General features: G+C 42.5%; 1 protein-coding gene across 2 annotated transcripts; it reads left to right on the top strand.

Annotated features, from left to right (window-relative positions):
• The first annotated feature begins 24241 nt into the window (after positions 1–24241).
• RAD23B (RAD23 homolog B, nucleotide excision repair protein) lies at positions 24242–67226 on the top strand. Of its 2 annotated transcripts, XM_040963869.1 has the most exons (11): positions 24242–24247; positions 31963–31964; positions 45190–45271; positions 49087–49166; positions 51706–51974; positions 52894–52949; positions 55163–55290; positions 58411–58546; positions 60895–61022; positions 61746–61916; positions 65565–67226. In XM_040963869.1, coding segments are annotated over exons 1-11 (1167 nt in total). In that variant the 5' UTR covers positions 24242–24246; the 3' UTR covers positions 65679–67226. The 2 variants fall into 2 exon arrangements, with proteins under 2 accessions (XP_040819803.1, XP_040819802.1); XM_040963868.1 differs by lacking the exons at positions 24242–24247; positions 31963–31964 and adding an exon at positions 28286–28759.
• Positions 67227–72089: the final 4863 nt, after the last annotated feature.

Genomic DNA, 72089 nt, shown 5'->3' with positions numbered 1-72089 from the left:
TCTCAGCTCGTGGCTTGGGCTTCCTAGCCATTGCAGGGGTCTCTCTCTCCCCCTTACTCCTTCTCTCTACTCTCTCCCTGCCTCTCAAATAAAGTAAGAGTTGAAAGAAGAAAGAGAGAAGAAGAAACAAAGATTCTAATGTCAGTCTCACTTCCCTGGACCCCTCGGCTACAGCCCTGAGCTCTGATTCTTGGAATTAAGCTCTGTCCTCAGTTTCTAAGCCCAAGGTCCAAGTTCCTCATCTGTCCCAATGAGTGAATGAGTCTGCCCATTAGACATTGGGATGAAGTGGATCCTATGACCTGTCCTATGGCTATGTGGATACAAAGAATAGGAGGCTGGTCCAATGCACCTCTTTTGTTTGCTCCCCCAGTACACAGTCTGGGGAAGCCTGAGCCTCATTTTCTGTCCCCAAAGGTGGCCCCCTTCCTTATTCCTCATGTAACATGTGAAGGTTTGACTGCCTCAGGGCCCACCTGGAACCACACTGCCCCCTGCTGGTTGTCACTCCTCCTACTATGAGCTCCCTGCAGGTCTCTGGCCTGCTCAACATGTAGAGCACCAGAGATTTACTTGGGAATGGGACTGACTTACAGCTTGCCACATCTGGGGAAAATGTTATTAGAACAAAGAGGTATTGCTGAGCAGTGTGCTGGCGAAGGAGATAAGTCATCAACTTTTATGGTTTTTGCAAGTTGTTCTCTTAAATACACTATTAAAATTATAATCCTAAAACACAGTTTATTTACATGAGAAGCAAAAGCTATAAATACTCAAAACGCATTACTTCTTGCTTTTTAAAGTTTTTTTTAAGTTTGAAAAACAGAGTTACTGAGAGAGAGGGAAAGAAGATTACTCCACAATTGGCTGACATGGCCAGGGTTGCAGGCTGCAGCCAGGAGCCAGGAACTTCATCCATCTCTCCCACATGGGTCCCGGGGTCTGGGGACTTGGGTAGCCTTCTACTGCTTTCCCTGACACATTAGCAGGGAGCTGGATATGATGGAGGGCAGCCTGGACTTGAACCAGTGCCCAATATGGGATGCCATCACTGCAGGTGTCGATTCAACCTGCAATGCCACAACACTAGCCCCAAACTATAATAATCTTAATGAAATAATCTAAATAATCTTAATTATTTTACCAGACTTTACTGTTGCTTTTACTGTTGCTTATGCTCCCGCATTATTTATATCTATTGTTATCTGTGTGATAGAAAGTACCATACTAAGCTTTTTAAATTGTGATTCATATAGGTTGGCTATGGGGCAAGAGCGCAGCAAAAATTATAGAAAACTTGACCTAGGGTGGTAGCCTACTGGCTAAATCTTCACCTTGTAACTATTGCGATCCCATATAGGCACCGGTTCATGTCCTGGCGGGCCCCACTTCCCATCCAGCTCCCTGCTTGTGGCCTGAGAAAATAGTAGAGAGTGACCCAAAATGTTGGGGCCCTGCACCCGTATGGGATACCCATAAGAGGCTCCAGGCTCCTGGCTTTGGATCAGCTCAGCTCGGGCCTTTGCGGCCACTTGGGGAGTGAACCAGAAGATGAAATATCTTTCTGTCTCTCCTTCTCTTTATAAATGTGACTTTCCCATTTAAAAAAATAATAATAAATCTTCAGCAAACAAAAAAATTATAGAAAACCTCGTATGAGAATCAGTTTGCTATAAGGAACATAAAGAATTGTGGCTCTCTTACTGTAATATGTAAGTTGTGTACTACACATTCTTTGCATCATCTAGTTCATAAAAGGATGATTTTTTTCCCTCCAGTGGGGAGCCAGTTGTTTAACATCTCCCAGCCACTTCCTCCTGCTCTAGGATCAGTTCTATAGTTCCATTCATTCTTTAGTTCTGTTTGCTTTCCATCCTGAGAGGCTGTCAGAGGGTGGGAAGTTCATGTTCAACCCACTGGGACCCTGTCCATATGGAGAGACATCCACTTGCATAACACACCTGGAACCTTCTGCTCCCTCCCATGTCTTCCATCAAGCGAAGTAAATCAGTTTATCCAATGGTTGAATCCAGAAGAGTGAGTAAGCCCTGTTCAGCCTGGTTCTTTTTCCTTTTCTTAGGGGCAACTTGTACCAGAGGGGACACCTATCCCGCTCTGGTAATAGCCCAAGGCTAATGGCTACGTGAGCCAAATCTGGAGTTCACATGGCTGAGAACAGTCCTTCCTTAAAATCAGCAGCAGCAGCAGCAGCACCAAGCAGCACACAGTGGTCTCCATCTGCTGACTCCTTGGCCTCACTTGTTAAGTTAGTTCAATAAATGGAACGGGAGAAAGCAGTGTTCATTGGATCCTTTAGAAATGCCAAAAAGGTCCTATCCCACCAGCCTTTGCTTCTGAGGTCACAAAATGCCTCAGACTGTACCATATGTATGGTGTAAGCTTTTATTGTAAGATTACAAAAACCTAACTGCAAAGTATTCTATTCAAAGCCCCTTCCTTCCTAACATGTGTATGAGATCATCATAATGCTTTATTTAGGAAGTGAGCAGGTTACATGCTAACACCATACATTCTCACACAGATCTCATACACTTTGAGAACGAAGTGTGACTGTGTGTGTTACAGATGTGACTTGGCCAAAATCACCTCACTCTGTTATACTTTGTCTCTCCTCTCATTCTTTCTTTTCTCAGCTCCATCATTCCAGCCTCTCCTCTCTCTCTCGTTCACCTATTCCTCTTCTATACCTTCTCTCATTTTCACATCATCTAGCCTAATGACACTAAAATAATAATAATAATAATAATAAGGAAGCATTTGAACTGCAGATATCTTGATCCAAATTTTTATTAAGCTATAAAATCTTAACCCAACCACTGGGCCCACAAGAAATCTGGCATCTTGCAGAAGGAAACTTGGCTGACTTTTCAGTCTCCTCCTCGGGTTTCCCAGGAGAAATGCTCAACATCCCATTCAAGGGCCAGAGGGCAGGAGCCACAAAGAAGCAAGTGTGTACCGAGAGAGGCTTCCCCAGGCTGGAGCTGGGCTCTGCGGGACAGCAGCCTCTCCACAGCAGTGAGTCATCACCTGTGAGCGCAGGTGCCTTTCCCGGGTCAGCAGTTGTGTAACAGGTTCAGAGACTGAGCAAACAGTTTAGTGATTAACTCGGGGAATCAGTGAGAGAAGAAAAGGAAGAAGAGAATGACAAAAAGGAAAAGGGTGAAAGTGAGGGGAGGTGAGGGAGGCGAAGGAGTAAATGCACACACGGGTTTGTCATCTATGTCACGTACAGCGTGCATCTTGAGTGTGGGTACTTCCACATCCAAAGAGATGAAAATTGGTTCTTTGGGAAGACAGTAAAAAACAAACAAACAAAAAAATCCTTACTCCTCTGGGATTTGATTACTGTTTACAGCCTTTGTCTATACTTCTGAGGAATGGCAGGGTTGGTTTGTTTATTTTCTGCTTACTATGTGTTGATCTCTTTTTTTTTTTTTTTTAAGATTTATTTTTTATTATTTTTTCATTGGAAAGGCATATACAGAGAGGAGAGACAGAGAGGAAGATCTTCCGTCCGATGATTCACTCCCCAAGTGAGCGCAACGGGCCGATACTATGCCGATCCGAAGCCAGGAGCCTCTTCCGGGTCTCCCACGCGGGTGCAGGTTCCCAAAGCTTTGGGCCGTCCTCAACTGCTTTCCCAGGCCACAGGCAGGGAGCTGGAAGGGAAGCGGGGCTGCCGGGATTAGAACCGGCGCCCATATGGGATCCCGGGCGTGCGAGGTGAGGACCTTTAACCACTTGCGCCACCGCGCCGGGCCTGTATGTGTTGATCTCTTTACATAACTGAGTGTTAAGCCTGTGATTGTGAAGTAAGAGGAGACGAAAGTATGCTATCGAAAAACATGGAGAAAGAAGAGAGAGGTGAGGAGGGAGGAGAGTGGGTAGGGAATGAAAAGGTGGGAGGGAGGGCAGCATGGGACATGTAACTGTGCTCCTGAATCTGTACTGTGAAGTGTGGGAAATGTGCTCACTTTATGTAAATAAAGGAGGAAAAAATCTTGTTCCTCTTTTTATGTAAAGCACAGATATAGCTAGAGCATCTAAGCATCAATGTCTAAGGAATTCAAATGTCGTGGAGAGGATGATTAAAGAAAATATATCTTTAAAAGCTTCTTAGGGAAACAATGAATTTATAGAAAATGACTGGAGAACACTGGGCTGTATAAAGAGCCTGGAAGTGCACAGGCCACACAGTAGTCTCTATGCAGTATATGAGAACTATAGCCGCTATTATGTGTGGTGATTGTCACCATGCTGTCCCTCAGTGGTCAGGTGGTGAAGTGACCAGCTGCGGTAAGTCTGCAGATGAAGTTCTCTTCCAGTCCATGCTGCCCGAGTTAGAGGTCTGAACTGTCAGAAGGTCCAGAACATAGGCAAATTTCCACACAGCTAAGGGATAACCTCTGGGAGGCCCAGAAACTCTTTTGCACAATGAAGTTGCAAATCAAGGACAGGGCAGTATACCAACGGTGACAATGCCCACCACGCTCTCCTGAGAAACATGTTCAGCAGATAAACTCACATGTGGCTAGGTAAAAGGCTTCGCCTGCTGCCTGTGCTCTGCAGGCTTATGAAGCATTAACATCCAATGATTATTCTTAAAATCCATGTTCAAACTGCTCTTAGTGATCTCACATGCTAAGAAAGTCTTATTAAATAATCATTATAATTCTACAAGGTCAACATTCTGTCCCCACTAGAACAATAGAGACACTGATGCCTCTAGAATCCTTGTAGTGACCCAGTAGTGTGAGAGTAAGCCTCCTTTGTAGCGTACTGCTCCATCTCTCCAACATTCCTTTCTCACAAAGGAAAAAGACATACGAAATGGTAAGGCTGTGAATGGAAGGTGACGTGCTCTGACTTGGGGGGCTGTCTTATGAGAGCTGTGAATCAATGCAACTGAGCCATACAAGGAAGAAATATCTTCACAACCCAAAAACCTGGCCTAGGGTGGAACCTGCTGATCAAAGATACTGATTGCCAAGTTACCAGGAAATGAAAACCCATTTTGATGGAGTATGGAAGCATCAGGAAATGCTCTAAAGTTTGGGATATAACATGAAATGGGCACACAGAATGAGAATAAAAATGTTAAATGTTAAACCAATAAAAAAAATGACTAGGTGTTTGCTGGAGACTGGATTTTATCTTAGGGGCATAGCTCAGAATGTAGGAATGATGAATATTTGGCTAAGAATGGAGAGAATTTTCAAAGACTGAAAAGAATGTGTTTAGTCAGAGCCCAACTCATTTAGCCAAAGGGGCTGTAAATGGAAAACAGATGGGGATGGAGAGCAAAAAAAAAAAAAAAAAAAGACCCTTGATAAAAATGAAATGCATGAAGAATTTCAACTGTGAGGGAGGTTCCGAGTGACTCAATGACAAAACAATGGAGAAGGGCATCAGAAACAAAACAGGCAGCAGATGGCCAGCTATCAAGCCAGAAAATGAGCAACACAGTAACCTTGAGATTACAACACAGGGTGACAAGACCATCACTGGGTACCTGTGGGCTGGGACGGAGTCATGGGAACACAGTGATTCAGGACGCACTGTGTACAAAACACCTTTAGGGAGAAGGTGGGGTGGCACTGTGGCTGGTGATGACAAGAGATTAGGAGGAATCTGAACACCTGGATGAAGAAGAAAGGAGAGAAAGAACAGAAGTGATCATTTCACGAGAGCAGAGTCGATTTCACACAAAGCCAAGCCACAAAATCAATACAACGCACCTGATTCTTGAGGATAGCATTCTGATACTTCATTCATTAAAGCAGGGTTTTCTCCTTGCCTCCCTAACAATGTCATGTCCTAGGAGGTGGAAGGAACAATAAAAATAATGGCTCTAATTGAGTCTGATCAGTGAAAAGGAGCCATTTGGCAGAGAGGCCAGGATGCAAACCTGAGAAATGTGCTGTCTTGTGGGAGGGCAAAGGCTGAGGTGCACCTAAGGTGCACAGGACTTCAGGAAGTCAGTGTTCGAAATATTGTAAGAGGATGTGACATAATTCCATAAATTATAAAAGAAAGAAAGAAAGAAAGAAAAAAGAAAAGAAAAGAAAAGAAAAGAAAAGAAAAGAAAAGAAAAGAAAAGAAAAGAAAAGAAAAGAAAAGAAAGCAGTGTCAGGAAGTAACCAGAAACATAACTTTGGGAAATTCCAATGGAAAAAAGGTAGGAAAAGTCTTAAAGAAACTAGAGCAATAACATAGTCTTTTTATTACTATTATTGTTTTTTGATACATTTTAGTTGGAGCTGGGCTCTCCCTTCGTCCTCCCCAAAGTTCCCATTCCCTCCCCTCTGTTCTCCCCTCCAATTCCACAATGTGTGTCTTTTGTGAATTTTCCCAAGTCCATCACGCTGCAGCTGCAGTGTCTCCCAACCATGTCATTTTGTTGTGAACTCATTCTTGTATCCTAAGGTCTCATGTAGGTACAATGATAATTAAACATTTGTTGCATATGGGCAGTACCAATAATAGTAATACAGAATCTTTTCAGCTGGAATCTAGAATGGATGCTCAAAAAGATGAAGGCAACAACATCTCTGGGAAAGTAGCAGAGAACAACTCAAGCACTAGTAGGAATGTTAAAATCCTGGGAACATCAAAGCACACAACAATGTGAAGAAACAATGAAAATGTTATAGGACTAAGGGGATTATGGTATTGGGTGTCACTGTCTCTAATTTTTTTTTTTATTTTACTTTATTTGGGGCCCCAGCCCCTAGTGGCTAAAGTCCTTGCCTTGAACGTGCCAGGATCCCATATGGGCACCGGTTCTAATCCTGGCAGCTCCACTTCCCATCCAGCTCCCTGCTTGTGGCCTGGGAAAGCAGTCAAGGATGGCCCAAAGCCTTGGGACTCTGCACCTGTGTGGGAGACTGGAAGAAGTTCCTGGATCCTGGCTTCGGATCGGCATAGCATCGGCTGTTGCGCACACTTGGGGAGTGAATCGTCAGATGGAAGATCTTCCTCTCTGTCTCTCCTCCTCTCTGTGTATCTGACTTTCCAATAAATAAATAACTCTTTTAAAAAATGTTTTTTACTTTATTTGGAAGGCAGAGATGCACATTTGTCAAGAGAATTCCCATCTGCTGGTTGACTCCCCAAATGCCCACAATGGTTAGGGGTCAAAGTTAAAAGTCACGAACTGAGTTCAAGTTTCTCATGTGGGTATCAGGAACTCAGTTCTTTGCCAGAATGCGAATTAGCAGAACGCTGGAATGGGAAGTGAGCTGGGCCTTGAACCTAGGCACTCTGGTATGAGATGTGGGTATCTTGATGTAACTGGCACATGATGGATACTCCATTTTGTGAAGCTCAAGAACAGATCAAATTAATTTATGGGGACAGAAGTCACCACAGTGGCTGCCAGGGAAGCTGAGCAGGGAAGCTTGAAAATGGAAAGCAGCACTGGCTAACTTCCCAGAATGATGGTGTTAGTTTTTCAATTGGAACAATTGGACATTGATTAAACAGATTTGTGCATTTTTCAACTTTCATGGCCATTTGGGGAGTAAAACAGTGGATGGAAGATATTTCTCTTTGTCTCTTGATTTCTCTGTAATTTGTCTTTCTAATATAAATTAAATATTTAAAAAGAGAAAAACTAGCAGTGCTCCCCAAGTATATATAGTGAAGTACAAGTTTATTTTTTTTAAGGATTTATTTTTATTGGAAAGGCAGATACACAGAGAAGAAGAGAGACAGAGAGGAGGATCTTCCATCTGCTGATTCACTGCCCAAGTGGCCACAAGTGAGCCTATCCATTGCTGAAACCTGGAGCCAGGAGCCTTTTCCAGGTCTCCCATGCGGGTGCAGGGTTGCAAGACTTTGGGCCGTCCTTCATCGCTTTCCCAGGCCACAAGCAGGGAGCTGGATGGGAAGCAGCACCTATATGGGATCCCATAGGGTGAGGGTTAGGTGCACGTGCAAGGCGAGGCCTTTAGCTGCTAGGCTACCATGCCGGGCCCGGGAAGGACATGTCTCACCAGCAGCAAGTTGTTAATTTTCTACTAACAAAATCTCCCATATTTTGCAGGGGTGATCCAGCACTACTTTCTCTCCCATCTCCACTACACCCAGTACCAGAGGTTTTCAGACTTCCACACATATATTATCTTGGGTAGCTGTTAAATTTGCAGATGCTGCAAATCTGATGTGTTGTGGTACATCAGCTTTAAGCTATCACTTGTTATGCAGGCACGCCATATTTGAGTGCTAGTTTAAGAACCCACTGCTCTGATACCAATTCATCTCATGTTAATGTACCTAAGAGGGCAGCAAAAGATAACATACTTACTTGGGTCCCTGCCATTCATATGGAAGTTTCTGGATGCAGTCCTTGGCTCCAGGCATCAGCCTGGCCCAGACCTAGCTGTTGCAGCCATTTGCCAAATGAACTGATTGATGGAAAATCCCTGTCTCTGTTTCTGTCATTCTATCATTAAAAAATAAATTTTTAAAAATCCCTTTTTCTTTTTTAATTTGGAGCCTGCGTTCATGGTTGCATTCAGCCCAAGGTACTGCCTCAGATTCGGTGTCTTCATGAAGCTCCTGGGTGACTGACAGAAATGGCCCACAGACCTACATCCTGAGAAATACCTCATGAGATAACCAACTCCTAACACAATCTCCTCCTTAATCTAATCTCAGGCTCTCTCTTCTGCTAGTAAAAAGCTTCTCCATGCCTTCACAGAGAAAATATGTGCTTAGCTCAACATGGAATCCAGCCATGTGACAGCAGCCAGCTTCATTTTAAACAAATAATCACTGGGTTTGTATCTCAGTCTGAGGAGCTTGTTAAAGACTTGATTTGCTCCTGAGAGACGAATGTGCACACCATGTGATGGGGGAAAAATCATGCTCCAGGTCTTGTGAGGGACAGAAACACAGAGTTATCCCAAATTTACCAAGATAAACATATGACCTCTTCAAAGAAATCCTATACCTAACCTCACAATGCTGGTGATGGTTTACAAGCAACTGAACTCGCCAACAGAAACACACACAAATAGATTTTCATTTTAAATTAACCCAATAGTTTTTAAACTTTGTGTTATGGCTTAGTTTTTACTTGAGATAAATGCTTATTACTGGCATTTTGAGAAAATAGTTGTATCTATTTTTTTTTTAAAACTTGTTGTTATAACCTAGGATAACCAGAACTGGCATGATTTTTTTCTTCAGGTTTTTTTTTTTCTATGTCCTTATGTACATGTCATTATTGTGATGGTGGTTGTGGTTTACTTCTATTTTTTATTTTACTGGGTTTTTTTGTAGGTAGTTTATTTCTTGAGAAAACTTGGATTATGCTGTATAAACATCTCCCAACATAGTATTAATTTGTCATAATATCATATTTTAAAAGTATTTACTCTCCTCTAAGATGACTGTTTTTTCTGGTTCCTTATCACCATATAATACCATATATATTAACATTTATTTTATTTATTTGTAGCAAAGAGATGGAGAGAAGGAATCTTCCTTGTACTAGTGTCATCCCACATGACCACAGTGGCCAGGGCGGGGGCAGGCAGATGATACCAGAAGTCCATCGGTATCTCCCCCGTGGGGAGCAGGCCTGAGCGCTAGGACCATCCTCCCCTGCTTTTCCAGACACACTAGCAGGAAGCTTGCAGGAAGTGAAACAGTTACGATCCCAGTTGGCATTGGCAATGTAATACAGGATGATGATGTAACAAACAGCATCTTAACCAGCTGCACCACAACATGGGCCCCTATATATCACTTTATTTACAAGTTTTCTGTCTTCTCTTGAATGTGGGCTCCAAGAGATTAAGTCTTTCACTATGCAAATCAGTAACTACAACAGTGCCTGGCCTATGTTAGTCACCAATAGAAATGAGTGAACAAAAACAAGGAAGAAGAGTATCCTGATGTGTCAGTACATGTGCTTCAGAAGCATGATACACAATGAGTACCTAACTCTTAAATGAGTAGAACTGGCTGAAGATTCTAGTATTAAACAGAGTGTTCATTACATTTTTTTTTACTAAGATTAATGATAATGTGTAAATCTTTACAAAAAGGAATTCATAGGAGGCCAGTGGAGTAGCTTAGCATGCTAACCCCCCACTTAACAGCACCAGCATTCCATATGGGCACCGGTTCATGTCCCGATTGCTGCAGTTCCAATCCAGCTCACTGCTTATGGTTTGGGAAAGCAGTGGAGGATGGCTCAATTCCTGGGGCCCCTTACCTGCATGGGAGATTTGGAGCAAGTTCCTGGCTCCTGGCTTCAGATAGGCTCAGCTTTGGCTACAACAGTTGGACCCTGGCTGCTGTTGCCACTGGAAGAGTAAACCAGAAGATGGAAGAGTTCTCTCTCTCCTCTCTTTTCCCCTCATTCTGTGTGCATGTGTGTGTGTATGACCTTGCCTTTCCAATAAATGGATGAAGGCATAGATTTTTTTACAGGAAGGCATTCATCCAGGACTCTCGCGTGGGTATCAGTCACTCAAGTGTTTGAGCCAGAACTGGCAGGCTTCCATACCCGTTATCAAGAGGCTGGATCAGAAGCAGAGGCCAGGATGCGACTTGCTCCCAGGCGTGTGGATATGGCACATGAGTGTCACAAGTGATGGCTTAACATATTGCACCACAACAAGCTTTTATGATTTTCTTTAAAAAATACATCATAGCAGACCTGGTGGCGCAGTAGCTCAGTGGCTAGTCTTGGCCTTGAACGCACCAGGATCCCATATGAGCACCAGTTCTAACTTTGGCAGCACCACTTCCCATCCAGCTCCCTGCTTGTAGCCTGGGAAAGCAGTCGAGGATGACCCAAGGCCTTGGGACCCTGCACCCGTGTGGGAGACCTAGAGGAAGTTCCTGGCCCTTGCCTTCAAATTGGCACAGCACTGGCAGTTGCGGTAACTTAGAAAGTGAACCATTGGACAGAAGATCTTCCTCTCTGTCTCTCCTCCTCTCTGTATATCTGCCTTTCCAATAAAAATAAATAAATCCTTAAAAACAGATAAAAGAGCACCTGGCTTCTGGCTTTGGATCAGCTCAGCTCTGGCCATTGCAGCTACTTGGGGAGAGAACCAGCAGACAGAAGATCTTTAGAGATCTTCTGTATACCGGTATACCTGACTTTGCAATAAAAATAAAAATAAATCTTAAAAAAAAAATACATCATAACTCCTGAGGTTAAATCTTTGATTTTGTAATATATTTCATTATTTTTAATCTATTAATCATATATGAGTCTAATATGTGGTCAATTCTTGTCTTTGTTTTTATTTTTTATCTTTTCCACTAATGCAGCTAACTGGAACACTGGCCACTTCTAAAAATGGCCTCATTCCTGCATTAGAAGCTTGTTATTATTGAAGCATCTGGTCTTTTCCCCTGATTTGAAATTTCACCACTATCACATTCTGCCTAGTGGTTAACAGTGAGGACCCTGGAATTAGAATTCTGCTTTCATGTGTCACTAACCCCTATGGAAAACGCAGTTTTCTATAAGGCTGCAAGTGAATTGGAACCGTGGCCTTTAGCACATGGTAAATGCTGTGTAAGTGTTAGCTGCTATTATTGTACCTGCCAAAAGAGCTCTCTCGTGGTTTTATTTGTTTTCCTCCTGTGCTTTGCGTGGTGAGCACAAGAAGCTCAATAAGGCTCAGTTTAGAAACTGCCTTCGGTCAGATAAATGGAGTTCTCCCGATCCTTAGCTTTGATGTGTCTCCCTCCCACCCTCAACATTTTTCAAGCATTCCAGTCTGTGTCCTTGGAATGCCACGGATGGGAGGTGACACACTGAATTTATCATGGCATGCTCAGTTTATTGGGGCAACCCGGAGAGGCACAGTAACTGCCAAACTCCTTACCACTAAATTTAGGATCTGGCTCTAGAAAATTTCTTCCTGAGCAAATATGACTAGCAAAGTGAAGGCTAATACTTCCTAGTTACTCAGTTCACCCCTCTACCCCACAACCTCATGATGCATTATATTTTCCTTTTTTTTAAGATTTACTTATTTTTATTGTAAAGGCAGATTTACAGAGAGAAGGAGAGACAGAAGGAAAGCTAGATCTTTCATCTGCTGGTTCACTCTCCAGTTGACTGCAATGGCCGGAGCTAAGCTGATCCAAAGCCAGGAGCCAGGAACTTCTTCTAGGTCTCCAATGCAGTTGCCAGAACCTATATGGGATCCCAATACATGCAAGCATGGTTAGCCACTAGACTACCACGCAGGACCTGAACATTGGCTAGTGATAGATGGCTCCTGACAGTGGTCTTTGAGTCATCTCTGATCTTGGACAAACTTCCTTGAACTCATTTCAGAAAATTTACTTATCTGAGTATGGTTTTCTTTTTTTCTCGTGAGCTCATTTCCAGATGCTTGAGAGAGTTCAGAACCACAGATGAGCCAATGATGTACCAAATACTTAGTAGACGCATGCAACAATGTCTTCCTGTCTCATGATCTCCTGAGCCGGCTGAGTCTGAGCAGTCCTTCTGGTCTCACTGTAGCTCTCATGCGGTTACCCAGTTACTGTCAGATGACAGCTTGACCACAAGCCCCTGCAGGCTCTGTAGATGGACACTTCTAGGCTGACTTATCCACATGCCTACACGGTCTCTATGAGGCTCTGCTCCCTAACCTCTGGAGCATCTGATCATCTGAGATCCTACACATGGTCTCTCCCTACTGCCTGATGGTTGGGCTTCACACACACTGATCTGCTTTCACGAGCTCAAAAGAGTAAGGTGCCAAGTCTTTGAAAAGCAGCACTATGAAAAGGCGCGGGATCTCTCCCCACATTCTGTTCTTTCAAGTTCAGCTTCAGGATGAGCAGGGACTACACACAGGCATAAATTCAAGCCAGGGTAATTCACTGAGTCCGTTTTTTCTGTTACTAACACAGCACTTCATTCTTGTTTCTAATGTGATTATATTCTCTGATTTTAAAAATAATAATAAATTCTCAAATATTTAATTAGTTAATTAAGACAGGAAGATCTTCCGTCCAATGATTTACTCCCCAAGTGACTGCAACAGCCAGAGCTGCACTGATCCGAAGCCAGGAGCCAGGAGCTTTTTCTGGGTCTCCCACGTGGGTGTAGGATCTCAATGCATTGGGCCGTCCTAGACTGCTTACCCAGATCACAAGCAGGGAGCTGGATGGGAAGTGGAGATGCCGGGATTAGAACCAGCACCCACATGGGATCCTGCAAAAAATGAACATACATTATCCATGCACAAAAGAATATAGTTGGACTTTTATCTAATACCACATACAAAAATTACCTCCAAATGGACCAAAGACTGAGTCAGTATATAACTAATTAATAACTGATAAAAATGTATAATACATACATAATTAGTAAACAATAAAAATATATAACCAATAAATAGCAAATAAAAGTTAATTCCAAATGGATCAAAGACTGAATCAATATGTACTAATAAATAGCTAGTAGGTACATATTATACAAATATATTTTATAACTAATATATAACCAATTAATAATTAATGGAACAACTCCAAATGGATCAAATATTGAGCCAATAACAGTTTTTAAATACATAAAACATTATACTACCATAAACATTTTTTCCAATTAAAGATTGTAGAATGAAATTCTGTTGGGCCATCAGAGTCTAAATTAAATGTATGCATGCCAAAGTCTCAGATTCTCATTTTTTATACTTTTTGCTTTCTATTCTTATAAGAGTATGAGGAGTTATATCTTTAAATGGTTTTTAGTACTACTTACAAGTCATGCTTATGAAGACATTTTAAGAAGTCACATAATGTAACAACATAATCAGTTTATTTCCTTCCACCTGAAATGTGCATTCTGATCAGCTGATTTCTTCAGCTCTAGCTTTCTCACAGTCATTGGTTTTGTCAGGGAAGCCATACAAAAGAGCAATTTGCATTACATTTAGGAACATGTCACATTCACAGATTGCTTCTCCAATTTTTCCTTTAACTTTTAACTAAACTTCAATGTGTGATATATTTGCCTTATCTATAATTTTGAACTTCACTAAGAAACCAAAGAAAGCACAAGACTGACATAGAACTCTGAGGGTGCATGAAAGACTATTACCTACTAAAACACTGGAGGGGAGAACTATGCAGGGGCAGGGGAGGAAAGGAGAAACCCCAATGCCTATTAAACTGTGCTATAAAATAAAGAATAATAATTACAAAAAGAATATCAATGGTAAAGAAAACTACAAAACCAATTTCACAGGCCAGCTCTGTGTCACTGTGGGTAAAGCCATGAATTATAATGTCAGCAACGTATATAGGAACTGTTTTGAGACATGGCTGCTTCAATTCCAGTCTAGCTTCCTGATAATGCAGGAAAATCTGGGAAAGCATCAGAAGTGTGTGCGCCCCTGCACCCATGCAGGAGAGTAAACCAATAGATGGAAGATATCTTTCTCTGTCTCTCTTTTTATCTATTTCTCCCCTTCTTTTGCTGTTCATCATAACCCCAAGAGAAATAAATGTTCATTACTCTGAAGTCTTATGTTCCAGCTTCCCCAACAATGTAAGTTATCCTAAGAGACATAAAATGAGCAACCTGGACACACTTAACAAAGCTGCAGACATTCACCTTTCCCTGGCTTCTCTGCCCACATTCCACTACTGTTAGGCCTCACCTCTCCTGGAACTCCTGATAGTACACAAATTGGAAATACAAAGCATCTTAGCATTGCTATCTTCATTGTCCCACCCAAGTCCTCAGAGGCACTGGGGAGGCCAAGAGGCAGAGTGGCAGAACAAAGCAAGAGTGATTAGACTGATAAAGCCAGTGAGGAGCCCCTCACTCAGATGATAGGTGAAAGTCACAGGTGGCCAGGAGGGAAAACGTAGCTGGTGAGGGAGTGGATTCCAAGCTTGTGACCCTGAACTTGCTGCCTACCTCACCACATTGTAACTCTGCTTTTCAAGTAAATAAATCTTTTAAAAAAAAAAGATGAATGGGGGAACCATTTAAAGATTTTGTCAGTAAAGGATCTATTTTACATTTATTGCTGTCGATTTTACTCTCTGGCAAAACGAATGAGAAATTCAGTTCAAATAAGAAGACAAAATATTGAGTTGTGTAAATAGCACTGTTTAAACACAAAAATATTGAATGTCAGGGCATTGCCCTAGTAGCTCACTAAGTTCTTCATGAAACCAACTTTCCAAATTACAGTTATGCAGCTTAACCAAGAAAAGCAGTTCTAGCAGTATTTAGGCAGAAAGAATAAGGCTTGGATATGTACAAGAGTTGAAATCCAAAGAGTTAAGAACCACCTGTATGGCTAAATGGCTTCCTAAACCAGTGTAACAAATACAAGTTTAGGTGCAAATTATGAAAGCACCATGCTTATCACCTCTTAGAATCATTAAAGATTATGAAGTCTTAATTGTTTAATCAATAACAATAATATTTTGTTCTAGTTTGCTTTCTTTAATAAGTGGCTAAGATTTCCTTTCATTATTTAGAATTTTCTGATGCTTCAAAAATAGGAGCACATAAACTACGTGGCTTCTGCTAGGGGAAACACCATTAAAGAATAAATGAAGCGGCTATGCAGTGTGTTAGAGGATAATAAGCTTAAAAGGGAAGGCAGGGTCATTTGGGGAATGTGAAACTGGCAAGTTCTAGGTGTTTTGCTGTAGAATATCAAATTCGCTGACCAATGAGCCAGGGTAGGGCTTACTGAAAAGGTGAGATTTGAGCAAATCTCATTGAAAAGGTGAGATTTGAGCAAATGTGACAAAAAAAAGTGAAGGAGAGGTAGAAATGTACAAAATGTTTCAGGAATAGAGAACAAAAACCCTAGATGGGAATGGAGTTGGCCAGTTCGAGGGGCAGTAGGAAGCCTTGAGTGGCTGAAGAAGAGTGAACTTGGGGAAATGTGTAACTAATGAAATCAGAAAAGGGAGAGGAGAGGAAGACAAATCAAGCAGAGCTATCCAGACCACTGTAAGCACTGGACTCAATGAAGCAGGGAGCAACAATAAGGTTTTCAGCATGGGTTAACTGTTCAGTTTTAAAATGACCTGGCTATTGTGTTTAGAATAGATTATAAGCAGGCAGATCAGAAGCATCATGGGTCCATGAATAGAGTGACTATGGAGATGGAGACCATGCGTGACCCCTCACACCGGCTCCCGCAAGGCTGAAACAGCTAACACAGCTTCTGAAGAACCACACTGCCAGAAACAGAAAGCATGGCTGGATTCCCAATCTGGCACTCTGAAGGATCAACTGCCCTGGGCCTTTGGCACTCTGGAAAGTCAAGCAATTTGTTCTTATGGGAATAGATGTTAACACTCACTTGGGTTTATATTTCCTGCCCACAGAGCTTTAGCCTGTACCATGATCCAGGCGTTTAGAATGTGTGATTAATAGACATTGCATCTCAACCAACAGAGCATCACAGTCAGGGAATCTGTTTCACAGTGAGGAAAGTTTCAGACTGATCCTACCATCAAAGTGTCACTGGTCTTACAGTATCCCTGTGTGTTAGTGAGTTTTTCATCATTGCGGGCATGGACCATGCAGAGAGTCCAGCATCCTATTGTCAAGATAAATTTAACAGTTTCATTGGGAGTCTATCCTTGATCTGAAAGCAGAGATGGTGGAATATCCCCACATCTTGATTTGATAGTCTCCAATAAACAGTTATTATAAATCCCCTTAAATGAAAAGCTGCAATACAAAATCAACAACAGGAAGAAAAATGGAAATTGACAACATCATGAAGCTAACTAACATGCTACTGAATGACTAATGTGTTAGAAAGTGCAAGTTCGTAACCAAGTCCTGTAACTACTTCATTGACATCTTAATTTTAGTTTATACATAACCAACTGCTGTAAACCTTAAAATGGTTGTAGGGTATTATTTGGCTGTCTCGAGTCTTTATATATATATATATTTATATTTAGCAGCTTACAGTATTCAAGCGAGATTTTACTGAATTTCATGAATTCTAGGATAACCCAAACATGCTTATAACTCTAACCAGCCATATATTAATAACTAGGAATAGAACAATTTTAGGAAGGGTGCACAGAGAAATCTCCAGTAAAAATTCCAATGAAAATGGGCCCAGCGCGGTGGTGCAAGTGGTTGAGGTCCTCACCTTGCACGCCCGGGATCCCATATGGGCGCCGGTTCTAATCCTGGCAGCCCTGCTTCCTTCTAGCTTCCTGCCTCTGGCCCGGGAAAGCAGTCGAGGACGGCCCAAAGCTTTGGGACCCTGCACCGCGTGGGAAACCCGGAAGAGGCTCCTGGCTTCGGATTGGCATAGCATCGGCCCGTTGCGCTCACTTGGGGAGTGAATCATCGGACGGAAGATCTTCCTCTCTGTCTCTCCTCTCTGTATATGCCTTTCCAATGAAAAAAAAATAATAAAAATAAATCTAAAAAAAAAAAACCAAAAAACTTTAAGTTTAAAAAAAAATTCCAATGAAAATAAATAAATCTTGAAAAGAAAAAAGAAAAGTGGCTTATTTAGCTCATGATTTGGAGGTTCAAAAGTATAGCACCCGCATTAGCTCTGTCTGGTGAGCATGCTCTTGCTTGTGTCACACTGGAGCAGAACAAAGAAGCAAGTGATCACATTGCCAGACAGGAATCAAGAAAGCTGGGCAGGGCCCGGCTCAGGCTGAGGTAAAGAAGGCAGGCAACTAGAGAGAGGAGCTGAGCCCTGACAGCCCCAATTATCCAGAGTTTAACATCTCTGACTGACCCGCTGTGGGACAGTGCCAGCCCAGTGGCCAGCATGACTGGCCACACCATGAGCTCAGTCCAATCCATTTGACAGCCCAGTCTATGCCACCCAAACCTCCATTCTGTGTACAGCAAACGACTCTGCATCATCACCAAGTCCCTCTCTATCAGTTCATCCCCACATCTGCCCCTGAGGTACCATCAGCTGGAAATATCCAGCTTGGATGCAGGATATGTGTGCTGGCCCCCAGGGTGGCTACTGTCTTTTGCACCTGTACCCAGGCAGCAGGTTCATGGGGGTATAGGCATTCAGAGTCCTGGGGACTCACATCCAGGCAGGCCGACCAAACCTGGGGATTTCCCCATAAGCACAGTGTGTGTGGAGTGGGAGAGCGGAGGAGAGAGCCCTCAGCATGCTGGCCTGGTGTACTGACGGACCAGGCTTGGGAACTTTAAATGAGCCTGGATCTTGGGTGTGCGGAGGGGTAAGCACACATGCCAGGAGCTTGGGATCCTACTGGGAGGGCAGAGTTCCAGGCCAGGACACCAAACCACTGGAAAACTACCCTTTGGAAGCTTGGTCTGGGGAACCCATGTGCTCCAGGCACAGGAACTGTGGATTGATCAGGAAAGTGGCTCTGTCTCTTCTCCCTCTTTCTTTCTGCTGCCATCTTCTTGAGTGTGCATTATTCATTTGTCTTTAACCAACTTTCCTTTCCTGTATACTTTTATGCCTCCACCTTGAATTCTTTCATGCTTAGTCAAGCCATGAATAAAGCCCATATAGGAGCCCTGTTGCCCACAGCAAAGTTTTTTTTTTTTTTTAAGATTTTTTTCATTGGAAAGTCATAATTACTTCTAGGAGGACATTGTGACCCTAGAGGGTCAGCGAGCACAGGATTACAGTTGATTGGATAATATTTACACGAGAACAACGAATGGCTACCTTTTGTATACCTGCTTGTATATCATTTGTATAAGAACAGTGGAATGAGCAGTACATGTGTGAGAACACTTGGTGCAATATACAAGACAACAGGAGTTCCAAACAAAAGCATAGAAACTGTTACTGGGTTTTGTTAAAATTCAATACTTCCTCCCTTATCCCACATAACCCTCAGTGTATAAAGTCTGATGCCACTAATAAACTTTGGCTTTTGACCATCAGTCAGGGTCCACGCAACAATTACTTTCCAATATGAGAGAAGTGAAAGAGAGAAAGATCTTCTGTCTGCTGGTTCATTCCCTAAGTGGTAATGGCCAGAATTGAGCTGATCTAAGGCTAGAAGCCAGGAGCTTCTTGCAGGTACCCACGTGGGTGCAGGGTCCCAAGGCTTTAGGCTATCCTCTGCCACTTTCCCAGGCCATATCTGGATGATTAGTGGAATAGCCAATATATTAACTAGTGCCATATGGGATCCCATTGTGTGCAAGTCATGTGCAAGGCATGTGCTGGGCCCACAACAGAGGCTTTTATAAGAATTCTTTCACAACAGTTGTCAAGGGATCCCATGAAAAATATTTTAGTCCTGCAATGGCCAATCGGGCATATTTCCAATGACCCGGAGACTTCCCACAAGTACTGTCAAGCATTTCTTAAAGTTCTCACACTACTGCCCACCAACCACCACACTAAGGACTAACCCTTCAACACCTTAACTTTGGGGTACACTGAAACCATGCTCAAACCATAGTACCATCCCAACCACCAACCTGAGAGCATGATGGAACAGACTGCAGCAAGCACAGCTGAAGTGTTATATCAGAGACAATACTTACAGGAACAGATTCTTACTCTGTAGGATGCCACATGAATATTCAAGTACAGTTAGCTGACAGCCCTCCCAAGAGAACCCTGAGCAACTGAGCATGGCCAGGGTAAGTGACTCTGGCAGTTGTGTCCAAGCAGTGCCTGCTCCAATGGGCAATCTTTACTCCAGAGCTTCCCACTGAGTTTGCCAACATTACATCAGATCTACATGTCAGTTTGATTCTTCCTCTGCCCAGTTCTACTCCCTACCTCCCTCCTTGCCTAGAAAACACAACAGCATCAGCAGCTGGAGACTTCCTCAGCAAATCCTGCTTCTCCCTCTGTATTTTTCACTACTTGATATCCACTTCAACAGTATTTTGTACTCCTGCCCTCTGTCTCTGTCTTATCTCAGGATATCTGAGTTGATATAGCAATGAAATGAGAAAAAGAATCACAAGCTGAGGAAAAGGGAATGGGAAAGTGGAATAGAGATGGAGGAAGGCAGAAGTGTAAACTAAAAAAAAAAAGCCATCTTTAAAGCTTAATGTTTTAGGCTGACTTTTTTTTAAGAGTATTTTTTGATTGTGATATTTGTACAGTTCTTTCAATAATGAGTTGAAATATTTCCATAAAGAAATATTTTTGTACTTTGCAAAATTTCACCACTCTATAGACATCCAGAATTTAGAAAGACATTGTATGAACCTCAAATATATGTTATAAATCACTCACCAGCTTAGAAACAATAGAAAACGAAGTTATAGCTACCTAGATAGACTAATGTGATTTTCATTGTGTTTTCTCTCTCAACTGGTCATAAGGTCTCTTGAGAGTGGCCATGAGCCAAGACGACTACTCTCTATGAGAGACCTAACTGGGGAACAATTAGGTTAAGGTATGTGTCAGGTGAAACAAAAGGAAGAACTGAAGCCAAAACACATGAAATGGTGGCCAGCACAATGGCTCAACTGGCTAAGACACCACCTCCAAACACTGGCATCCCATATGGGCACTGGTTCATATCCCAGCTGCTCCACTTCCCATTCAGCTCCCTGCTTGTGACCTAGGAAAGTGGCAGAGGATGGCCCAAAGCCTTCGGACACTGCACCCATACGGGAAACTTGGAAGAGGTTCCTGGCTCTTGGCTTCAGATCAGTTTAGCTCTGGCTCTTATGGGCAATCAAGAAATGAACCATGGATGTAAGATCTTTCTCTCTGTCACTCTTTTTTGTAAATCTGCCTTTCCAATAAAAATAAATAAATATTTTTATAATACATAAGGCAGAAGATATTTATTACTTTGGTATCCAAAAGAGTTTGTGGTGCAGGGAGGGCAGACATGACTCTGATGCTGGTCTTTAGGCTTTGCTGTGGTCAACAGCTGTGAGATGTGCTGGTTTCAGATCATGTAGATGAGTGAAAAAAAACAACTATGCTATAATGCAATCACATAAATCACATACACAGAAGGGAAAGTTTTGACTATTCCAAAGATGGTGGGCACAACTGAGTTTAACTCTTAAACAAATCCATGGGAATTTGTGTTTTGTCTGTGGCACGACTCAAGCAAAACTGCCATTTTTCTGAATAGGATGCCCTTGATTAAACTTCCAGCACAAAACTTGGTACAGAATGGTTGTTCAGGGCACATTTGCAGGGTAGACTGGTGCCCTGTGGTATACTGTCATCCAGAGACACACTCTAGAATAAGGGAGTTTTCTGTGTTCTGTGCTCCTCTTTTTCTCACATCCCATATCAACTCCATCAGAAGCCCCTATAAACTTTTCAATAAATCCTGAATCAAAGTACCTCTTATCACTTGTATGGCTTCCATCACGATGTAAGTCACTACTTCTTTCTGTATGGTTGCATTTATGCCTTGCTATGGGAAGTTATCCCCACAGCAATCAGAGTAATTTTTCAAATGTGTAAGTCAAATGATGCTGCTTCTCTGATGGGACCCTCCAGTGACATTCCATGTTATCCTGCATTAAAACCAAAGTCATCACAATGGCTTGGTGCCATTGCTGCACCTCCCACACCCCTACTGCCATCAGCTGGACACTTCCTCCTACTTCCACAGCTCCTCCATCTGACCTTGCAGTTCCTCCAAGGTCTCAATGCATGATTCTGCATCTGCACATGGTAAGTGCTGTACAAGAAGGAATTTCTGACTGATATCCTTGTTTCTCTGCTTGGCTCCCTGTATTTTCACACAAGCATCTGAGTGACTACATTCTTTTGTTTCTCCTTCTTCTCCTTCTGAAACCTACATTTGTGTACTTGAGAAACATAGAAAGACAGATACAAAAAAAAAAAAAAAAATTCCACCTGCTGATTCACTCCCTACAATTTCACAATGGCCAGGAAGCCAAAATTGGAAATCAAGAACTCAGTCCAGGTCTCCTACAAGAATGGCAGGTAATCAAACCTTAGAGTTATCACTGCTGCTTCTCAAGGTCTAAACGAGCAGAAAACCGGAATCAAACCTAGGTACTCCAATATGGAACATGGATGCCTAACCAACAGCTTCTCCAATTGGTCTCTAGATTCTAACATCATCTCACCAGGGAGACTTATCTTGATTATCTTATAAACCAGTCAGGGTCTCAGAAGAACAATGGTTGTTACATTCCAATCAGTGATTGAATGGCATCCCCTCTGACAAGACATATGAAGCTCCTAAACCATGATACTTCAGGATATGATTTAATTTGCAGGTGGAGTCATCCTTTATGGAGATGAATTCTTTTTCTTTTTTTTTAAGATTTATGTTTTTAGGGTCCGGCGGCGTGGCCTAGTGGCTAAAGTCCTCGCCTTGAATGCGCTGGGATCCTATATGGGTGCCGGTTCTAATCCCGGCAGCTCCACTTCCCATCCAGCTCCCTGCTTGTGGCCTGAGAAAGCAGTCGAAGACAGCCCAGAGCTTTGGGACCCTGCACCCACGTGGGAGACCTGGAGGGAGTTCCTGGTTCCCGGCTTCAGATTGGCGCAGCACTGGCCCTGGTGGTCACTTGGGGAGTGAATCATCGGACGGAAGATCTTCCTCTCTATCTCTCCTCCTCTCTGTATATCTGACTTTGTAATAAAAATAATAAATCTTAAAACAAAACAAAATAACAACAACAACAAAAAGAATCTAGTGTGTTAAAAAAAAAGATTTATGTTTTTATTGGAAAAGCAGATTTATAGAGAAGGATCTTTTGACTGCTGGTTCACTCCCCAAGTGGCTGCAACAGCCAAAGGCAAGAGCCAGGAGCTTCTTCCAGGTCTCCCACGTGGGTGCAGGGTACCAAGGCTTTAAGCCATCCTTGACTGCTCTCCCAGGCCAAAAGCAGAGAGCTGAATGGGAAGCAGAACAGCTGGAATATAAACCAGCATTCATATGGGATCCTGGTGCATGCAAGGTGAGGATTTAGCCACTAGGCTATTGCACTATGCCAAGAAATGGAATCTTAATCCAATATAATTGGGTTCTTATGGACATGGGCACAGACACACAGTGGGGGAGCGTCATACAGTTACAGAGACTGATGGGCTATAGCTACAAGTCAAAACATTCTGCTTGATGAACTGCAGCAGGAGCACAGCCCTACCAACATCTTCATTTTGGACTTAGCCTTCAGAACTGTTAGACCATTCATTTTGGCTGTCTGAAGCCACTCATTTTGTGGCATTCCGTTACTGCAGGCTGGGAAAGCTAATGCAGGTCCATTCTCGGGGAAAGTAAAGAGAAGCCACAGGAAGAGTACAGTGTCCTGGAGTGAGAAGAATGGTCCCTCTGAAGAGGCCTACTGGAATTGAAAGGAGTGTAGAAGTGGCATGTGTTGGATCTAGGAGTTAAGTTACTGGTTAGGATGTCTGTGTCTGCCCTCAGAGGGCCTGAGTTAAGAGTCCCGGATTTGGATCTGGACCCTGGGGCCTCCAGGCCTCCAGTAGCAAAGCAGGGAGCAATGGCCGGAACCCAGAAGAGGATCACATGCAGGGAAGCAATGACATGGTATGCAGTGCACTGTCACTCACAACAAGGAAGAAGTCTCTTAGCTTTACTTTCCTCCCTCCTTCCTACCTTTTGCTGAGACATCCCAGGAAAGCGTGTTGGGGTAGTCCATGTTGGTCATCCCTCACGGGGCACGCTGAGGAATAAAGAAATGGAAGGGAACAAATGATGTGGAGGTTAGTCAGAAGGTAACCGATATGGTGTACTTTCCCTGATAATATTCCTTCCCCTGAGCACTACTGTTCCTCTTCAGTCACAAAGGAAAACAGTACATATCATCACCTGATTGATATATATTTAGTTAATTAATTTGAAAGGGAGAGACAATCTTCTATCCACTGCACTCTCCAAATGACTGCAACAGCTGAATCTTAGCCAAACCACAGTCAAGTATTGGGAACTTCATCCTAGTCTCTCATGTGGGTACCAGAGGCCCACATCCTTGGACCATTTTCCCTTGTCCTGCCAGATGCATCAGCAGGGCAGACAAACTAAAAGTGGAGCATCTGACACTGGAACCAGCACCAATGTGGAACCTAGCATCATATGCAGTGGCTTATCACACTGTGCTACAACATTAGTGTCAATATTTTATTTTTAGTTGATGATCCCACTTGAAGAATCCCAGGGAGCAGGGACTTCTGTTTTGCTTCCTACTCTTTCCTCAGCATCCAGAACAGTTCCTGGCAATGAACCTCTTTGTGGAAAGAATAGTTTAAAAACTGGCCCCAGTATTTTCTAAGTCAGCAGCTGGTTCATCTTCTCTTGCACATCTTCTTCCATGAAAACATTCGACTGATTTCCAAAAACGCAAGCAGAGTGTGTCTGCTTATGACCAAGCATTTGGAAACCACAACTTCCTCCTACCAATCTATCTTTGCCCAATAGCTCCAGAAGGGAAGCCCAAGGCCTGCTTTGCAAGACCTTGCTGTTCAAGATCCTCAGCTCTGCAGTCTTGGTATCAAGAGGTAGGAGTGGGGTCTTAGCACCCAGCATGTGAGCTGGAGGAGCCTAGGCTCACATCCTACAAGGAAGCATACAGGTCCAAACTGCACTGGTGGGTCAAGAAGGTATGTCTAGCCTGTGGTTCTTCTCCAAATGAAAAAAAAAAAAAAAAACAAAACAATACACTTTGATCTGAACTCTAAAAATATGTTGTGGTGGGGAAGAGAATGGAGTGGCATTGTGGCTAATGACGAGTCTCCTGTCTGAAATGCCGAGAGCTCATACTGATCCCAGTTTGTCTCCTGGCTGCCCCACTTCCAATCCAGCTCCCTGCAAATGGCCTGGAAAAACTAGCAGAAGATGGCCGTGGTGTCTGGGCCCCTGCAACCATGCGGGAGGCCCGACAGCCGCTCCTGGCTCCTGGTTTCTGCCTAGTTCTTCCCTGATTGTTGCAGCTATTTAGAGCGCAGGCCAGCAAATAGAAGCTCACTTGCTTGCTCTGTCCCTCTGTGTATGTCTCCCTCCTGTCATTCTTTCAAATAAATGAACACATCTTTTTAAAAGTTAGTGGGTAAACACTATCATTAATTAACCCTTAAAGCCTACTGTTGTCACAGTTATTTGAGAAATTCATTGGCATTTTTGTATATGTCTAAAAAGTTTTAAAGATATTAAGAAACAACTCTCTTATTTCTAAGGATAGGAAGGAGGGGTTTTTATTGTCATTCACTTCCTTTGTACATTGTTATAATTTGTTTGCTTTTTCCATGAGCAGAACACAATTCTTTATATATTCACTGATACATGAAAAGGCCTGCAGAGATAATAACAGTTATGGCAGCAAATAATAGTCCAGCTTTTACAAATTTTTTTTATCTTCTATATTATAACTATTGTACATTATAAAATGACTCCACCAACTTTTCAGTCAACAAATACTGGATTTTCACTTTGTGTTACGTACAGTGAATGAGAAAGACAACAGCTGGCTGTACAGAGCCTACAACTGAGTAGGGATTAGCCACCATATACTACAAGAGCGCAATGTGGAGGAGGCATTGTTTTAGGTGCTAGAGCAACATTATTAAATAAAGTTCCTCTCCCCAAGAGGAGAGCCTTGCCTAGAAGAAAACACTTAGCCTGGGGTTATCATATGTCACTGAAGTTGGTGGGGCAGGCCTAAGGAAGTACAGCTCATCTTGGAACCTGCCTTAGTCGTTTTCTGCTGCTACACACAAACTGGGTAGTCTTTGGCTCATGGTTCTGGAGGTTGGGGAGACAGGGTGTGGAGCTGGCCTCTGGAAAGAACTCCATGATGTCCTGACACAGCAGAAGGCAAGCACACACCTGAGAGCAAGAGAGTTGAACTCGCACTTAGCAGGGATTCACGCCTATGGCAACAACATGGATCCACAGTCTCATGAGCTGTGCCCCTATGAGCTCATCATCTCTTCAAGGCCTCACTCCTCAGAACGCTACATTGGCCACTAAACTTCAAAGTGAATTTTGGAGGGGACCCCATATCACACTAGGATCTGAAGACAGGCTGGAGAATGCCATTCAAAAGATCAAATTCTCTGTCTCTCCTCCCTGTAACCTTGTCTTTCAAATAAAAATAGAAACAAATCTTTAAAAAACAAAAAGGTTTATGGCTGGGAGGGCTGGTGCTGTGGCATATTAAGCTAAGCCTCTGCTTGTGGCATCAGCACCCCATATGTAACATGTAAGTAGGTATTAAGCACAGATGTGACATGATCTGACTCCCAAGGCTGTTGGTGAGGCAGCTGGGAGGAAAACAGCAGAAATGGACTGCCAATGGTGGTTTACATTTGTTAGAAGCAGAAACGGTGGGAGGTGGCTGAATGTGGCCTGTGGTTCAGAGACCAATGTTGACAGACTTCACAATGCATTTATGTAGAGGCTATGGGGGGGGGGGGGCAGTGAGGCTAGGTTTTTTTTTTTTAATTAGGAATCAAGACAAAATTTTTTTTGCCTGAGCAGCTAGGTAAAGGGTGGCACTATAAGCTAAAAAGAAAAAACTAAGAAAGGAGCAGTTTGGCCATGAACCGGAAGTTTGTCCAAAAAGAAACCAGTGTATCTGCTTGGCCCTGCCAGTGCAGAGGCTTGCTGCCCTTCAGGCGAAGATACTGCAAGACAAGCCTGTCTATAGCTCAGAGGGGAAGTCTAGGCTGCAGGCACTTTCAAAGAAGGGCAGATTACCTGCTGCTGCCTGCAGGAAGACAGAGGGAGAGGCCAGGGATCGAACTGCAGTGCCCAGAGATGCACTGTGAAAGGGGACAGTCCACTTTGGGTGGAGTGGGAGGGAAAACTCTGGAAACCCATGGCCAGCCAGGCAGGGGCCTGAACTGCTGAGATTCTGGCCCAGAGACAGTTTAGAGTCTGTCATGCTGCTGTACTAGACATGCTTTTTTTTTTTTAAGCTTCCTAGTCAGATATATAGAGGAAGAGAGAGAGAGGAAGATCTTCCATCTATTGATTCACACCCCAAGTAGCTACTATGGTTGGAGCTGAGCTAATCCGAAGCCAGGAGCCAGGAACCTCTTCCAAGTTTCCCAAATGGGCGCAGGGTCCCAATGGACCATCCTCGACCATCCTGCTTTGTCAGGCCACAAGTAGGGAGCTGGATGGGAAGTGGGGTCGCCAGGATTAGAACCAGGGCCCATATGGGATCCTAGAGCGTTCAAAGCAAGGACTTCAGCTGTTACGCTACCACTCCAGGCCCTAGAACTGTTTTATACTTGAACCGCTTTAAGCCACTTATGTTCCAGGGAATCTCTCTGGGCAGTCCAGGCTGGATATTCCCCATCAAAGCTGACTGACGGAGCCCGATGCGTAACAGCCCTGACTTCAGCTTTCTCTTGTTACTCAGGGACTGTCGGTCAGGCTCCTTAAACCAAGATTTTACAGACATGATTCAACTCCGCTCCAACAACCGACGAGTTGGGTGCCATTATTGGCCCGTGTTACTGCTGAGGAGCACGAATACTGATGGTCTGCCCACCAGTAAACAAAGTAAAACCCACGCCTTTGTGTAACTTCAGTCTGGGCCTTAGAGGAAAGGGAGAAAGGTGATAAACTCAGTAAATATGTACCTTGGGTGGTAATTAGGTGATAAACGCTACCATAAAAATGATCAGGATAAACGAGCTAGAGAAGTTGTGATTTTTTTTTTCAAGCAGGGTAGCCAAGGAGGCCCTCACCAGGAAACTGCGCGAAAATTGACAGGAGGGCAAGCGCGAACTGCAAACGCAGGCAGTGAGTGGAGGGGCTGCTGCCCCCAGTGCGAGGACTCGGTGAGGTGGGCTCAGTGCAGACATCCCACCCCCTCGGGTTTCCCAGAACCCCTTCCCGAGGTTTGAGTCCAGGGAGTCTGCGCCCTCTGGATGAAGGATGGACGGATTACACACCGGCTCAACCCGTAGGTGCTGGCCCGGGACTCCCTCTGGCTCCCGCGAGCCTTCCACTTTCCGCCCTCTCAGCGTCTACTCAGACAGGTTTCCGCGCAGGGCTGCTCGCCGGCAGCTACCGATGGCGCAATGGGGCGCGCGGGTGGGGTCGGGACCTGGGCGGAGCGGCTGCCGCCTGGGAGGACGCCCCGGCCGTCCACGCACAGCAGCGTGTCCCGACCGCACCGGACGCCCGCGGCGTGCGCCTGCGCACATCTCATCCAGGCCCACGGCGTTCCAGTCGCCAGGCGCCACTCCTCCAGTTCCGGGGCGGGGTTTCAGACCGCGCCTGCGCGCTGCGCCGCCGTGCCCTGCGCCTGCGCGTTGCGCTCGCCCGGCCCCCGTTCCGCCCCCCTCCTTAGGTTTTCCAGGTGGGGGAGGGGGCGCGTCTCGGCGAGTCACGATGATGGCGGCCACCATCGTGTGGTGAGCTAGCGGATTCTCTGCTGGTCTCTCCGAGTCCCTCGCGTCTCCGGCTGCAGACTCAGGGGGCTGGCGGCGGGCACGTGAGGAAGCCAAGAGGCCCGAGCTCGCGCGCGGTGGTGGGGGGGAAGGCCGCAGTCGCGGAGACAGCGGCGGTGCGGCTCGGGGCCCGGCGCCCGGAGGAGAGGCCGCTCGGCTGGGCGAATGTGACAAGCCCCCACCCCCACCGCCTTCCTCCCGAGAGCGCGAGCAGCGCGGGCGACCCCAGGGCCCGGCCCGGCCCCAGACCCCGCCCAGCGGCCAGCGACCCGGCGGAGGCCCGGCAGCAGCCGAGCTGCGCGGCGGCGGCAACCATGCAGGTCACCCTCAAGACCCTTCAGCAGCAGACCTTCAAGATCGACATCGACCCGGAGGAGACGGTGCGGGCGGGCGGCTGTGCGCGCGTCCAGGGGCGGGAGGCGCAGCCGGGCGCGGGACCGGAGGCCCTCGGCAGCCGGCCGCGGGGCTTTGTGGCCGGCCGCCGGAGGCCTGCGGGCACATGGCGTGGAGCAGCGCACGGCCGCCCTGGGGCCGAGCGGGGCAAGGGAGGCGGTGGGGGGACCCGACCCTGGGGCTGCCGCTGCACCGGTGGGGGAGGGCGGTGTAGACGTGGAGGGCTAGGAGTAGGTAACCCGAGCTGACGGGTGCTTCAAAAAGAACTCTCAGGTTCCATCTGTTGGCTTGCTGGATGGGGAGAGAGGGTGGTGAGATAGGTTGGATGCCCCTTTCTCGGGAGGGGATGATACCCCCTTTGTTGGCCTGCACCTCGAGCCGTTTTGCTGCCGCCCTCCTGGCCCCTCCAGCACACACGCAGACGCAGAGCGCTCCTGCCGAGCTCCGTGCTGGCGGGGATCTGTGCAGCCGAGCCCTCGGATCCAGGCTCCATTCCAGGTTTCGCAGGTCCTCTGTTGCAAGTCTGGGAATTGTTGGGGCTGGAACCCTGCACCCTTCTCTCACCCCCACCCTCCTTCCCCCATGTTAGCTGTTCAGGGCAAAGAACGTGAAAACTTTGGATTTCTTCTGTATTTAGTCTTCGAGCCTTAGGCCCACGTGATACATTCTCGTGCCATCTTCTCTACTTGTGACTGCTGAAAGCCGCTGGGTCGAAGTCAGTGCAGCCTTTTGCCAAGAGTCTAAAAATGTCGCGAGTGTATCTGCTGCGCGTGTTGTGCCGACCACACGCCGTTAAGACTGCCATGTCAACTTAAAACCAGCAGCTTGCTGCTGCTTTATATATGAAAAAAAATAGATGATTTTATTCAGGGTGGAGACTGGGGCCTTGTGTTCCGTCTGTGGCTTTGTGACTTAATTTGTTCTGACCTTGGACACTTTGCTGTTTTCCTTCTCCATAATAGATATGATAGCTGTGGATTAAATAGTGTTTGGTTGGAGGTCAATCAATGGAATTGTTTAATCAGCAGGTACCTTTGAATGACGATGGTGTTTAAGTTTTTACCCCTCACTTTCAGTCTTCTAAGTGTTTCAACAAACCGGGAGAGTTTCCAAGCGTTTGGGACTTGGAAAGAAATCTCAAAATAATCCATCAAATGCAGATGGATGCTGTGTGATGAGGTCTCAAAGGTGCAGGTGGTCTGAGAAACTTGCTATGTGTCAGAAGTAACCGACAAGCACCTCTGGCTGATGCTGCTAATAGAATCAGATTCTTCTGGAATATTCCTGTTGCTAGGGTTTACTGTTGGGTTACAACGACACAGTTGTCTATTTAATGATTTCAGACCAAACTACATAAACTGCTTCTTTGGTTCTGTGGGGTAATAAATGTTGGCACTTTAGTAACTGTCAGTTTGTAATAGTTAATTCCAAATGATTGGAACCTGAAGGTTCTCCCCCCACCCACTTTTGTTTTGAAGGGAAAAGTGTATGCTGGAGTTACAGGGCTGCCCTTCTGGCTTCAGGGACAGCTTCCCGCTCTAGAGACCTGTGTTGGCCTTTTGGCATGTTACAGGTAGAGCCAGTGCTGTCCTGATGTAAGTTGTTAACTGCATTTACTTTTTTCATTTGTTTCCAATGAAAAGTATGCTACCCAGAAAGACCTGTGTTTGCGGGGGTTTGCTTCATTTTTGTTGCTATTACTATGATTATAGAAAATATTGCTAGCTTAGTCTAGGGTAAGAAATGAAAAAGTATTTACATTAAAATGACTCATCAGTTTTCATTAATAGCTTTTAAGTTTCAGAGATTTTTTTTAAAGACAACCTTTAGGTATTTACTAATTCTTTATTTTAGTATTCCAGTAAGAAAAGAAGTAGTAACTATGGTGCAAGTGACTCTGTCTTGCTCTAATTTGGTGTGATAATTAGATAACCAAAGATAAGGTAACTAGATAAAAATAAAGTTAGGATTTCATTGTGACTTCATGGGGTGTTTTTTTTTTTTAAGATTTATTTTATTTTTTATTGGAAAGTCACATTTACCGAGACAAAGGAGAAACAGATCTTCCATCCGCTGGTTCACTTCCCAGGCGGCCACAATGTCCGGAGCTGTGCTGATCTGAAGCCAGGAGCTTCTTCACAGGTTTCTCACATGGGTACAGAGTCCAAAAGCTTTGGGCCATCCTCGGCTGCTTTCCCAAGCCACAGGCAGGGAGCTGGATGGGAAGCTGGAACACTGGGATTAGAACTGGTGCCTATATGGGATTCGTGCGTGTTCAAGGAGAGGACTTTAGCCACTAGGCCTACACCCATGTGGATACAAGGTCCAAAGACTTTGGTCCATCCTCAGCTGCTTTCCCAGGCCACAAGCAGGGAGCTGGATGGGAAGTGGAGCTGCCAGGATTAGAATCGGTACCCACATAGGATCCCAGCATGCTCAAGGTGAGGACTTCAGCAACTAGGCTACCACGCTGGGCCCTCCCTTTTCAAAAAATTTGCTTGTATTGGAAAGGCAGATACACAGAGAGGAGGCGAGAAAGAGAGGAAGATCTTCCTTTTGATCATTTACTCCCAAAGCAGCCTCAATGGCCAGAGCTGAGCCAATTCAAAACCAGGAGCCAGGAGCTCTTCCAGGTCTCCCACACAGGTACAGGGACCCAAGGCTTTGGGCCATCCTGGACTGCTTTCCCAGGCCACAAGAAGGGAACTGAATGGGAAGAGGGGCTGCTGGGATTAGAACCAGCACCTACATGGGATCCTGGTGCTTGCAAAGTGAGGATTTTAACCGCTAGGTTACTGCACCAGTCCCTCAGTTTTTTTTTTTTAAAACTAACTTTCTTGCACTTATTAGCCATTTTGTACCATGGCTTGGCCAACACCATGCAGTGCTTCTAGTGTTAACCGTTTGCAAAGGTCTTTGCTTGCGTGGTGCTAATGCATCCCCTTTGAAAAGCTGTAGAAACGAGAAGGTGGTATAGGTGGAGAATGTAGCTAAAAGGTTTTCTTTACTGTGTTTGGTTTTAAATGGGCAGTACTGTTAAGAGGTAGGATTTACAATGGCTAACTTCTAAAGCATTCAAATATGTCTGATAGACCAATATTCAACATTCCTATAAATACTTGGTGGCATGCTGGAGATTTTTAGGAAAATTAAATGAACTTTTTAAAAGCTTAACTCCAAAATTAGATAGTGGTTATTTTGTGTGTTTGGGGGTACTGCTGCCCTTTCATTAAGAACAGGCAAATTAAAGAACTGTACTGTTAAGATAATTGCAACTCAGTGGTATGTTATTGCATCAGTGAGATGGTAAGTGAGGGTACATGGTATACAGATAGACCCTGTGATCTGTAACTCTTGGCAGTGGATATGTGCTTTGTATGACCGGGCATGAGAGCAGTATTTTTGACGTAAAATTTTAAATGCAGAAGTTGGCATGTTGCTGTTTCTCTATTAATGACGTTAAAACTGAGTGTGCACTGGATGTTTTTGATGAGAATTGTAAAGCTTTAGTTTTTGTAAGCCACTTAGTGTGCTGTGCAGTAATGTGAAGAATTGCTTTGTGATTTACCTCTGTAGTGTTGTTGTTAGAAAATACTATTTAGCGTTTGTTGTAAACAGTATTGTCTAGTCACCGTTGATTAGTGGGTTGTCCCTGTTTTACTGTATTTTTTTATTTAATTTGTTTTTTTTATTTGAAAGGCAGAGCTACAGAGGCGGAAGGAGGTACGCGTCTTCCCTGTGCTGGCCACTCCCCAGATGATCACAGTGGCTGAAGCCACAAACCGGGAACTGCAAGGGCCCAAACACCCTAGCTGTCCTGCCTCACCTGCCCAGGACATCAGCAGGGAGCTGGATCATAGCGGAGTGACCATGGAACTAGTACCCATTTGGGATGCTGGCTGAGGCCCAAGCCTGCTGTGCCACAGTGCTTGCCCCAGTTCGTTGATTTTCAACATAATTGTGCTGTGTATAGCACCTTATTTATAGCAGTTTATCAAAGTATTCAGAAGATAAATATATAAGAATGCTAAATAATAGGTGAGCTTATGGGTTCTTAACATCATAGGCCAAATTGCAGGAAGAAACTGGAAAATGTGGTAGGATTTCAATGTATTCTTTTTTCAACTTTAGTGTAGATTGGATGTTGATTTTTGAAGTAAATATTTGTTGGTTGCTTACTGAATGTTAGGCCCTTCCAGCTGTTAATGGTGCATATGGTCTAGTGAGAGAGAAAGCATTCCAAAATGTAAAAGAGCAGGTCATGCTAAGGCTGTGTGGAACATTTCTAGGTGAAGTGTTGTGGTTCTTTTAATTTAAGTCACACAAAGCCTTTCTGAATAATAATGAGCACTCAACACAAGTGACCAGAGGGCACTAACTGCTAAGACAAGGCGTTTTGAGAGTTTGGGAATGTGTTTTGAGAATCAAATGCCTGTGTTCCTGAAGTGAGGGGAGAGAAGAGTTAAGGGGTTAGAGATGGTTATTAGGCCAGAGTTTGTAGGCGTTCAATGTAGGCTAGAGTCTTTGGAGGTTACATGGAAAGAAATATTTATGATTTTGAAAAGATTTTGGTGTTTTAAGGGCAAGAGAGACCTTGTAAACTTGTGAAGAGTTTAAAGTTAGAGCTTGGGACCAACGAAGGAACAGTGAGAAAATCAGAAACGTAGATTAGAGATACTTTGGAAGGTAGGGTAGGGAGGATTTTTGATGTGTAGGAATGAGAACTAAAGATCAGTGGTTGCACCGAAGGCTAGGTGAAGATGCGGCTGGGGCTCCTGCATCCCTGAGCAGAGTCTTGGCTAGTTCGCACCCTGGAGTCAGCAGCTGATGCTCAAACACTTGCCTCTGGTCTCCTGGCTTGAGCCTGGCTTAGCTCTGGCTGTTGCAGGCATTTGGGAGTGTGAACCAACAGATCTGTGTGTATACCACTCTTGTCTTTCAAATAAGAAGCAGTATTAAATAATTCCACCTTGATTTTGTTTTTATAAGTTGTGTTTGTCTTGAGTTGTAGAAGATTTGGAGGAGCAGAATTGGGAATGAAGGCTTCAAGATTCCTCTTAAGCATTCAGTACATGTGGCAATTAGGACATGTTTGGGTCTGGTTTCCAGAGAGGTTTGGGCTGGAGTTAGAAACATGAAAGTAGCCAACATAAATGGTCAACCTCAGTCCATGGGGCTGAATGAAATAATCTGGGAGGCTTTCAGGGCCTTTTGCTGAAATTACTCATTGGATGTAATTGATTACTCTGCATTATAGTTGTGGGACCTTTCAGCTAGGGAAAAAGTTGAGGAAAGGTAGATCCACAGTAAAATGAGAACAGACATGATCTTTGGTTTTGACAGCTTGAAATCAGTAAGTAAGCGGTCTGCTAGTAGAAGTGGAAGCAAAGTAGGTTGTCCGTGAAGTGAGGAATGGAAGGGAAGGTGAGTAAGTGGAGATGTAGCAGCTACAGGCGTAGAACATTTATCAGCCTTGAGTTATTCCTTCTGATGTAGTTGCCTTTATGTGTGGGTTAGAAACATAGAAAATAACCACAGTTCTGATGGTACATTACTGGGCTTGGCAGAGTGGCTAAATCCTCACTTTGCATGTGCCAGGATCCCATCTGTGTGCCAGTTCATATCCTGGCTGGATCAGCTCTAGCCATTGTGGCCGCTTAGGGAGTGAATCAATGAATGGAAGTGTGCTCTCTGTAAATCTGACTTTCCAATAAAAATAGACTCATTTAAAAAGGGGGGAGGGGGTTGGCACCCATATGTAATGCTGACACCACAGTAGAAGTTGCTACACCAGTGTGCTGACCCCAACAGAGTTCTTTGTTTAAATAAATAAATAAGAAGCCCACAGTAAATGGTTTAGTGAGTTTCAGTATCTATGGTCTTGTCCAAACATTGGTTTTCTGCTCCTTAATCTCTTAAGCACTGATCTCTCCTTTTGCTCTACCTCAGTTATTCAGTATTCAATTGGTAACTAGACCTTATCATTACTGCTTATTGTAGCTTTTTTTGTCTTCTTCAATCATTGTTTTTAACATCTAACAACACCACATTCCTTCTGATTCCAACTCCTGAGGTCTATAAGCCATGTGAGCCAGCTTTGTTTTCATTGGCCCTGTACTTCCCTCATGTTATCTCTTCCACCCCCTAGCCCTGTTAAGCAGTGCTTTGAATTGCCGTCTTGGAGGAGTTGCTTTAGCATGACCAAGCTTTGATCCCTAAGACTGGATCCTGCCTGTAATGCATGTTGTGTGACCTTGGGCAGGTGACCATGTCCTTATGTCCTTGTGTGCATCTGTTATTGACCTTAGGGGATTTTGAAGGGTCTAAGAGTTGAGGTAATACAATTACGATGCTTAGGGCAGTAATCTTACTAGGATACTAATAGTCTTACTCATAAACTCCATCGTTGAAAACAACAGATATGGTTAAGTTCAACTAATCACATGGGTTTTTCTCATTTGTAACATTAACCTTGACGAGCCCTTAGCCTACTGCTGGAGAGTCATAGATTTGACTAGTGGAAGATTCAATTCACCTGCTGTGCTTATTTTCACCTGATGACCACAGCTTTACCTAGTAGAGAAGTTAGAAACGGTTGGTACAGAACTTCTGTAAGATTCCCTTGTAGGTACTACCTGGTCATCTTCCCCTTGGAGTTAAGATGAAAACCAAGTGAGATGATGGGCCTCAAAATAAGTTAAGCAGGGCCACTAGTACTGCCACAAAGTGGGATAAACACCCAATTATGACACTGGTGTTCCATGTCCGAGTTCTTGTTTGAGTCCTGGCTGTTCGCTCCACTTCTGATTAGGTTTCCTGTTAATGCACATAGTAAGGTGCCAGAGGACAATTCAAGTGATTAGCTACCGCTGCTTGAGACCCACGTGGAAATCCTGGTTCTGGTTCTGGTCTGGCCCAGACCTGGCTGTTGGGACATTTCAGGAGTGAACCAGCCAGTGGTAGATCTGTTTGTCTCTCCCTTTCAGTGACACTCTGCCTTTCAAATAAATTAGTAATTTTTCTTTTTAAGAAATGTACAGTCTTTGGGACAAATCTGCAGTCAGTGTTCTTTTTATTGAAAGTTTTGCATTGAATAGTATATGAATGCCCTGCCATGTTGGCTTGAAGATTGGAATTTTTAAAGTGGGCAATATGTAAAGTATCTCAATTTTTGAAAGAACTGCCCTACATTTCAGCATCCTGTAGCAGAGTAAATCCTGTTAGATGATGTTCTACCATTTGCTTGTGTAAGTTTAAACAAATGTGCTTCTTCTGTAGTGTCCCAGAAAGGTCATTGCACAAGTGAGTGGACTTTTATAAACTCTAAGCATCTGAATACCCAATACAGCAGAAGAAATAGACTGGCCACAAATGATCTAGAGACATGAACATGTCCTAGATATTTAAATTGGTAGATAAAATTATATCACCTCCTCTCCCACACTCTTCTCATTGAATTAGATGGGGAACTTTTCCTTGTAATGTCACTGCATGGATCCGGTCTGCATCTATAGAAACTTCAGAAATGACAGATTGGGAGCTCTACCTACTCAGTCCCCCAAACTGAAACCATACTACTAGGAATATGCTTTAGGGTAGATTAAATTGACATATGTAGATTGGATTGACAGTCAGTATTAATACATAGACTCTTTGGGAGAAATGGGTTCTGGATTTCAGATCATATATTTAAGGTAACAGCCTTTTGATTCATAGCCCCAATGTAGACACTGCCTTTGCTTATTGTGTCTTTTGACATAGTTAGCGCTGCACTAACAGTTACATTTTAGTTTTAAAATCTTTTGTTTGGCCTGGTGCAGTAGCATAGCAGTTGAAATTCTCGCCTTGAACATACCAGGGTCCCATATGGGTGCTGGTTCTAATCCCGGCAGCCCCGCTTCCCATCTGGTTCCCTGTTTGGGAGCGGGAATGCAGTTGAGGATGGCCCAAAGCTTTGGGACCCTGTACCTGCGTGGGAGACCTGGGAGTGAACCATCGGACGGAAGATCTTTCTGTCTTTCTCTCATCCTTTTTGTATATCCACCTTTCCAATAAAAGATAAATTTAAAAAAATCTTTTTTCTTGTATTGCATTCCCTGAGTCCTTGGATCTAGTGGGACAAGTTTTTTCCTTGCTAAAATCAGCTGCCGTCTTTATAATGGATTTTGTTTTTAAAATGATCAGTCTACTCTGGGGGAAAATTTGAGGAAATATTTGTATTGGTGCAGAGGGTTTTTTTCTTTTTGAAAAACATTAGGAGGAAAAAAATCTTAGCAAAAGAAGTTTTCAAAGCTTAAATGTTCTTGCAGAACCATTTCATAGATTTTCAAAAAGGAAAAATTGTTGTTAGTGTAAATTGAGGATAATAATACTATCTTCCTGTGTACTAGTTTCTGCTTACTGTATGCCATTGCACTAACTGGGGCTTAAAGCAGCAGTAGCCAGTTATTTCGGTTTCTGAGAGGAATTGAGGAATTGTTTAGCCCTGTGGCTCTCATTCAGCCTTAGGAGGTTATTAAGGGCTATGATCATCTCATGTAAAGGCTTCAGTGTGACTGCAGGGGCCCTCACGGCTAGCAACCTGTGCTGTTTATTGGCTAGCAACTGTAGTTCCTCCCCGGATGGGCTTCTTCCCAAGACATTCTTTTCCCAATGTGAGTGATCCGAGAGAGCAAAACAGAAGCAATAGCTCTTATGTATAACCCAGCCTTGGAAATCATGTATTTTACATTGACCGTATTTTATTGCTGTTGTGGGCTGGCTCATAATTCATTGTGAAAAGGCATATAGAGTGGGCTTGAATAGTAGGAAAGGGGGTTATCTTGGAAGTTGGCTACTACAGAGGTACAGTCACAATTGATAGTTGATTAGGGGCCAGCACTGTGGCTGGTGCAGTAAGCTACTGCCTGCAATGTTGCCCTGATGGGGGTGGGTTTGGGTCCTGGCTGGTTGGCTTCCTATCCAGCCTCCCACCTGAGAAAGCAGTGGAAAATGGCCCAAGTCCCTAGCCCTTGCCAAACATGGGAGACCCGGATGGAGCTCCTGGTTGCTGCCTGGCCCAGTCCTGGTCATTGTGGCCCTTTGGGAAAAGAACCAGCAGATGGAAGATCCAATTCTCCCTCTCTTATAAATCAACCTTTCAAATAAATGTAGAAGATAAAATCTTTTTTTTAAAGATGCTGGCGCTGCAAGGTGGAAGATTAGCCAGTTGAAGTGTCGTGCCAGCCCCTATTATGATTCTTGAGTTAACCATTTTCTATCTTGTTTGAGTGGTGATAAAGTCATGCATTATATGTAGGGGCCAGTAAACAGCAAAATTAACGTTCAGTTCCTGCTTCATATCATCCTTGGCTCGGTGACCCTAGTTATTTCCTGGAACTGAAGTGCACAGTTTTACATCCATTCTGCAGAGATGACCTCCTGGTTACCTGATCATGAGCAATAGCCCAGAGGGAGTCATAGTTGCATCCATTGCTTTCCGAGAGACGATATGCAGAGTTGTAGACAAACTAGTGTAGGAGCCATCCTTGAGCAAATACATTATGATTGAAATGCCTATGCAACATCCATTGGAAGTGCCAGTAGAGAGAGGAGAGTTAAAGTAGAAATAAGGATGACATTTGCATTGTTATTAGAACTAGAGACAAATACCATTGGTTATCCTTGAAGTTTGGAAGAAAGGCAATATAGGTTTTGCCTGAGCATAACCAGGCAAAACCTACAAAGGGGTCGGCAATGCCGGGAATTTCACAAAGCTGTAAAGAGGAAACCCAGAGAAGTGTGGCAGTATGAAAACAGGGTACCAGTCAGTGGATATTTGGTGCAGTGGTTAAGACATTGCATGGGACACCTTAATACCATATCTTTTGAAGTGCCCAGGTTCGAGTCCTGGCCATGCTCCATCTTCCTGTCAGCGTGTACCCTAGGGGGCAATAAGTAATGGCTCAAGTAGTTGGCTCTTTGGCCCCTGTGTTGGAGGTGCAGCAGATTGAGTCCCTGGCTTTGGAATGACCCAGTCTCAACAGTTGAAGGTATTTGAGCAGTTGATCATTGGGTGTAAGATTGATCTCTCACTCTTGCTCTTTCTGTACCTTGCCCTGCCCCCACTCTCCAATCATAGCATTTTTCAGATACGTTAGGATGGTGGTAGGCACTATCAGAATAAACAGCAAAATGAGGTTTTTTTTTTTTTTTTTTCTATTAAGGTGATAGAACTGGGTTTGAGGGAGAGTTTGGCAGTAAAGCCAGGGGGAGGACAGGCAGTGTTAAGGGTCTGTAAGGCACTGCAGAGCACTGGAAGGGGAACCAGAGCGGTGGAAGGAAAGGGAGGCCTGTTTCACTTGGTAGGTGGCAAGGAGATTATGGAGCAGCATGCAGTGAGGTGTGTCAGTTTGATGGGACTGTGTTGGGAATTAATCTGTTATTTCCTTTTAGATGAGGTGGAAAGTGATCATCTACAGAGATGGGCATAGGGTTTGGGGAATCGGATTCAGAGAAAAAGAAAAATGCAGATTTCATTGAAAATGACCATTGTTGACAATGGAAGATGGGTTCACAGGGAGAAAAGTGAATTTATCTTTTCATTTTCTGATAGCGTGTGGAAGACTGGATGTCAGGATAGGTTCACAGATGGTTAGATAGACAAAAGGTTAAGATTTGCTAGCCAGTTGAGGTAAGAATATGACCCCAGAGTGGGTGGATACTGATAGAAAGAAATTCACTTGTGTTGGTCCAAACCCAGAATTCTGCCTGGCAGAAGCAACAGAAAGACAAGGCAGTTCATAGTGTCAGAAAGATGATGTGAGAAGGAGCAGCTGTGCTGTTTAAGAGCTGGCGAAGATTGAAGTGAAAGGAGAAACTGTAGCCACCAAAGCTTTAATGAGATTTAGGACCAAATGGTAGTAATCAAGGGGGAGTAGAGGATTGGCTCCTACAGTTGGGTTTGGATGACCAAATTTCACCTGTGTCCTGTGAATGTTTGACTTAAATAGATTTAAAATAAAAATTATTATAGTATTGAGGTTAAAGAACAGTGCCAGAATTTGGACAGACCAGTGAACTGTTCCAGAGACAGGTCACATATTTTCTTTGATTCATTATCAAAAGAGGTGTTCTGGGGAAAATGCCTCTGTCATTTTATTTTTTTTATTTTTTTTTAAATTTAATTTTATTTTATTTATTGGAAAGGGGGATATACAGAGAGGAAGATCTTCTGTCCGATGATTCACTCCCCAAATGAGCGCAACGGCTGATGCTATGCCGTTCCGAAGCCAGGAGCCTCTTCCGGGTCTCCCACGTGGGTGCAGGGTCCCAAGGCTTTGGGCTGTCCTCATCTGCTTTCCCAGGCCACAGGCAGGGAGCTGGAAGGGAAGCGGGGCTGCCGGGATAGAACCAGCACCCATATGGGATCCTGGGCGTGCAAGGCGAGGACCTTAACCACTGCGCCACCGCGCTGGGCCCTGCCTCTGTCATTTTAAAAATGTGGATTTATTTTGGTACGTTGCCCTTAAAAGTTGATCACTTGATACTCTCATTCTAAGAGGTTATCGCCTCACGTTCATTAACACCAAGAATTACTGCGAATAGTCTTTCCCAGTCCATTGGGTTGTTGGTTCAAGAACTAGGTGTGTTTTTTCCTTAATTAATTTTCATTTTTCTTTCTTTTTTTTTTTTTTCTATTTGACTTGGCTGCTTTGTTTATTAATTTCCATTGTTGACTAATCAGCACTCTTAGATTATGACTACTTTGGGAAAATCATGTAGGCATTGTGTTCAGCATAGCCTTTTTATTCATTAGATAATTTTTTTCACTGTAAACTGTTGAAGCTTAGAAGCATCTTGTATTGACATTACTGTCATTTTGTAAATGTTTTCAGGTACAGATATTTAAAATATAGTAACTTACATTTGCCTATACAGAAATTGGTACTAGGTATTTTCTTCTTTTGTTTTCATTTACATATTTAATGTCAGATCCTCCACTACCTTTCTAGCCCATTAGTGGGGAACTGGCTCCAAAGTGGAGCAGCCTGGACTTGAACTGGTATTCATGAACTGCTGGCATTACAGGTGGCATTTTAATGCACTGTTCCACAGACCTGGCTCCTGAGTTGTTTGTTTTAGGTGTCGCTGCTCTGTGAGTCACTCTTTCAGGGCCTGCAGTGGGTGGAGTGGGGTGGGGAGGAAATCCAGAAACTCAGTCTAGGTCATCTACCTGGATAACAGACTCAACCAGTTGAGCCTGCTGCCTCTCAGGATTCATGTTAATGTGAAGCTGGAATCAGGTGAAGCCAGGAATTGCATCTAGACACTTGAACAAGATACAAGCATCTCACATCTGCATCCTAACCATCGGACGTAATATGTAGCAAATTACAGTTACATGCCGGTGTCATCTTACTGATTTATGGAATATATTGTAAACTGGATCTTGATGTGTTTTAATCACTGTTTTGATTTCTTTAAAAATTCTATAATTACTAGTTAAAATTACATAGTTAAAATTATATAGTTACTAGTTAACTATGTAAACATCATCCAGAATTCTATAGTGGTAGCCCCAGCTGTTGGCTGTAGGTTGCCTTGTACCTAGACAAGTGTTACACAGCTGGGAGAAAAGCAGCAGCCATAGCTAGCTAGCATCCTAGGCCTGGTTAATGCCAACTTTGTGTTAACTGTACCATTGTGCCAGAATAGTCAACTATTCTGATTTTTTTTCCTTTTTTTTTTAAGATATGTGGAGGAATTTGGCACCACTGGTTGCCTGCCTAGATCAGGGCTGCCTGTGCACGTGCCATTTAGCACTGGTTGCCCCATGTGCACCTTGGCGCAGGGACTATGGATTGACCAGGGAAAGGGGCAAGAGGATGAATGGAAGGGAGTATGCTGCAGATGAGGAATGACTTCTGAGGGACTTCCATGGACAAGGCCACTGTACTGGCTGGCCATGGAATGCTTGTGTCAGAACTGCGCCTCCTCAGTGGCTAAGATGGAGCAGTGGACGGCATGCCCAGACGCACATGGAGGATATGGCAGTCCTCTGGGGCCTGCAGAGGACATCTGGTACCATAGCAGAGAAAAGTGGGCAGAACCAGTGATCAGCTATCCCAGCCAGACATTGACAGCTACTATCTGGGTGAATGGAGGCTCAGAGGTGAACTATGTCAGCCAATGGACCTTAGAACGGTTTTCTCATCCTTGGAGAGGCGGGATTGGCAGCATTTCAGAATTATTCAAACCACTTGAGCAGAACCGTCAAAGCGTGCTCCACACTGGGACCATGGGATGACACTGGGTGGCCATTCCTCATCCCTGGGTACTGAGATAGTTGGGAGGCTGAGTGTGGCTTCTCCTCTTATCCCTCTTACACCACACACAGGAAGAAGAAAAAGAAAACTTGGAAACAATGGTCTTAACTACTTCCCCCTAACCCTCAACCCTTCCCACTCTAGTTAACTATGTAAACATCATCAAAAATAAAATTAAACAGTATTTTTAAAAATTATGTAGTAGTAGATGGTTAGGGATTGTCCTACTTAATATACAGAAATACATATTTTTTGTCCCTTTTGCTCGTCCTTGGTATACAAAGCTCTAGAGTCAGTCTGTTGGTTTCTTTAGTATTTTTGAAATATAGTCAATATTGTTTGTGGCGTGAGTTTTTATTAAGATGCTCTGTATCTATTAGATGAGTATCTGTATTTATTAAATTTGTCTTAGCTTACTCATAACTTGTCAAGGTGAGATTTATGCTTCTATTCCTATCTCTTACTTTTTATTTCATATTCTTCACGTATTTCTCTGCTGTTTTTGTTTGTTTATTCAGAATATTACAATTCAGTACCCACTAGATGCTTACCCAGTCTGAGAACTGGATTCATTCATCATGGTGCATGTGATGTATAATTTATTTGTGACTTTCATCAAGTCATCATATTTGCAAGTCCTATGTTCTAATTTGTTGAGGACTTTAGAATGACTTGTATCTGTTTGTCAATATATACCATAACAAATATATTGTATTAGAAATTAAAGTAGAAAACCTTATTATTTGCTTAAAATCCATTAAATGTTATAATTGATTTTTTGGTGGGTAATAGCTTTCCTAACACCATGGTAAGGTAGTGAGAAAGCGGATTCTTTTTTTTTTTTTTTTTTTTTGACATTTATCTTTTGACTGAATTTAAGGTAGCTAGGCTTTCATCTGCTTTGGCATTCAGTCTTTTGTCATGTCATAAAGCCCCTGGGAAACAATGTGTATTTATGAAATGAGAATGAATAAAGGTAAGTAGTGATTTTTGACTCTTGGTTGCTTGAGCTGGGAACAGATCCTGCTGTTAATAAAGAAGTTGTGGGCACTTTGTATTTTTTCGATTTGAATCACAGTGTAGAATTACGCTAGCAGAGAATGAAATACTATGTTGGATAAAGATTTTATAAGCCAGAGTTTACTGCTGTAAATGTTTTCCTAGTTATTTTTTTAAAAATCTTTCAGGAGCTATTGCCGTGGGGTAGTGGGCCAACACTTCCCATGCATCATTATGGGCAGCAGTTCATGTCCTGGCTGCTGCCCCTGCAGTCCAGCTCTGCTTCTAACTTGGGAAAGCAGGAGAGGAGAACTCCCTCAGCCCCACCACCCACATGGGAGACTTGGAGGAAGCTCCTGCTTTGGATGGGCCTAGTACTAAAGGCCACTTGGGGAGTAAACGTCTCTTTCTCTCTGGAACTTTGCCTTTCAAATAAAAATAAACAAATATATGTTTAGATTTACTTATTTTTAGAAATGCAGGTTTATAAAGAGAAAGAGAGGAAAAGGTTTTCCATCTGTTGGTTCACTCCCCAAATGGCTACAGAGGCTGGAGCTCTGCGGGTTCAGAGCCAGGAGCTTTATCTGGGACTCCCATGTAGGTACAAGGGCCCAAAAACTTGAAGCATCCTCTCCTGCTTTCCCAGGTGATATCGAAAGTAGGCATCTGTATGGGAAGTGGAACAGAAGGGACACGAGCCATCACCCAAGTGTGATGCGGGCAAGTTGAGCCATCTCACTGACCCCGAATCTTTTTTTAAAAATCTTTTACTTGTTAGTTAGCATTGAAATTCAGGGCACTGGAAAATGTATTGAGATTTTTATGATGTGCAAGTATTTTTCCTTGGGAAATGTTACAATAGCAGTGATGCTACTGACCCATTTTAGGAAGATCAGTGTAGTGTGGGTGATTTACATAGCAATGCTCTGCTCTAAATATAGCTTTAGAGATGGTTTTGAATTTTAGCTTCTGTATAGTGGTGTGGATAAGGGCAGGCGATTTGCCTGCTTCCATGTTGTCCTCTGTAAAATCTGGTGAGTAATCTTGTTTTAGTCTCAGAGTTTTCAGAGTTAAATGAAATGTGTGTCTTAAATGTACTTGCAGCTAATCAGTATTTATGTTTTTGTTTGAGGGGTGGTACATGCCATCACTTTGTAATTATATAAAGCAGCTGTTATAGTCTTATTCCCTTCTGACAGACCATTTTTCTTATAAAGCCCACAGTGGTCAACTTATATGATATTTAGAACTATTCTGGAAAATCTAAAAAACTAAATTTTCCTCTTGATTCTTGTGCCCTTAAAGTAACGTAGCTTTGTGAGGGCACAGGGGAAAGCCGGGCTTCCTTGCCTTTCCTGCTCCTGGGCCATCCTTCATTCTTAATGGTTTAAACAACTAATTGAAAGACTGACTTTCTAGAAATCAGAGTTTTGTCATGGAGTTTAAGGACCTAAATGGGGTTATAAAATAGATCCAAGATCCTAGTCTCTTTCCTAGATGAGGCTGGCACTGAGGGATGCTTAAGCTGCTGTTAACCTCCTGCAAGTAGGCCATTCTTACCAGCTTTGGCTAAATTTTGGAACCACCAGGAAAGCTCCTAAAACACACTGATATCCCGGTCCCTCCTCCAGGTTCTGTTTCTGTTGGAACTGCTCAAGTTGTTCCCTGCTCCCACAATTACACTGAAACATTACAACACTCCTAAAATAAATCATTTGCCTTTTCCCATCCACGCTTAGCCTTAACATTGAAGCGTACTTTTTGAAAAGATGATCCCATTTTGGGGTTTTTTTTAGGCTTTTCAGGTGATGGAGCTTTTTCTTTGCTTTTCATGCTCATTGGAAAATAAGCGTATTAACTTATGTGAATCAGAACTTTTTGTTAAGAGATTTTTAAAAATTAATTTACTAAGTCAAATACTGAAGTTTTTGAAATCTGAATGTGTAGAACAGGTGGTGCTAGAAGAACATTTATGTCGTCGTTCCTGTAGTTCGATTTAGTGGAAAGACATTGTTTTGGGAAGCTTTAGGAATTAAAAGGTAAAAATCATTTACTCAGATTTTAGATTGGTTTATTTAGACTTTCTCAAGCTTTTTTTATTTTTCCTATAGGTAAAAGCCCTGAAAGAGAAGATTGAATCCGAAAAGGGGAAAGATGCCTTTCCAGTAGCAGGTCAAAAATTGATTTATGCAGGTATGAAGTAAATGGTATTAATATAACATGTCTGGCTTACAGTAATATTCTTTATAGTTTTAGAAATTGTTATCTTACAGATGGTAGTACAGATTGAGCCTGTCAGAAACATAATTGTAATAGTAAGTTGTTTGATGTTAACATTCAACATTTTTCATGTTTATGGTTACTTCCGTTTTATCTTTGTAAGCATCATATAGTTTACTTTTTTGTTTTATTAAAACTTAACATCTTTTTTTGTTTAGTAGAATGGAACCTTCTGTTCTGAGTTATGTTTATTGGTGTAGTTGAAATCATTCTTGTAAAATTAATGTTTCTATCTGCTTTTTAAGTGAACTAAAATTTACTCTACAGTATAAATTTATTTGTCAAGGATACTATAATGACTGACAAGAGGAAGAAATTAATACTTGCCTTGTATGAGGAGATCTTCGAAGTATAAGTGACCCAGTTAATAAACCTCTGAGTGGGCAGGTGTCTAGCCTAGCAGCTGAGACGCCTGTGTGTCCTGACTGCCACCAGGAAGTGAAGGTCTAGCCTGCAGGCCCCGTGAGACCCAAGGCAGGCAGGACTCAAGAGTCAGTAAATCTATAGCAGGCTAATCTTTAAGTTTATGATTTTGCATGGGCCACAAATAATGCTGTAAATATCCAAATTGCTCTTGATGGAATGATGGTTTTCCACCCCTTGTCTAGTTGGAGTACCTTGCTTTGAGACCCACATCCAGCTCCTAATTTCAGCATTCTCGCTTCCTGGGAGGTGCGGATGGTTGAGGGGCGTGAGCCAGCAGATGGGGTGTGTGTTCTCTTTCCTTCTCCTCCCTCCCTCTTACCTCTCCTTTCCTTCCCCTTTTTGTTTTCCTTCCTTCCTTTAATTGCTGGATGATTTTTGTTAAATTTCAAACAAAATGGTTTGAAAAAGTGACAGAAGAGAGACAGAGCTTCTTTTGGCTGCTTGGCCCCCCAAATGACTGCAGCTGGCCAAAGCAAGAAGCCAGGAACTGTACTGGATTTCTCGTGTAGTTATCAGGAATGCTCTAGTATTTGAGCCATCCTCCAGTGGCTTCCCAGGAGCATTAGAAGGCAGCTGAAGTGAAGCAGTTGGGATCTCTAATAGGGAATCTGAGCATCCTAAGTGGTGTGTTCTTCCTTTCGGTTAAAATTTTTTTTTTCCAAATAGGAGCAACCATGCTGTCAACAAAAATTCAAATTTATCTAGCTAGTCATGCTAAAAACCAGGATAAAATCATGTCCAAAACATAGGCTTGAATTTAGTAGAGAAAATTAAAATTATTTTAAGAAGTATTTGAACACTGTCTTGGCAGATGGATTCTCGTCTTGCTGAATAGAAACTTTGTACTAGTATGGTGGCCTAATGGCCAAAGTCATCACCTTGAACACGCGGGGATCCCATATGGGTACCAGTTCTAACCCCGGCTGTTGAGGTCACTTGTGGAGTAAATCATCGGACGAAGGATATTACTCTCTGTCTCTCCTCTCTATATATCCAACTTTGCAATAAAAATAAATAAATCTTAAAAAGATATATGGGAGGGCCCAGCGCGATGGCACAGTGGTTAAGGTCCTCACCTTGCACACTCCGGATCCCATATGGGCACGCCGGTTCTATCCCGGCAGCCCCACTTCCCTTCCAGCTCCCTGCTTGTGGCCTGGAAAAGCAGTCGAGGACGGCCCAAAGCTTTGGGACCCTGCACCCGCGTGGGAGACCCGGAAGAAGCTCCTGGCTTCGAAACGGCATAGCCTATGCACTCACTTGGGGAGTGAATCATCATCTCTCTCTCCTCCTCCTCTGTATATCCGCCTTTCCAGTAAAAATATAAAAATCTTTTAAAAATAAGTAAAAAAAAAAAGATATATGGGAAAGGCTAGCCAGTATAGGTCAGAATACAGAAGCCTGAAGAAACAGGCATGAAACTCCAGTTTCTGGTTACTGGTCTGCCTGTCCTCATTTCTGTACGTACTAGACTTGCTAGACTAGTTTTTGGCTCTTAATTTTTCTGGCTTTTAATTCAGTGAAACCTATTGCTAGCACTGCATGTGAGCATTGCTGGTGGCTCTTTTGCTTCCATTTGCATGGGAAAGTGGTGGAGCACGGTTTGAGCACTAACGCCCTGCTAAGCACAAGGGAAATTGAGATGAGTTCCAGACTCCTGGCTTTACCCTGGCCTAACTGTGGTAGTTGTAGCCATTTGGGGAGTGAATCATTAGGTGCAAAATCTCTTCCCCCCCAATTCTGTAACTCTGCATTCCAAATAGATTTCCATGGAAATAGTTTAAAAATGTGTAAGTAAATTCAAGGAAGAGGTGCTCTGGGGGAGTTACAAGGTGATGTTTGACCTTAGTCTTGATATTGGTTGTGTGAACTTTGTGCATTATTGATTTGTAATATCTTGCCTTGTATATACCATTTTCTGAAGTATCTTTCCATATGTTACTTTCTAGTGTTCAATTCTGTTTTGTTAGGTGTCTAGTGTTGGGGGGAGGGGATGAAAAAGATTCATTCCTCTCCACCTCTTCCTAGGCAGAGCTACCACACCTGTGTACCTCATGTGGACTAGATCAGGGAAAAGCCGGGCTCGGCAGATTATTCCTACTGGTGCAAACAAAATTAAAGTGGGTGAGGTTTGTTTGGGCAGCATCAACTGGAATCTGGGAGTGGGGGAGGCCTGGGAGGGAAATAGTGGGCTCATCCCTCTTGGGTTACCACTTCCACAGGAGAACATAAAACTAAGACAGCGGCTGGGGAGGAATGGGGTGTGGGACAGACTGGATTACTGCTACACTTACTGGCAAACCAGGGTAGGGGGCGGGCCTGGTGGGGGTTATGGTGGGTCGCTCCAACTAGGCTGCAGCTCCCACTGGTTTATGTGAGGGCCAAGTATGTGCGGGGCAGAACCAGGCTGGACTGCAACACCCATTGGTTCCAGTGGAAGTCGGGGCTGAAAACAGAACCAACCCAGCAATTACAACCACCAGCTGATTGGAGCGATGGACGGTGCCAGGCCCTGTACTTGTTAGCACATACAAGAAGTTTCTTTGGAGATCTTTCTAATCTAAATGCTGGACTCAGAACCCTAACGAAGAAAAGAGAGAAGACAGAACGGGTCAACCAACCATCTCAGCTATGATGGACTATGTCAATCAGTGGATTTTTCAAAGACCTCATAGTGCTTGGAGTGGCAAAATTGACAGCGATTCATAACTGTGGCAATATCAAAACCACTTGAGCAAGAACCTCAGAGCATGCCCTACATCCGGGACCTGGGGAGGGTGGGAAATTGGGTGGGCCTTCTCCCTTAATACCCCCTTTAAACATGAAGGTAACATTATGGAAAACATACTAGTATTATCCACTTTCCTGTAGCCCTTGAACCTTCTTACTCTAACTAACTATGTAAAGAATGTCAAAATAAATTTTATTAATAAAAAAAAAAGAAAAGATTATAGTGTATTCTGAGAGGAGTCCATAAACGTTTGGTAAACATTTGTGTCGAATTTTCTTTGTTTTCACAATCTCGCCTTTCTCAAAATATAATTGTGTCTCTTTTCCCAGCAAGTCTTCTATATAATTAATGCATTTTTTAAAAGTACTTGGCATTCTAAATATAGCATTATGTTTGACATCTTATTCAAATAACTTTAACCATTTCCTTTTATGTTGATTTTGGATACTGATAATTGGATATTGTTTGGGAGAAAATATTAATAAAAATTGATTTTAGTAACAGTTACATTAATATAGTTATTTGTATAAGATAAAAAGGTGACTTAATATTTTTTCTTGCAATATATTAGGCAAAATTCTGAATGATGACACTGCTCTCAAGGAATACAAAATTGATGAGAAAAACTTTGTGGTGGTTATGGTGACCAAAGTAAGTTTCACTCTCATTCTATATGTCTGCATGTGAGTGTTTTTAATAACAGTGATCCCAAGTCTGCACAGTGGGCAGAGTTTATACACATCCATAACAGTGTCCATGTAACTGATGTTCTAGAGTTTTGATGTTTACATTTGTTATACATAGCACATGGAAATGCTTAATGTTATGCTAACATTGTGCTTTCTGGATTAGTAAATCACATTATGTAATTCTTTTAAAAATACGCTTAAAAATCGAGTAGTTGTTTCTTGTGAGGTTTTAGAAAAGGATGCTTGAAGGTACTTGCTGAATTACGTGCTAACCTCACAGGCCCTCAAGGCAAAGGACCATGTAAACTCAGTATTTCAGTGATATTTCATAGTGAAGACACAGATGTTTGAAAACTGAAAGAAGAACAGGCCAACTAAAGGTTGTGGGGAAGGGAGGGCAGTGTCGTGGCATGAGAGGTAATGCTGACAGTGGTGCTATCATCGCACGTGGGTGCCAGTTGGAGTCCTGGCTGCTCCACTTCAGATCCAGCTCCCTGCTAATGTACTTGGGAGATGACCCAGGTGACGACACCCACATGGGAGACCTGGAAGAGGCTCCTGGCCCCTGGTTTCTACCTGACCCAGCTCTGGCTGTTGCAGGCATTTGGGAAATGAACCAGTGGACAGAAGGTTGCCCCATCCCTCCATTCCCCTGAACAACACACACACCTTTGTGTCTCTCTCTTTCTCCCTCCCTGCCTTAACTTCTGCCTTTCAGAAATGATAATGTTCCCGTGAGAGATTTTTGTTGTTGTTGTTGTTGTTTCCTTTATTTTGGCCAAAAAATTTCCATCCACTGGTTCACTCCCCAGATGACCCCAATGGCTGGAGATAAGCCAAACTGTAGCCAGGAGCAGCAGCTCAAGAACCTGGCTTTTCCAGGCCATAAAGAAGGAGCTGAATTGGAAGTGGAGCAGCTAGGACATGAACCAGTGACCATATGGGATGCTGACAATTGCGGCAGCATATTAGCCAGTTGAGCCACTGCACTGGCCCTCTTGAGAGAAAATTTCCCAGAAGTTTTTCTGTGATTCATTGGAATGGAGTGTGTATGGGGTGATAATGCAAGTGAAAAGGTTTTTTGTTTGTTTGCAAAAAAGATTGAGCATGTATTCTTTAGACTATGTATACTTTTTTCCAAGATACATGATCAGACAACGGAGAGATAAAACATGAAGAAGTGGTGGTATTCATCAAATTAATTTTTTTTAATGACTGAATCCTACTTAATCTCAGAAGAAATAGCATTACTGTAGCAGTGCGCATGAAATTAAGTGGATAATTGAAACCGGTTCATCAAAGACCAAAAAGGAAGTAAATATATTTTCCCAATTCACGAAATAATTGATAATATAAAATAGAATTGGTGGGTAAACTGCTGCCTGCAGCAGTAGAGCCCTCTAGGTACCCTTTCTTGTCCCTGCTACTACTGCAGCAGGGGATGGTCCAGGTGCTTGGGCGCCTGCACCCACGTGGACCTGGGTGAAGCTCCCGGCTCCCGGCCTTGGCCTGGCCTACGCTTGGCTGTTGCAGCTTTCTGCGGGGACCGAACCAGTGGATGGAAGATCTCTTTCTCAGTCTCCTACTGCTGCCTCACACTTGGCCTTTCAAAATAAATCTTTTTTAAAAAAAAAAAGATAAAATGATCACCTTTGTGAGGCTTTAGTTTGTCCAGAATGACTTACTGCTTGAGTAGTTCAGCCCATTAGACTTGCAGAACTTTAGCATCTCCAGAGTACGTTCACCTGTGAGGCTGTTAGAATAGGAGGAGGAGTAAATGCCACTGGCATTTCTAAAGCCTCCCTCCCTCCAACTTGTACTAGCCACTTTTCAGTGCAGTCTGTACCAGCTCAAGTCGAACAAGGTACAAGGCAGCTTCATGCTTTTACAGGTTGTTGATTTGTACTTATGGCAAATTATGTTCAATTTTAATTCCATTAAAGCAGTTACCTTTTGTTCTTAGGAAAGTTATGAGCTGAATGCGTATAAAACTCGCTTAGTCTGATTTTATACATAATTAGTTTTTGCTCTGTGGGAAGCTTTATGCCTTTGCTTCTAGAAAGTGCTCAGTGTGTGATTACAACTTTATGTGGTCTTTTTTTTTTTTTTCTTAGCTACATATGCATCTCCAAATGCTTCTCTATATATGTTGTCAGTGTTGGGATTTTTCTTTCTTCCTTTTCTAAAATATAGCAGCATATTTTGCATGCTCATTAGTAATCATTTCTGTTTCATTTCAACAAATGATTTTGATAATGTTTCCAAATGACAGCAGGTACTTAAAGGTTATAGCTAACATACGTAGTTTTTTGAAGAAATCAGCTGGCTATAGGTTTTACATACATGTTCTGTATTTTAATACTGACTTCCATTTGTTCTTTTTTATATTAACCTAATAGAAAGTCTAAATCTGATTGAGTTCATGTGCAGTCATTGGCTACGAAAGAGTAGCAGTGAGTAGGATTGCTAATATTAAGCATTTCCATTTTTAATGTGTTTAGCCCAAAGCAGTGACAACACCAGCACCAGCTACAACTCAGCAATCCAGTCCCGCCACCACTACCACGGTTAGTTCCTCCACAGCAGCAGCTGTCACTCAGGCCACCACACCTGCCGCTGCTTCGGCCCCTACTTCCACGCCTGCATCCGCTGCTCCTGCATCAACGACAGCATCTTCTGAACCTGTACCTGCTAGTGCAGCTAAGCAGGAGAAACCTGTACAACAGCCAGCAGAGACTCCAGTGGCTGCTAGTCCAACATCAACTGACAGGTAAAAACTGGATACCAGGAAATTATGTATCAGGGTACGTGTATAACAAAAACTTTGCACATATTTGTTTTGATCATACTTTCAGGTAAACCAGGTTTCTGTGTACTATACTAAGATTTTGTAAGCTTTGAACATTGACTGAAACATACTAGTGTGTCTATTTAGTTAACTACAGAGAACAGTATAGGTTTCTGTAATCCAAATCTCCATGCTATAGGTTGATTCCCGACCCCCCTCCTGAGTAAGAAGAAAGAGTCAAAAATCAGTTATTTTGAGTAAGAATGTTAGGAAACATAAATGACTTGGCTGGCATGATGGTGGATCAGACCAATCTGCCACCTGCTAGTACCAGCATCTCATATGGGTACAGGTTCGTGTCCCGGCTGCTCCACTTCTCTACTTATGGCCTGGAAAAACAGTGGAGGGTGGCAGATGGTTTGAGGCCTTGGGCCCCTGTATCCGCATTGGGAGACCAGGAAAAAGGTCCTGGCTCTCAGCTTCTGTCGGTTCAGCTCTGATTATTACGGCCGTTTGGAGAGTGAGCCAGCAAATGGAAGACCTCTGTAAAATCTGCCTTTTCCCCACCAAAAAAAGTCCTGTTGTGACATGATGTATATATTTTTAACCTCTTTATGAATTCTTTTAGAGATAAAATCATTAGAGCAAGCTCTCTGTAAGGATAATATTTTATATCTTTAGATACATGAAATGATAATAGTCTTCAGAATAGGAGTGGTAAGGTTGAAACTTTTTCTTGAATTATCCGCGTTACAGATGGGTTAAGCTAGAAGAGACTTATATACTGTAACCAGGCTTTTGTATTGTTTAGAGTCAAATAATATTTTTACAAGTTAGTTACTAAGCCCGTGTAATTATTTTACTTGCATTTGGAATTGAGAGCTTTGTACAACCTTTACAGTACGTCAGGAGATGCGTCTCGGTCAAACCTTTTTGAAGATGCAACAAGTGCACTTGGTGAGTGCTTACCCTGCCTTGTAAGTAACTGCTAGGAGGGTGGAAGTTTGTATTTTGGTTTTCTAGGGCATGGTTTTGTGTTAATTTATGTGGGTACTTCTAATTAAGCCATAAAATTATTTAGATAACAGTGTTTCTAAAGACTGTACATTAAATATTTTTCATATTGAATCCTTGAACATTACTCTGTAAGCATGTTCCATTTTCCAAATGTGAAATTTTAGATGTGGTTTTAGAAGACTTGATCTATGTACAGGTTCATTATAAAGTATCTTTAAAATAGATATAAAATTTTCCTCACTTAGGATCCCGCATTGTGTTTATTTATCTCCAGGTTTTTTCCTTTGTAACCTGTTAGTCTTGTAAGTTTCTATCTACATTGCCCTGCAACAGAAATGCCTTTTTGTCTCAATTCTTGTGTTTTTTTTTAAAGATTTATTTATTTTTTATTATATAGTCAGATATACAGAGAGGAGGAGAGACATAGAGAAGATCCTCTGTCCGATGATTCACTCCCCAAGTGAGCCGCAACGGCCGGTGCTGTGCCGATCCAGAGCCGGGAACCAGGAACCAGGAACTTTATCCAGGTCTCCCATGCAGGTGCAGGGTCCCAAAGCTTTGGGCCATCCTCGACTGCCTTCCCAGGCCACAAGCAGGGAGCTGGATGGGAAGTGGAGCCACCGGGATCAGAACCGGTGCCCATATGGGATCCTGGTGCGTTCAAGGCGAGGACTCCAGCCGCTAAGCCACGCTGCCGGGCCCTCAATTCTTGGTTTTTTATCTATGGAACAATAATGTCTTTCCCTCTCCCTTCAATGCTAGACTACCCAAATTGGAATTTTTTTTCCTATTGTAACATCTTACAGTTCGTGTTGCTTATTAGTTTATTAACTGACAGCCACATTCCCACTCTTTGATCAGGTTTGTTATTAAGTGATAGGAAGGTTGAAGGCTGGAATCAGGTGAGAAATACATCCTTGGTGGTTTGGGCTTTCGGATCAGGCTTAGCTCTTGCAGCAACAGGATTCTAACAGCAGAGGCACCTTTTAGGATCTAGGGTCAACCTGCTGACTTAATCAGAGGTGAACTCAATGGTAGATGGCATGTAGTAATAAAAAAAAAATAGCTGTTTAAATCAGCCTAAGATTTCCATCTTTGATTGCTTTATGGAACTGCTTTGCTACCAAATACTATGTGAGTTAAGTATCCAGTAGGAGAAAGAGTTATTTCAAACTGGAAAAAGCTTAACTGCAAGACATTGTTTTGAAGATCCAGAGAAGAGGATTAAACATTCTTGGAGATCCAGCACATTGGCTCAATGGCTAAATCCTGATCTTACAACGCCAGCATTCCGGATGGGTGTTGGTTCATGTCCCAGCAATCCTGCTTCCCATCCAGCTCCCTGTTTGTGGCCTGGGAAAGCAATCGAGGACGGCCCAAAGCATTGGGACCCTGCACCCACATGGTCATATGTTAGAAGCTCCTGGCTTCAGATTGGTTCATCCCCTTTGCAGCCACTTGGGGAGTGAACCAGAAGATGGAAGATCTTTCTCTCTTGTCTTTCCTCTTTCTATTTATTTTTTAAGTTTTATAACTAAATTAGAAAACATTTTAGAAGGCATGGTATGAAGGCTGTGGGGCCCCAACCCTGACAGCGTATGTGTATATCTCTGCATTTGGCTTACCAGATGTTGATATTTTGCTCATGTTTGGTATCCTAAAACCCAATCCTCATCTTTAATACAATTTTTATGTTGTTGCTAATTTCTGCATCTGGAAAGTAGGTTTTTGTTTTTGCTATTCAGTGTTTGTATGTTAACATATTCGTGGATAATAAAGAAGGCTGAAAAGTGGATTTATGCAGTAGGAAAAGGAAGGTGATGTAGTTACTATAGTGAAATACTTGAAACTAATTATGAAGAATGAAGAAAAGTTTATTGATTGCCCAATACATGAAGCTCACACAAACCCTTGGAAAACCTGTGGAAAGTGGCCTATAGGAGATTATGGTACTGCCTGGGACATTGGTCTTCAGTGTGACATTGTCGCCTTCTAGTCCCTAACCCCCTCCACCCACTGTTTTTGATTATATATGATGTCAAGTGAAAACTGCAAGACAGTAGTGTTTTAGCACAATGGTGTGTAAACATTAACATATGCAGTCAAGAAATGTATAGAGAGTGAAAGTTTCCCTCCTCCTCCCCTCTCTTTAGTGACAGGCCAGTCTTACGAGAATATGGTAACTGAGATCATGTCGATGGGCTATGAACGAGAACAAGTCATTGCAGCCTTGAGAGCCAGTTTCAACAACCCTGACAGAGCTGTGGAGTATCTTCTAATGGTAAGAAGCTTTTACTTTTCTTCATTCTAATTGCTTAAGATAGAAATCTCAAGAAATACGTAATTTAAAGACAGGTTAACAGTTCACTAAAGAAGCATAATGTATGCTAGATAATTTATATATTTTTTCAAGTATATAAATGTTTTGTGTTGATAAAATATTTCTTAAAAAAAAATTCTGATATGGTTTTACTTAGAAATTAGCTATCTGATTGGAGAAAGTACCTTATAGCCCAGTTGTGTTGGGAGAATGAAATTAATGATCTAACATGTCAGTAGCTTTTTAGAACCCAGTATAATCCTGCATGGACTATTTAGAGCAGACATTTTAACAAAATTTTATTTGCTTAAACTGTGTAGAATTTTGTAATTAGTTGCCATCTTTTGAAAATTAGGAGATTTCACATGTAGTTGAGATTTCTGGTTATCTGAACTGCTTTGATAGCATGTTTTTGTGAATCAATTCAGGAAGAATTGAAGTCATGCTGTCTCTAAATCACTACTTCCCTCTATTTGGTTACCCAGTGTAGAATCATTTGCTCAATGTGATGTGTATCTAGCCTGGTTCTGTTGACATTTGAATTTATTAGTTTATTTTTTATTAGTAGCAGTTGAGAGATTGAATAAAATTTTTTTAAGATCAATTTTATTTGAAAGGCAGAGTTACAGAGAAAAAGGAGAGACAGGAGAGATCTTCTGTCTGTTGATTCACTCCCCAAATGGCTACAGTGGCCAGAGCTGGGCAGACCCAAAGCCAGGAGCTTCTTCCAGGTCTCTCATGTATGTGCAGGTGCCCAAGGACTTGAGCCGACCTCCATTGCTTTCCCAGGCCATAAGCAGGAAAATGGATCTGAAATGGAGCCGCCAGGACTCGAGCTGCTATTCATATGTGATGCCAGCACCACAGGCAGGAGCTTGGCCTGCCATGGCATGGCACCAACCCCTGAATAAGATATTTTATTAGCAGTAGAAATTGTTAAGAAATGAATTATTGGGCCCAGCGCAATGGCGCAAGTGGTTAAAGGTCCTCGCCTTGCACGCCCGGGATCCCATATGGGCGCCGGTTCTAATCCCGGCAGCCCCGCTTCCCTTCCAGCTCCCTGCCTGTGGCCTGGGAAAGCAGTCGAGGACGGCCCAAAGCTTTGGGAACCTGCACCCGCGTGGGAGACCCGGAAGAGGCTCCTGGCTTCAGATCGGCATAGTATCGGCCCGTTGCACTCACTTGGGGAGTGAATCATCGGACGGAAGATCTTCCTCTCTGTCTCTCCTCTCTGTACATCCGCCTTTCCAATAAAAAAATAATAAAAATAAATCTTTAAAAAAAAAAAGAAATGGATTATTGTGGACATTAGCTGGAAAACTGGTGTTTACTAGAGTGAAAGTTTGCTAGATGGACAGATATGATGCAGAGTAAAGCAACAATTTTGGAATAGCAAATTGTCAACCTTTTTTTTTTTTTTAATTTAAATTTTATCCTATAAATATCCTTGTTTTATCTGAAATTGTCCTAAAAACTGAAAGAAGTACAACCCTAAGTCTTTGGAAAATGTACTCCAGGCCTTTTTTTTACAGGTAGTTCTGTTAAGAGGTTCTTTAAGCGAGCCAGTTGGCCTGGTGGCTTGAGGAGGATTACAGTTGTACATTGAGTGGCCCTACCTCTATAGTTGTTGTCTGCACAAACCCTTTTTTACGTGCACAGTTCTGTCTATTTGAAATCATTTTCCCATTGTCCTATTGGGTACTTTCTTTAAATGCTCGTGTCTCTTTATGAACAGATTTGTTTGGAAAAAGTATTGTTTTTACTTTTATGGAACAACTTTGAATTATACCTGATTTATATAATTTTGTCTACATTGCTTTAATAGTATTAGATATTTGGATGTGGAATTTTGAGGTTTTAATTAAGAGTCACTATTTCCAAAAATACTGAATTTTAATACTGCGACTTAGTTAGAATCAGTTTCAGCTTACAGTATTTGGTAGACTCACTACTTCAAATGGAGACGAATAGATGGAAGGAAATGCTGCTCATTTACACAGTGAGAGTGTAATGCGTGTGAGATTTAGAGGGATATGTCGCAGTGAGAGGTAACTTTTCAGTTCAGCGAATCTGTGTGTGTAGTTTATTAGTTCTTACTAACTCCTCATTTAAGGGTTAGAATTAGTGAACTTTGAGCTGTTTCCATTACCTGCAGTAACAACTTATTTGTTATATATATGACATACAAGGCAGTTCATTCCGTATATATAAGATTTTAGTTTCTGTTTTTTTGGTAAGTGAAAGCATTTACTCTCTTACTGAAGTACTATTCCTTCTTTCTGCCCTTTTCAAAATCTCTAAGAATTTAACAAAGACTTTTTAAGTGGCTGTAAGTAGGAAATCTATAAATCGTGTATGTCAAAATAGGGTCTCAGAGGTTATAATGCTGTTTTAAATTTTAATAACTTCAGAAAATAGATACAATTGACTTAAATAGAGAGCGTAAGTGTTATGTCAGTTACTTTGTGTTTATTGTCTGTATTTTGGAAAATAGAGTGTTTGTGGTACCTCTGGATGGACCTTTCTCAGAACCATGGGTTAGTGGCGGAGAGCCTTACCTGGCCGCTGTCTGCGTCTATTAGAGGTTTATCTCACAGCTGTCAAGTGTGTATCTAAACTTTATGTAGAAAAGCTTAAGACTGGTGTTTCAAATGTGATCCTTCAGCGCTGAGCAACTGCTGATGAAAATGCCCAATAGTTATAAAATCAAAGCAAAATAGCACAAAGACTTTGTTCAATGTTAACAAGATATGTATGGATAAATTTTTGTGGCTACTAGATATCTTTTAAGGGAGAGCTCACCTAAAGAACATTCCCATCATCCTAACTTGAATTCATATGGCTTAATACTCTTACGTTTTTGTTTTTCATGATACAGTATGAAAGTCTCAGGGATTTCCCCTTCTACCTTCGTCCCCTCCACCCCTTACACATACTGTTTTCCTCTATATTATTACAGTAGTACAGACCTTTACTTTTAATTTGAGCTGGACAAGGATATTAACTAGGCTATAAATCTTTTTACTCTAATAACTAATTTTGTGTGATAGGATATCTTAAAGCTTGGAAATTGTGTTGCAGGGAATCCCAGGAGATAGAGAAAGCCAGGCTGTGGTTGAGCCCCCTCAGGCAGCTAGTACTGGAGCCCCTCCGTCTTCAGCCGTGGCTGCAGGTGCGGCGACCACAGCCGCGACGACAACAACAGCAAGTTCTGGAGGTAAAGTAGGCTCTTGAATAGGGAAAGATATTTTCATCTGAAATTTTAGTGTAGGGTAATTTACTCTGAGATATTTTAGAGATGAGTTTGTTCCCAGATTGTTTGTATCACTCCCTAAGGGAAGAAAACAAAAAGATTTGTTCATTTTGAAAGAATAAGAAATTAGTCTTCATTCACTTGTTCACTCCACATATTGCCACAATGGCCATTTCTAGGCAAGACCAAAGCCAAAAGCCAGGAACTTTGTCCGGGTCTCCCAGTGGGAAGCAGGGCCTAAAACCTGGGCCATCTTCCGTTGATTTCCCAGACCTGCTGATGGGGGACTGGATTGAAAGTAGAGCAGCTGGGGATGCAAACCGTCACCCATATAGGATGTTGGCATCCCAAGCAGTGGCTCACCTGCTTGCTATTCCACAGTGCTGGTCCCTTGCATAACTCTTAATGTTAGAATGAGGCTCAAAAGAAATTCTTCCAAGTGGGTATCATTGTTTATATTAAACATCAGTGCTGCATTTGAGTCAAAGGCATGTTCTGAAGTTAAAAGTGATTGGCTCACCTTATTTCTTTGTCTCCCTATGTTACAAAGTATGTGTAATTTAAAAGCTAGTAAGATCTTCATAGTTATTATAGAACCAGGGAAGTAGAGGCCTGAAAGGTTTAAGAGCATGCTAGAGAGGAATGCAAAGCTTGTATTTCAGTCTCCTTAGCAGAGAGTAGCCACTTTTTAATTGCTTTAAGAATACTGTCTGGAGCCCAAAATCTCTTCTGAATAATTTGTGAAATGACAATATCTTAAAAATCTCATTAGTCACCTCAGAAATCATTTTGTATCAATATTTTTCATATTGCATAAGCAGATAAGGACCAATGGGATATGAGGTTTTTTTTTAAGATTTATTTATTTTTATTGCTAAGTCAGATATACAGAGAGGAGGAGAGACAGAGAGGAAGATCTTCCGTCCGATGATTCACTCCCCAAGTGACCGCAACGGCCTGTGCTGCGCCAATCCAAAGCCAGGAACCAGGAACTTTATCCAGGTCTCCCACACGGGTGCAGGGTCCCAAGGCTTTGGGCCGTCCTCGACTGCTTTCTCAGGCCACAAGCAGGGAGCTGGATGGGAAGTGGAGCTGCTGGGATTAGCACCAGTGCCCATATGGGATCCCGGTGCTTTCAAGGCAAGGACTTTAGCTGCTAGGCCATGCTGCTGGGCCTGGAATATGAGATTAAAGAACTTTAGATGCACTATCATTAGATTGTCTTGCATCTTACCTGAAATAATCACAAATATTTTAGGTCTATTAGTAATAACCATTGAATAATCCAGTTTTATTCAAGTTCATATCTTTGTTTTGCATCTTTATTTTTTATTTTGTTTTGCTTTGGTTTTTAAGTTAATATTTTTAAACAGAAAACCTGAGCTCTTTGTGTATTAAATATTTTTGTCACAATGGTTTAACATTTCTTAGAAATTCAGGTTCAGATTGTGTTCGTTGAAGAATTTTTGACTGTAATCATGTCATTTCCGTCAGTGAAAACTCACGTGATGCCTTAAGGCTGTGCCACCTAGTGGTGGTGTGACCGAGTCTACAGGCCCGCCCTGTGACAGACTCGTGAGTGCAGTATTGCAAAGTGAGATTTTCTTTTTTTTTTTTTTTAAAGATTTATTTTTATTATTTTTTTCATTGGAAAGGCGGATATACAGAGAGGAGAGACAGAGAGGAAGATCTTCCGTCCGATGATTCACTCCCCAAGTGAGCGCAACGGGCCGATACTATGCCAATCCGAAGCCAGGAGCCTCTTCCGGGCCTCCCACACGGGTGCAGGGTCCCAAAGCTTTGGGCCGTCCTCGACTGCTTTCCCAGGCCACAGGCAGGGAGCTGGAAGGGAAGCGGGGCTGCCGGGATTAGAACCGGCGCCCATATGGGATCCCGGGCGTGCAAGGCGAGGACTTAACCACTTGCGCCATTGCGCCGGGCCCGCAAAGTGAGATTTTCTTACTGTCAGTCCTGCTATGCTTTTTTCTTAGAATCCTGTGAGCAGCAGAAATGATTTTTATTACTCCTTACTTATTTTTAATAGACACAACTCAAGCAGAACACAGTTTTAAGTATTTTTTGGATTTTATTGAGTGCTCAGGCACTTGTAGAAAAGTTTGATTCCTGCAATGTTCTACACCTTCCAACCTTCCTGCACAAAATGATTTCTGTGGTATTAAGACTTGCCAATGCACTATTTGTCATTTCTAGTACATATGAAAACTTGGGTTTTACTTGATAAGTGTTTGCTTACTGTATGATGAAACCTATTTTGTATTGATTGTTTCTGTTTAAAAATGCATGCATTTTAGGACATCCTCTTGAATTTTTACGGAATCAACCTCAGTTTCAACAAATGAGACAAATTATCCAACAGAATCCTTCCCTGCTTCCAGCATTGCTACAACAGATAGGTAGAGAGAATCCTCAGCTACTACAGGTAAGTGTTTCGCCAGGGTCAACGTGGAAGGAAGGGCTGGCGTGGAGTATATTTTGAAATGCTTTGTGACTCTTTCTTCCCCCTCTTTGAATATGGACCAACCATTTTTCCAGCCTGCAGTCAGTAGAATATTATGCTCTAGAAGGATATACTGAGAATCAGGGTTGTTTGTCGTGAAGTATAGAAATAGTGTTAATTTAAGTCAACTAATAAGTTTGGGAAATATTTGCTTCTTAGAAGAAACTTCCAGTGTATATTAAGGTATTAAAGAATCTGAGAAGCTGTTTAACAAAGAATCTACGTAATTTTTTAAATCACTTTCCCCCAGTGTTTTTGCCAGAGGGCCAGAAAGTAGAGCTGCAGGCTTATCTGATGTGCAGGTCACCAAGTGTTCCGAACTCTGCACAGTTTTGTACTTTGTATTAGTGTGTAAAATATGAAATGTGAAATATATATATACTACCTTTAGTATTTTAGGTAACTTTATGGGGAAAGGAGGATAATTATAAAACATAATTTTAATTCTGTTTACTGTTTACCTTACTCAGTAGTGCCAAGTTCATTGTATGTGAGAAACATATCCTTGTAAAAACAGAATTCTAGAATTATTACAAGTTACTATAGTAGCAAGATTGCAATCTTTCCTTACCTGCATCAGAATATTCTGTCTTGCTTGGGATAATATTAATGTATTGTTATTGTCTGCCCTTCAAATCACCACAGCAAATTAGCCAACACCAGGAGCATTTTATTCAGATGTTAAATGAACCAGTTCAGGAAGCTGGCAGTCAAGGAGGGGGAAGTGGAAGTGGTAGTGCTGGAATTGCAGAAGCTGGAAGTGGTCACATGAACTACATTCAAGTAACACCTCAGGAGAAAGAAGCTATAGAACGGGTGAGTCGTGTTTGGACGGCCCCTGGTCACGTGGGGCTGCTGTTGGATGGAGCAGGTACCAGGGTTTCCTGCATGGGGATGGTGCTGTTGTGCACAGCAGAAGGGACTCACCCAGGTGACTGGTAAGGCAGTCTCTTGGGCTTTGCAAAGCCGACGGTCTAGGTGCAGTTTGCCAGTCTTGAAAGAAACAGGTTAAATACATCAAGGAACTGTAAAAATTTTCACTGGTGTTTGAAAAATGTAAAGCAGGAAAAATACCTTAAAGCATATATGCAATTCTAGATTATCAATTTTTATTTGTATTTCAAATTTTACTTTATTGCTACTAAGCTGTGTTTTAAGATTATGTGCTACAAACAATATATTGGTCTTTTTGTGTGTGTGCATGAGTGGGACTGGACCTCCTCAACTGACTGGTCCAGCTCCAGTCATTGTTGGGAGCTGAACCAGCATATGGGAAATATCTCTCTCTCTCTCTCTCTCCCCCTCTCTTTCTCTGTCTGTAATTTTGCCTTCCAAATAAATAAATCTCAAAAAAGTAAAGATAAGCATGTCTAATTTCTGCCCACCCCCACCCCTCGGAGACAAAAAATCTGGCTTGAATTTTTAATAGGGATTAACCTTATTCTAGCAGATGAATTTGAGGAGGATGACCATGTTGATGTCTTTCATTTTTTGTGTTTTATATCACTTCCTTCAGTCATGTTCTGTTCATTTTCACTGTAAAGTTTCTACTCTGTTCTTGTTACATCAATTCCTGTGTGGATACCTTTTTGTCTTGCTTTTTAATTGCCTTATCTAAAGCCTCCAGTATGCTTCGTGGTCTTGTTCTTGATCACAGAGTAAAGCATTCATTCATTCACCAGCAGGTTTTTTTTTTTCCCCCTGGATGCCCTTTGTCGGGTTCATTAAATGTTTTCATCACCGAGGGGCTTTGGATTTCAGCAAGTGGCTCTCTGTGTTAAGATAACAATGTGGTTTTTGCCTTTTTCTTTTCTGTGTTTTGTTTATTTGTTAAAACTTACTTGTTTGAAGGTCCAAGATACAGAATGAGAGGAGTTGGCACCCCCAGCCAAAGGTCCAGCGTGGGTGCTAGAGGCCAAGTTCTTGGACCATCTTCTGATGCCTTCCCAGGCGTGCTTGCAGGGAGCTGGTTGGGCAGCCACAGCTAGGACTGAACTGGCTCTCTGACCTGATGTCGAGTGCCATGTTACAGGTGATGACCTAACCCACAGCACCGCAGTGCTGGGTTTATTACACCGGTGGGTTTTTACATACTGAGCCAGCTGTGCATTTGTTGGATAACTCACACTCAGTAGCATGCAGTCCTTTTTCTGTGTTTGCCAGATTCAGTCTGTGAATGAAATTTTGAGGATTTTCATGTATTTATAACGAGTGTTGGACTGTACTTTCCCATGGTATTTTATCTAATTAAAAATTGGTGTGTATACTTCATTAAATGGTTGGAAGGATTTACCAGCAAAGTTGTCTGGATCTAGCCTTTTCTCTAAGGAAGTCTTGTTATTACTCTCATGTTTTGCTTTGTTTTTTCAATATGTAATAATTGTAACATCTCTGTATGTATACCTGATTTCCATAATTTGAGTTCTCAGGTTTGTTTGTTTTTTTTTTTCTTATCAGTTTGGCTAAAGATTTATCAATCTTGATCTTTTGAAAAAGAGCTAACTTGATTTTGTTGAGTCTCTTAGCTGGTTTCCTAGTGTTACTTATTTCTTTTCTAATATATATTTTGCTGTGCTTGCCTTGGGTTTGTTCCCTTTTCTGGTTTGTTATTGTAGGAGATTAGATTGCTGGATTTTGTGTTGCTTGGTGTAGTTGCTTATTGCCTTAGACATCTCTCTGAGCATTGCTGTAGCAGTGCCATGTAAGTTTAGTATATTGTATATTTTTCTCATATTTTTTTTCTGTGATTTCTTTGACACATTTGTTATTTAGAATTGATTTCTGCACTTACCAATTTTCAAGAATATTCTGTTGGTTTCTAAGGTTATTGCATTGTGGTCAGTGAATATCTTTGTGAAACGTCTTTTTGAACTTAAAGGATAGCATGGTTTGAGGAGAATGTGTAATATGGTCCGGTTGGTAGATAGTGCCAGCCAAGTCTTTTTAAAATTGCATTGTTGGCCTTCTGTCTAGCTAATGTATGTATCCATTACTAAAAGTGATGATAATGAGATTTTTAATTGTTGGATTTTCAATTTCTCTCTTTGATGTTTTCAGCTTTTGTTTTGTGTATTTTGGGGTTTGTTGTTACTATATCTGTTTCTAAATGTGTTTTCCTGACCCATCCCTTCTAAACATCACAGAATGTTCCATATCTCCAGTAATGTTAAAGACCTACCTTTGCTGGCACAGTATTCTCAACCATTTCAGCTCTCCCTTGATGATTTTTTTGCATATTAGATATCTTTTTTTTATCTCTTTGCTCTCAGTATATTTGTAGCTTTGCATATAAAACAAGTGCCTATAAAACCATGTAGTTGAATTTTGCCCTGTGTGTTCTTGTGTTTTAGCTAGCCTAGGTTTAAGTTGGATGGGACCTAGTTAACAAGCTAATTACTTTATTTTTTTTCTCCTGTTATGGGTGAAGCATTATTTGTACTGAATTGAAATACTTGCCTAGTTCTTTAAGATCATTTCTGGAAATAGTATAATATAATGCAATCAAGATGGTGAAAACAAAGTGTTTGTTCTCAACTAGGAAGGTGAAATGTAAGAACTGATGTCACCATTTACTATGCTTTGAAGGTTAAACAAAAAAAATAGAATGCTCACTCTCTCGCTGTCTCTTTTTTAATTGGAAAGGCAGATTTACTGAGAGGGAAAAATCTTCCATCCGCTGGTCCATTCCCCATGGCCACAACAGCTGGAGCTAAGCCAGTCTGGAGCCAGGAGCCTCTTTCAGGTCTCCCAGATGGGTGCAGGATCCCAAAACTTTGGACATCTTCTATTACTTTCCCGGGCCACAAGCAGGTAGCTAGATGGGAAGTGAGGCAGCAGGAACACGAACTGGTGCCTGTATGGGATGCTGACACCAAAGGTGAAGGATTAGCCAATTGAGCCATTGCATCAGCCCCTAGAATACTGTCTTTACTTCAAAATATAACATGAAGTGTTAATTTTTATAACATAATTATTATACATATAATTATTCACTTGCTTTTCTAGTATGAAGTATTAAATAAAGCAATGAGATTGAAAATGATCCAGAATATCAAATAAAGCATATTTGCTTTTTGCCAAAAATGGGGGGAAAGTGGAAAGTTAAACTCTATTTTAGATTCTATCATGCTTGCTGCGTTCCACCATAATATGCTGAAAGCCATTTGAGTTACCAGTTTCTATATGGTAGTTTGTTTTTAAGCCGCTCTAGTTAACTTTCTTAGTATTAACACCAATTATTGTTTGCATAGAGCTGTTAGTCTAATAACTAGGAACACATAGACTTTCTTATGTGGTTGTTAAGGGAAAGTGTCTAGGTTGCTGCGTGAATGTGGAATGGATTCATTTCAGCTATCAAGAGCTTTAGTAATCAGTTAGTAATACTATGCTGGAATCCATAGGATGTTAAGCAGACTTACTGTTGGCATTTTGGTGAGTTGAAATTTCTGTATTTTTCTCTTGCAGTTAAAGGCGTTAGGATTTCCTGAAGGACTTGTGATACAAGCATATTTTGCTTGTGAGAAGAATGAGAATTTGGCTGCCAATTTTCTTCTACAGCAGAACTTTGATGAAGATTGATTGAAAGGGACTCTTTTGTATCTCACACTTCACACCAGTGCATTACACTAACTTTGTTCACTGGATTGTCTGGGATGACTTGGGCTCATATCCACAATACTTGGTATACGGTAGTAGATTGTTGGGGGGGTGGGAAGGGAGGGGTCTAGGATATAGGGCAGGGATAAATACAGTGCATGTCTGCTTCAAGTAGCAGATGCCGCAAATCCACACAGTGTGTAAAATATGATACAACCAAAAATCAGCTTTTGCAGGTCTTCTTCGATAAAGCAGTAGGTAACTTTTCCTAGGTTTCACTCTTTTTAGTGTACTAGATCCAGAAATTTAGTGTAATGCCCTGCTTTATTTCTTTGACTTAACATCAATTTCAGAAAGAGTCTTTGCTACCTAGAATTTTGGTCTCTGTCTCATGGCAACACTGGATAATAGCTTTGTTAAACAAGATCGTTTGGAGCAACTACAGACAGAAATGCCAAGTTATTGATGGTTGTTGCTGCTTCACTTGACTATAGACTTAATATGTAAGGACGCCCATTTGATGTTAAATACTTGGGGAAGGGGAGAAAGGGAACCTTTTCTTAAAAAATGAAAATAATGACTGCTATTTTGAAATTTGCTGATCACTGAATTGAATGTGAGACCCTGCTAACATGATTTGAGAAGCTGTACAAGTATAGGCAGAGTTATTTTCCTGTTTACAATTTTTATGTTTGTTTTGGGGGAAAATTGATAGGTGTCTACTTACTGTTTACTTTATTGTTACGTTGCAGTAAAAAATTTAAAAAACCACCATTGCATGTTTGTTGTATCCCTTTGTGAAATTAGCACTTTTGGGGCTAATGGAGAAGTGCAGCATTCACACTCCGTCTCTTCCCCTTTGCGCAGCAGCACTGTGTTCAGCAGCAAACCTTAAGCCAAACTGCAGCCTGTTTTAAAAATCACAGAATGCTGAGTCAGTTCAAAGTTAGTGCAAATGTTTCAAAATTTGAGTTTTTGATGTTTGTAAATGTTGTGCTTTATTAGAGAAGAGTCTGTTGCCATTAAAGTCATTAGTGCTATCTTGCTTTCACAAAGAGAGGCTAGACGAAATGAGAAGCCAGCATTTTAAACTGCCAGACTGGTGAGAGCTTGGGGAGGGCTGGGAGACGTGGCTGGAAAGTACTGTGGAAATGCACAATCAGGCTATCTCGTGGCATATGCAAAGAAGACTCTTACTAGCAGTGTTGCTTTTTATTTGGATTTTTCTTTTCCAGTTCAGTTTTTGTTCTTTGAAATCTCCATTGGCACTGGTATTTCATCATAAAGAGGGGCTGATGCCTACTTGTTCAGTTCATCAAATCTGCTTTTCTGAGTTTAAGCAAGACTAAAGAAGAAGTAGTATGTTTTCCTACCGTCTGATGCAGAGCTGAACTTGCACAGTCTCTCCTGCGTCTACTCACCTGCAGAGTTCTTAGCGGTTTGGTGATGACTTCTGAGCTTTTATGTCATCATGCAATCATAACCTGTCTTTTAAAAAATAAACAAACCATGATTTTCCTTTGCAGTGTATCATGTTTAATATGTTTATTTTATAAACATAATAGGCTTTTGGGATTGATGTTACCTATGTGTTTCATAATGAATTATGCGTAATGTCTCAAGAATAAAATGACAAGTCATACAGATGTTTATCTTTTAAGGCAGTGAGTTGGAAAGAAGGGTACCATTTCTGGTCATTTCTGGGACATCGCGTGTAACTTTTGGTAAATCTCAATGTAAGTGGCTACTTGACTTTGAAGTATACTGTCAATCTGTTTTCTTAAAATTCTTCATTGTTTAGTTGCTTTGTGGAAAATGTGAGGAAGCTGAAGTTTATATTTATGAAATTCTGTGTCATCCTCTAGTCAAACATTTCTTTTTCATTGTTTAAAAATATTGAAGTGTTCCATCATATAAAATCTTCCTGTACCAGATGGCCAGGATTCTAGAGATTTGATTATAAAATATTTTCAATACATTTCAGCATTGCATTTCTCATTTTTTAAGTGATTCTGTCATGTAGAGTCTTAGGTTGAAAGTTGCCAACATATCTATCACCAGTTCTTTCCTTTATTAAAAATGTAGCCCAGCCTCAGGCCAGGCACTGGCTCTTCTCTCAGCCAACACGTGAACACAGAGATGGGAGTTCATCGGGGACTTCGAGATCACGCCATAGTTTGTATTTTTTTTCCCCACCCACATCTCCTCCCACCCCCTCAGCCCTCCACCTAAGGCCATTTCAGGGATGTGCTCTCCCTGGTCACATTTGTTTGGGTGAGATGTAAGCAGTGAGGTTAGGGTAAATTGCCCTCCTCTGTCAGTTTTTCACTTTGTTCTAAACCTCAGCGAGTTGAATCTCACCTGGTTTGGTGTGGTCCGTGTGCTAAGAATGGACTTCACATTTTTGTAAGTGATTTAACAAAACGGAACTTACATATGAAATTTGTGATTCACACTTCAGTGTATGTAATAGCTGTGCTGGAAAACAGCCACATTCATTTGTGTATATTTTGTCTATAGCTGCTTTTGCATGTAAGAAAACTGCTTTTGGATGAATATAGTCAAGTTTGTTTCTTACAACACCTGATTAATTAGATATTTTATCAGAAAAGCTTACCATTCCTGTTGTAAACTGAATCCATGGTTTGTGAAATTCTGTGCTGCTTCTAAGCTGGGTTTTTTGGGTGGGGGAGGGACATTTTTGACCTCTTGGCTACAGGTCATGGCTTAGTTAACTTTCCATATAATATCACCCCTGTTTCACTGCCTAGACAAAATTGCATTGTCTGATAACACTAGCTGAACAATTTTAAGTGGCTGTTTTGAAATTTCTCTGCTATTGTTATACTGTTCTTTGTTCTCACGATAAAATACTAAAATTTTTCCCGAACATACCAGAAAAACAACTGACAGTGAAAGATAAACTGCAATTAAAAAAATAATCAGTTTGGCCTGAATCAAGGCTAGAACATTTAGAGAAAACATCCACAGTTGGAGGAGAGTGAGTGGAGGCGCCATGAGAAGAACCTTGATGAGGAGGCAGGCAGCAGTGTGAGACCCCGGGGAACTTCCAGGGTGGTGGGAGACACTGGGGTTGGGAAACGCCTCCCTGCCTTAGTGTCGGTCCTAAAAGCAGTGATCCCTCCAGGATGAGCTTGCACTGTGTAGAGGAGGCTGAGGACCACAGCAGCAGTGACAGCAGGTTTGCTCTGTGTGTGGTGTGGTGGACCCAGAACAGTCTCCAACATTGAGTATGGGGTACTCTTGCTCTGTTTGAATAGATGTAGGCCCTTTAGTGTAAGAGTAGAAATTAGGAAACAGCCACCCTGAACTTGGGTTTCCTGTCTGTCAAACCCTCCATGACTGCCTTTGATCCATTCCTGGCTTGCTTTTCCATGGCTTTCCTCCCCATCCAGGAAACTTTCATCAGGGCAGAACGACCATGCCTTCACAACCTTAACCCCATGTAGCCCAATCTATTGACCCTAATAGCTCTATCCATGGTGGTGGTTCAGGGCCTCAGTGGATCCTAAGAGTCCATGGGTGCTCAAGAAAAAAATGGTGAAGTATTTGCCTATAACCTGTATGCATCCTGTCATGTACTACAGAACATGTGTAGGTTTTAGAATGTGAATGTAATGTAAATAGTGTTATTCACCAGGTAGGAAAATATGTACTATCGAGTACAGTTTTCTGAATATCTTTCATTTGTGGTTGAACTGGGGGTTGTGGCAGCAACGGACAGAGATCCCAGCGCTTGCCATGATGGAATGATGGGGCTCTGTCCTACACTCATTAATTGCTCACATGGGATTTGTGCAAAATTGAGTTTCTACTGAAAAGCAGAATCAATATGATATAGATTGAGATCACACGAAGTTTATAGTGGGAATTGGAATGTGATTATGGAGGCATAAGAATCCTAGAATAGGCTGTCTACAGGCTGGGGAACCAGAGATAGGTGGTGTAATTCCATCCAAGGTTGAACCTGAGGAGCTGGAGCAGGGAGTCGAAGTTCGCTCGAGAGGTCTGGGAACCAGGAATTCTCAATTTCAAGGGCAGAAGGTAAGTGACCCAGGTCAGAGAGGAGATCCTTGTTTTTGGTACCTTTTCTGTCCCTTTTCAGCAGATCCAGTGGTGCCTGCCCACATGGGTGATTTGTTGGTCCCTACTGTTTGAATTGCTGGCTTCTAAACACCTCACTGACACACCCAGCAGTAATGTTTATCAGCCCCCTGGGCATCCCGTAGTCCAGCTGCCACTAGTCAGTCAGCACCTTAGGCTGTACTAGCCCTCAACCCTGAACTGTAGCCAGGATCAAACCACTCTGGCACCTTGACATTTGGGGTGTTTGATGTTAGGTTATTGACAGCTTCCATCTCTGTAATAACAAAGACAAAAATAGTCTGAAACTCCAGGTTAGCGTGTTGAGCCACACAGTTACAGAAGCTGTGTGCGGTTTGTTTGCATGTGAATAGCCCAGAGCCTGCGATACATCACATCCAAGTTTGTTGAAAGTTCAGTGATGATGAATATTGATCGAGGGATTAGACCTTAGGGCAGCCTGACAGTTGGGTCCTTGTGTAATTGGTCTAATGGACCCTGGGGGTGATTTTGCAGTCTACACTATTTTAGTGTTTTCCTTCAGGTTCTAAGTGTTTGACAACATTCTGATTTTCACATCATCTCCAATTCTCAGGACATTAAAGAGAGATAGTTAAATATTTTGACACTGATTTTCTTGCTTACTGTTTTAGCTGTAAAAGAGCTCCATCCGCATCTCTATAATTCAAGATGGCTTTCTAATTTCCATGCCATTTTTACAGAGCATCAGCAGTGTTTCCATCCTTAGCTTATTTCAGATGCTGAACAGCCCCAGAAAGATCACTTGCATCTCGGTGCCACCTCTGAGAACCCTCTTCAAGTTTGCAGTTGTCTCAACAATGTAAGGAAAGTGTCCAGTCCAGGTTAGCAGCATGCTGCATTTGGTTAGTCCCATTCAACCCACTTCCCTCATCTTTAGAGCCTTCAGGATTTCAGCAGTTGGAGTATCCCTCTGTTCGTGGTTGAGGTTTCCTCATCACTGAATTCGGGGTGTGTGATTTTGAAGGAAATAGGGAAATGCTAACATGCTCTTCTCACTGCGGCCCTCGGGGTGGTGCAGGTGTCACTTGTCCCCTTCGTGATGCCTTATCCCCACCAATGTTTTCCTCATTAGGTGTAGTACCCAATGGTATTTCTGGATGTTTATTATAATTAGTGTACTGCTTGGCAGTGCTGATTTTCAGATTCCAAGATCCCTTCTGTTGGGGTTCATCCCCAAGGTGCTGTGGGTTGGGTGTTTGATTCTGAGTGTGGTTGAGGACTAGTGAGGGGCCCTTATGTCAGTTTGAGGCGTGCCCACGGAAAGGGATTAATGTATGCATTGCAGAACCCTGGGTCTCAGCCTAAAGTGGCCTCACCTGGTCACATCTGGTTGTGAAGTGGTTGGGGTCCCTCATGCTGCTGCTACTGCTGTCTTGCCAAGAGTAGCCTGCCTCAGGTACTTCATTACAGAAACTGAAGTACTGAGTATACAGTGTTCTGTGTTCTGGCGTGCTTTCCCAATCATTTCATATTAATTCCTGGACTCATCCTTTTAATTCCCCAATAATATGCAGTTTATTGACGTTGGTTGAATTGTTTCTAGTTGTTTCCATCGTGAGCCTTTTAGTCTGTTTATAAAGATTTATGTGAAAGAGATCTCTTCCTCGTGTTCACCTCCGCGTTGGCAGCAGCAGGCAGTTCTGAGCCAGGCTGAGGATAGGAGCTAGGTGCTGCATCCATCTCTGCCAGTGTTGGTGAGGGGGGCCCAGCTGCCTGAGCCATCCTCCACTGCTTTCCCAAGTATATTTCAGGGAGCTGCAGGAGAAGCAGGGCATGAGGGCCTCCAGCTGGCACTGGTACTTCTGTGTTCCTGCCGGGGGAATTGGTCGTTTCTCCGAGCAGCTGTGATTCCTTTCATGCAGCCTGTTTAGGAACCAAAGCCTTAGCTCTGTTCTTGTTGCTCCTTGAGCCTCAGTGCTCCCAGACCCGCCTGTGAGTGACACGATGGAGGCTCTGACTGCTGTTACTTGTTCCAGTGCCACAGGCTCAGTTTTGCTTCCGACCCCTCTCTTGAACAGTGAGAAACTGGCTCACATTATTCTCAACATATTATCTCAATTTCCCTGTTCATGCCATCAGTCAATTTCCTTGGGCACTCAGGCTGCCTTTATTGCTGATACACCATACTGCCACCCAACGCGGCCACTTGCCTTACATAGCCAGGTCATTTGTATTTCTCAAATGTTTTGCATGGCCAGGCTATGCCCTAGTTCTGTGGTGCTGGCATCCCATGTGGGCGCTGGTTTG

Source organism: Ochotona curzoniae, unplaced genomic scaffold (assembly GCF_017591425.1).
Source record: "Ochotona curzoniae isolate NIBS_2020 unplaced genomic scaffold, NIBS_Ocur_1.0 scaffold_3208, whole genome shotgun sequence".
In the NCBI taxonomy this organism is placed as follows: Eukaryota; Metazoa; Chordata; class Mammalia; order Lagomorpha; family Ochotonidae; genus Ochotona; species Ochotona curzoniae.
Note: the sequence above shows the minus strand (reverse complement) of the source record. Positions and strands in the feature narration are given on the sequence as shown.

Excerpts from the sequence above, each read along its gene's own strand:
- RAD23B (XM_040963868.1), top strand. The coding sequence starts at position 28,694 with ATGCAGGTCACCCTCAAGACCCTTCAGCAGCAGACCTTCAAGATCGAC. Across the intron at positions 28,760-45,189 it reads ACATCGACCCGGAGGAGACG|GTAAAAGCCCTGAAAGAGAA; the intron begins GTGCGGGCGGGC and ends TTTTTCCTATAG. Across the intron at positions 51,975-52,893 it reads AGTCCAACATCAACTGACAG|TACGTCAGGAGATGCGTCTC; the intron begins GTAAAAACTGGA and ends CAACCTTTACAG.